This window comes from Phalangium opilio, unplaced genomic scaffold (assembly GCF_054372755.1).
Source record: "Phalangium opilio isolate 3A_F unplaced genomic scaffold, DU_Popi_V2 ptg000002l_1, whole genome shotgun sequence".
NCBI lineage: Eukaryota > Metazoa > Arthropoda > Arachnida > Opiliones > Phalangiidae > Phalangium > Phalangium opilio.
In genome coordinates this window covers 16,040,008-16,111,921 of record NW_028324144.1, presented here as the reverse complement: position 1 = coordinate 16,111,921, position 71,914 = coordinate 16,040,008, and the positions used below count along the sequence as shown (strand labels likewise).

At 45.9% G+C, this 71,914-nt stretch overlaps 17 non-coding genes across 17 annotated transcripts in view; 2 read left to right on the top strand and 15 right to left on the bottom strand.

Moving 5' to 3' along the window:
* Nucleotides 1-71, bottom strand: part of TRNAI-GAU (transfer RNA isoleucine (anticodon GAU)) — a 73-nt gene extending 2 nt beyond the window's left edge. The window contains exon 1 of the tRNA in view: nt 1-71. This exon is cut by the window's left edge and continues 2 nt beyond it. This is a non-coding gene — a tRNA (tRNA-Ile).
* A 1,101-nt stretch (nt 72-1,172) lies between these two features.
* TRNAI-GAU (transfer RNA isoleucine (anticodon GAU)) lies at nt 1,173-1,245 on the bottom strand. The gene has a single exon. It is a non-coding gene; the product is annotated as a tRNA-Ile (tRNA).
* A 5,801-nt stretch (nt 1,246-7,046) lies between these two features.
* On the top strand, nt 7,047-7,119 carry TRNAN-AUU (transfer RNA asparagine (anticodon AUU)). The gene has a single exon. It is a non-coding gene; the product is annotated as a tRNA-Asn (tRNA).
* Nucleotides 7,120-8,396: 1,277 nt separating this feature from the next.
* Nucleotides 8,397-8,469, top strand: TRNAN-AUU (transfer RNA asparagine (anticodon AUU)). The gene has a single exon. It is a non-coding gene; the product is annotated as a tRNA-Asn (tRNA).
* A 4,735-nt stretch (nt 8,470-13,204) lies between these two features.
* Nucleotides 13,205-13,277, bottom strand: TRNAN-AUU (transfer RNA asparagine (anticodon AUU)). The gene has a single exon. It is a non-coding gene; the product is annotated as a tRNA-Asn (tRNA).
* A 28,248-nt stretch (nt 13,278-41,525) lies between these two features.
* Nucleotides 41,526-41,597, bottom strand: TRNAS-GCU (transfer RNA serine (anticodon GCU)). Its single transcript has one exon. It is a non-coding gene; the product is annotated as a tRNA-Ser (tRNA).
* A 2,866-nt stretch (nt 41,598-44,463) lies between these two features.
* Nucleotides 44,464-44,534, bottom strand: TRNAS-GCU (transfer RNA serine (anticodon GCU)). The gene has a single exon. It is a non-coding gene; the product is annotated as a tRNA-Ser (tRNA).
* Nucleotides 44,535-46,367: 1,833 nt separating this feature from the next.
* TRNAI-GAU (transfer RNA isoleucine (anticodon GAU)) lies at nt 46,368-46,440 on the bottom strand. Its single transcript has one exon. It is a non-coding gene; the product is annotated as a tRNA-Ile (tRNA).
* A 1,393-nt stretch (nt 46,441-47,833) lies between these two features.
* On the bottom strand, nt 47,834-47,906 carry TRNAI-GAU (transfer RNA isoleucine (anticodon GAU)). The gene has a single exon. It is a non-coding gene; the product is annotated as a tRNA-Ile (tRNA).
* A 662-nt stretch (nt 47,907-48,568) lies between these two features.
* Nucleotides 48,569-48,641, bottom strand: TRNAI-GAU (transfer RNA isoleucine (anticodon GAU)). The gene has a single exon. It is a non-coding gene; the product is annotated as a tRNA-Ile (tRNA).
* A 1,101-nt stretch (nt 48,642-49,742) lies between these two features.
* TRNAI-GAU (transfer RNA isoleucine (anticodon GAU)) lies at nt 49,743-49,815 on the bottom strand. The gene has a single exon. It is a non-coding gene; the product is annotated as a tRNA-Ile (tRNA).
* Nucleotides 49,816-50,477: 662 nt separating this feature from the next.
* On the bottom strand, nt 50,478-50,550 carry TRNAI-GAU (transfer RNA isoleucine (anticodon GAU)). Its single transcript has one exon. It is a non-coding gene; the product is annotated as a tRNA-Ile (tRNA).
* A 2,413-nt stretch (nt 50,551-52,963) lies between these two features.
* Nucleotides 52,964-53,036, bottom strand: TRNAI-GAU (transfer RNA isoleucine (anticodon GAU)). Its single transcript has one exon. It is a non-coding gene; the product is annotated as a tRNA-Ile (tRNA).
* Nucleotides 53,037-55,300: 2,264 nt separating this feature from the next.
* TRNAI-GAU (transfer RNA isoleucine (anticodon GAU)) lies at nt 55,301-55,373 on the bottom strand. Its single transcript has one exon. It is a non-coding gene; the product is annotated as a tRNA-Ile (tRNA).
* A 1,387-nt stretch (nt 55,374-56,760) lies between these two features.
* TRNAI-GAU (transfer RNA isoleucine (anticodon GAU)) lies at nt 56,761-56,833 on the bottom strand. Its single transcript has one exon. It is a non-coding gene; the product is annotated as a tRNA-Ile (tRNA).
* A 1,388-nt stretch (nt 56,834-58,221) lies between these two features.
* TRNAI-GAU (transfer RNA isoleucine (anticodon GAU)) lies at nt 58,222-58,294 on the bottom strand. Its single transcript has one exon. It is a non-coding gene; the product is annotated as a tRNA-Ile (tRNA).
* Nucleotides 58,295-59,395: 1,101 nt separating this feature from the next.
* On the bottom strand, nt 59,396-59,468 carry TRNAI-GAU (transfer RNA isoleucine (anticodon GAU)). Its single transcript has one exon. It is a non-coding gene; the product is annotated as a tRNA-Ile (tRNA).
* Between the last annotated feature and the right edge of the window lie 12,446 nt (nt 59,469-71,914).

Genomic DNA, 71,914 nt, shown 5'->3' with positions numbered 1-71,914 from the left:
CTCCCGGATGGGCTCGAACCACCAACCTTTCGGTTATCAGCCGAACGCGCTAACCATTGCGCAACGGAAGCCCAAAAATTAAATGGTCGTCAGGTATTGTGGAAAAACTTTGGCTTTTTACGTTACATTTGAGATCCCAAAACATCGCTCCCGGGTGGGCTCGCACCACCAACCTATTAATTAACAGCCAAACGCGCTAACCATTGAGCCACGGAAGCTCAGAAATTAAATGGTTGTCACGTATTGTGGAAAAGATATGACTTTTCACGCAACATCTGAGACCCCACAACACCTCTCCCGGGTGGGCTCGAACCACCAACCTTTCGGTTAACAGCTGAACGCGCTAACCATTGAACCACGGAAGCTCAGAAATTAAATGGTTGTCAGGTATTGTGGAAAAGTTATGACTTTTCACGCTACATCTGAGACCCCACAACACCTCTCCCGGGTGAGCTCGAATGACCAACCTTTCGGTTAACATCTAAACGCGTTAACCATTGCGCAACGGAAGCCCAAAAATTAAATGTTCGTCAGGTATTGTGGAAAAACTTTGACTTTTTACGTCACATCTGAGACCTCAACACCGCTCCCGGATGGGCTCGAACCACCAACCTTTCGGTTAACAGCCGCACGCGCTAACCATTGCGCCACGGAAGCTCAGAAATTAAATGGTTGTCAGGTATTGTGGAAAAACTTTGACTTTTTACGTCACATCTGAGACCTCACAACACTGCTCCCGGATGGGCTCGAACCACCAACCTTTCGGTTAACAGCCGCACGCGCTAACCATTGCGTCACGGAAGCCCAAAAATTATATGGTCGTCAGGTATTGTGGAAAATCTTTGGCTTTTTACGTTACATTTGAGATCCCAAAACATCGCTCCCGGGTGGTTTCGAACCACCAACCTTTCGGTTAACAGCTGAACGCGCTAACCATTGAACCACGGAAGCTCAGAAATTAAATGGTTGTCAGGTATTGTGGAAAAGTTATGACTTTTCACGCTAGATCTGAGACCCCACAACACCTCTCCCGGGTGGGCTCGAACGACCAACCCCTCGGTTAACATCTGAACGCGTTAACCATTGCGCAACGGAAGCCCAAAAATTAAATGTTCGTCAGGTATTGTGGAAAAACTCTGACTTTTTACGTTACGTCTGAGACCTCACAACACCGCTCCCGGATGGGCTCGAACCACCAACCTTTCGGTTATCAGCCGAACGCGCTAACCATTGCGCAACGGAAGCCCAAAAATTAAATGGTTGTCAGGTATTTTGGAAAAACTTTGGCTTTTCACGCTACATCTGAGACCCCACAACACCTCTCCCGGGTGGGCTCGAACGACCAACCTTTCGGTTAACATCTAAACGCGTTAAACATTGCGCAACGGAAGCCCAAAAATTAAATGTTCGTCAGGTATTGTGGAAAAACTTTGACTTTTTACGTCACATCTGAGACCTCAACACCGCTCCCGGATGGGCTCGAACCACCAACCTTTCGGTTAACAGCCGCACGCGCTAACCATTGAACCAAGGAAGCTCAGAAATTAAATGGTTATCAGGTATTGTGGAAAAGTTATGACTTTTCACGCTACATCTGAGACCCCACAACACCTCTCCCGGGTGGGCTCGAACCACCAACCTTTCGGTTAACAGCTGAACGCGCTAACCATTGAACCAAGGAAGCTCAGAAATTAAATGGTTGTCAGGTATTGTGGAAAAATTTGACTTTTTACGTCACATCTGAGACCTCAAAACCGCTCCCGGATGGGCTCGAACCACCAACCTTTCGGTTAACAGCCGCACGCGCTAACCATTGCGCCACGGAAGCTCAGAAATTAAATGGTTGTCAGGTATTGTGGAAAAACTTTGACTTTTTACGTCACATCTGAGACCTCACAACACTGCTCCCGGATGGGCTCGAACCACCAACCTTTCGGTTAACAGCCGCACGCGCTAACCATTGCGTCACGGAAGGCCAAAAATTATATGGTCGTCAGGTATTGTGGAAAAACTTTGGCTTTTTACGTTACATTTGAGACCCAAAAACACCGCTCCCGGGTGGGCTCGAACCACCAACCTATTAGTTAACAGCCGAACGCGCTAACCATTGAGCCACGGAAGCTCAGAAATTAAATGGTTGTCAGATATTGTGGAAAAGTTATGACTTTTCACGCTACATCTGAGACCCAAAAACACCGCTCCCGGGTGGGCTCGAACCACCAACCTATTAGTTAACAGCCGAACGCGCTAACCATTGAGCCACGGAAGCTCAGAAATTAAATGGTTGTCAGATATTGTGGAAAAGTTATGACTTTTCACGCTACATCTGAGACCCCACAACACCTCTCCCGGGTAGGCTCGAACCACCAACCTTTCGATTAACAACCGAACGCGCTAACCACTGAGCAACGGAAGCTCAGAATTTATATAGTTGTCAGGTATTGTGGAAACGTTATGACTTTTCACGCTACATCTGAGACCCCACAACACCTCTCCCGGGTGGCTCGAACCACCAACCTTTCGGTTAACAGCTGAACGCGCTAACCATTGAGCCACGGAAGCTCAGAAATTAAATGGTCGTCAGGTATTGTGGAAAAACTTTGGCTTTTTACGTTACATTTGAGATGCCAAAACACTGCTCCCGGGTGGGCTCGAACCACCAACCTATCAATTAACAGCCGAACGCGCTAATCATTGAGCCACGGAAGCTCAGAAATTAAATGGTCGTCAGGTATTGTGGAAAAACTTTGGCTTTTTACGTTACATTTGAGATCCCAAAACACCGCTCCCGGGTGGGCTCGAACCACCAACCCATTAATTAACAGCCGAACGCGCTAATCATTGAGCCACGGAAGCTCAAAAATTACATGGTTGTCAGGTATTGTGGAAAAGTTATGACTTTTCACGCTACATCTGAGACCCCACAACACCTCTCCCGGGTGGTCTCGAACGACCAACCTTTCGGTTATTAGCTAAACGCGCTAACCATTGCGTCACGGAAGCCCAAAAATTATATGGTCGTCAGGTATTGTGGAAAAACTTTGGCTTTTTACGTTACATTTGAGATCCCAAAACACCGCTCCCGGGTGGGCTCGAACCACCAACCTTTCGGTTAACAGCCGAACGCGCTAACCATTGCGCCACGAAAGCCCAAAAACTAAATGGTCGTCAGGTATTGTGGAAAAACTTTGGCTTTTTACGTTACATTAGAGATCCCAAAACACCGCTCCCGGGTGGGCTCGAACCACCAACCTATTAGTTAACAGCCGAACGCGCTAACCATTGAGCCATGGAAGATCAGAAATTAAATGGTTGCCAGGTATTGTGGAAAAGTTATGACTTTTCACGCTACATCTGAGACCCCACAACACCCCTCCCGGGTGGGCTCGAACCACCAACCTATTAATTAACAGCCGAACGCACTAATCATTGAGCCACGGAAGCTCAGAAATTAAATGGTCGTCAGGTATTGTGGAAAAACTTTGGCTTTTTACGTTACATTTGAGATCCCAAAACACCGCTCCCGGGTGGGCTCGAACCACCAATCTATTAATTAACAGCCGAACGCGCTAATCATTGAGCCACGGAAGCTCAGAAATTATATGGTTGTCAGGTATTGTGGAAAAGTTATGACTTTTCACGCTACATCTGAGACCCCACAACACCTCTCCCGGGTGGTCTCGAACGACCAACCTTTCAGTTATTAGCTAAACGCGCTAACCATTGCCCAACGGAAGCCCAAAAATTAAATGTTCGTCAGGTATTGTGGAAAAACTTTCGCTTTTTACGATACATTTGAGATCCCAAAACACCGCTCCCGGGTGGGCTCGAACCACCAACCCATTAATTAACAGCCGAACGCGCTAATCATTGAGCCACGGAAGCTCAGAATTTATATGGTTGTCAGGTATTGTGGAAAAGTTACGACTTTTCACGCTACATCTGAGACCCCACAACACCTCTCCCGGGTGGTCTCGAACGACCAACCTTTCGGTTATTAGCTAAACGCGCTAACCATTGCGTCACGGAAGCCCAAAAATTATATGGTCGTCAGGTATTGTGGAAAAACTTTGGCTTTTTACGTTACATTTGAGATCCCAAAACACCGCTCCCGGGTGGGCTCGAACCACCAACCTATTAATTAACAGCCGAACGCGCTAATCATTGAGCCACGGAAGCTCAGAAATTATATGGTTGTCAGGTATTGTGGAAAAGTTATGACTTTTCACGCTACATCTGAGACCCCACAACACCTCTCCCGGGTGGTCTCGAACGACCAACCTTTCAGTTATTAGCTAAACGCGCTAACCATTGCCCAACGGAAGCCCAAAAATTAAATGTTCGTCAGGTATTGTGGAAAATCTTTGGCTTTTTACGATACATTTGAGATCCCAAAACACCGCTCCCGGGTGGGCTCGAACCACCAACCCATTAATTAACAGCCGAACGCGCTAATCATTGAGCCACGGAAGCTCAGAAATTATATGGTTGTCAGGTATTGTGGAAAAGTTATGACTTTTCACGCTACATCTGAGACCCCACAACACCTCTCCCGGGTGGTCTCGAACGACCAACCTTTCGGTTATTAGCTAAACGCGCTAACCATTGCGTCACGGAAGCCCAAAAATTATATGGTCGTCAGGTATTGTGGAAAAACTTTGGCTTTTTACGTTACATTTGAGATCCCAAAACACCGCTCCCGGGTGGGCTCGAACCACCAACCTATTAATTAACAGCCGAACGCGCTAATCATTGAGCCACGGAAGCTCAGAAATTAAATGGTTGTCAGGTATTGTGGAAAAGTTATGACTTTTCACGCTACATCTGAGACCCCACAACACCTCTCCCGGGTGGTCTCGAACGACCAACCTTTCGGTTATTAGCTAAACGCGCTAACCATTGCGTCACGGAAGCCCAAAAATTATATGGTCGTCAGGTATTGTGGAAAAACTTTGGCTTTTTACGTTACATTTGAGATCCCAAAACACCGCTCCCGGGTGGGCTCGAACCACCAACCTATAAATTAACAGCCGAACGCGCTAATCATTGAGCCACGGAAGCTCAGAAATTAAATGGTTGTCAGGTATTGTGGAAAAGTTATGACTTTTCACGCTACATCTGAGACCCCACAACACCTCTCCCGGGTGGTCTCGAACGACCAACCTTTCGGTTATTAGCTAAACGCGCTAACCATTGCGTCACGGAAACCCAAAAATTATATGGTCGTCAGGTATTGTGGAAAAACTTTGGCTTTTTACGTTACATTTGAGATCCCAAAACACCGCTCCCGGGTGGGCTCGAACCACCAACCTTTCGGTTAACAGCCGAACGCGCTAACCATTGCGCCACGAAAGCCCAAAAACTAAATGGTCGTCAGGTATTGTGGAAAAACTTTGGCTTTTTACGTTACATTAGAGATCCCAAAACACCGCTCCCGGGTGGCCTCGAACCACCAACCTATTAGTTAACAGCCGAACGCGCTAACCATTGAGCCATGGAAGCTCAGAAATTAAATGGTTGCCAGGTATTGTGGAAAAGTTATGACTTTTCACGCTACATCTGAGACCCCACAACACCCCTCCCGGGTGGGCTCGAACCACCAACCTATTAATTAACAGCCGAACGCACTAATCATTGAGCCACGGAAGCTCAGAAATTAAATGGTCGTCAGGTATTGTGGAAAAACTTTGGCTTTTTACGTTACATTTGAGATCCCAAAACACCGCTCCCGGGTGGGCTCGAACCACCAACCTATTAATTAACAGCCGAACGCGCTAATCATTGAGCCACGGAAGCTCAGAAATTAAATGGTTGTCACGTATTGTGGAAAAGATATGACTTTTCACGCTACATCTGAGACCCCACAACAACTCTCCCGGGTGGGCTCGAACGACCAACCTTTCGGTTAACATCTAAACGCGTTAACCATTGCGCAACGGAAGCCCAAAATTTAAATGTTCGTCAGGTATTGTGGAAAAGTTATGACTTTTCACGCTACATCTGAGACCCCACAACACCTCTCCCGGGTGGGCTCGAACGACCAACCTTTCGGTTAACATCTAAACTCGTTAACCATTGCGCAACGGAAGCCCAAAATTTAAATGGTCGTCAGGTATTGTGGAAAAACTTTGGCTTTTTACGTTACATTTGAGATCCCAAAACCCCGCTCCCGGGTGGGCTCGAACCACCAACCTTTTAATTAACAGCCGAACGCGCTAACCATTGAGCCACGGAAGCTCAGAAATTAAATGGTTGTCACGTATAGTGGAAAAGTTTCGACTTTTTACGCTGCATCTGAGACCTCACAACACCGCTCCCGGGTGGACTCGAACCACCAATCTTTTGAATAACAGCTGAGAGCGCTAACCATTGCGCCACGGAAACCCAAAAATTATATGGTCGTCAGGTATTGTGGAAAAACTTCCACTTTTTACGTCACATCTGAGACCTCACAACACCTCTCCCGGGTGGGCTCGAACGACCAACCTTTCGGTTAACATCTAAACGCGTTAACCATTGCGCCACGGAAGCCCAAAAATTAAATGGTCGTCAGGTATTGTGGAAAATCTTTGGCTTTTTACGTTACATTTGAAATCCCAAAACACCGCTCGCGGGTGGGCTTGAACCACCAACCCATTAATTAACAGCCGAACGCGCTGGGATCTCAAATGTAACGTAAAAAGCCAAAGTTTTTCCACAATACCTGACGAACATTTAATTTTTGGGCTTCCGTTGCGCAATGGTTAATGCTTTCAGCTGTTAACCGAAAGGTTGGTGGTTCGAGCCCACCCGGGAGAGGTGTTGTGGGGTCTCAGAAGTAGCGTGAAAAGTCATATCTTTTCCACAATACGTGACAACCATTTAATTTCTGAGCTTCCGTGGCTCAATGGTTAGCGCCTTCGGCTGTTAACTAATAGGTTGGTGGTTCGAGCCCACCCGGGAGCGGTGTTTTGGGATCTCAAATGTAACGTAAAAAGCCAAAGTTTTTCCACAATACCTGACGACCATTTAGTTTTTGGGCTTCCGTGGCGCAATATAATTTCTGAGCTTCCGTGGCGCAATGGTTAGCGCGTGCGGCTATTAACCGAAAGGTTGGTGGTTCGAGCCCATCCGGGAGCGGTGTTGTGAGGTCTCAGATGTGACGTAAAAAGTCAAAGTTTTTCCACAATACCTGACGAACATTTAATTTTTGGGCTTCCGTTGCGCAATGGTTAACGCGTTTAGATGTTAACCGAAAGGTTGGTCGTTCGAGCCCACCCGGGAGCGGTGTTTTGGGATCTCAAATGAAACGTAAAAAGCCAAAGTTTTTCCACAATACCTGACGACCATATAATTTTTGGGCTTCCGTGACGCAATGGTTAGCGCGTTCGGCTGTTAACCGAAAGGTTGGTGGTTCGAGCCCATCCGGGAGCGGTGTTGTGAGGTCTCAGATGTGACGTAAAAAGTCAAAGTTTTTCCACAATACCTGACAACCATTTAATTTCTGAGCTTCCGTGGCGCAATGGTTAGCGCGTGCGGCTGTTAACCGAAAGGTTGGTGGCTCGAGCCCATCCGGGAGCGGTATTGTGAGGTCTCAGATGTGACGTAAAAAGTCATATCTTTTCCACAATACGTGACAACCATTTAATTTCTGAGCTTCCGTGGCTCAATGGTTAGCGCGTTCGGCTGTTAACTAATAGGTTGGTGGTTCGAGCCCACCCGGGAGCGGTGTTTTGGGATCTCAAATGTAACGTAAAAAGCCAAAGTTTTTCCACAATACCTGACGACCATATAATTTTTGGGCTTCCGTGACGCAATGGTTAGCGCGTTCGGCTGTTAACCGAAAGGTTGGTGGTTCGAGCCCATCCGGGAGCGGTGTTGTGAGGTCTCAGATGTGACGTAAAAAGCCAAAGTTTTTCCACAATACCAGACGATCATATAATTTTTGGGCTTCCGTGGTTCAATGGTTAGCGCGTTCGGCTGTTAACCGAAAGGTTGGTGGTTCAAGCCCATCCGGGAGCGGTGTTGTGAGGTTTCAGATGTGACGTAAAAAGTCAAAGTTTTTCCACAATACCTGACGAACATTTAATTTTTGGGCTTCCGTTGCGCAATGGTTAATGCTTTCAGCTGTTAACCGAAAGGTTGGTGGTTCGAGCCCACCCGGGAGAGGTGTTGTGGGGTCTCAGAAGTAGCGTGAAAAGTCATATCTTTTCCACAATACGTGACAACCATTTAATTTCTGAGCTTCCGTGGCTCAATGGTTAGCGCCTTCGGCTGTTAACTAATAGGTTGGTGGTTCGAGCCCACCCGGGAGCGGTGTTTTGGGATCTCAAATGTAACGTAAAAAGCCAAAGTTTTTCCACAATACCTGACGACCATTTAGTTTTTGGGCTTCCGTGGCGCAATATAATTTCTGAGCTTCCGTGGCGCAATGGTTAGCGCGTGCGGCTATTAACCGAAAGGTTGGTGGTTCGAGCCCATCCGGGAGCGGTGTTGTGAGGTCTCAGATGTGACGTAAAAAGTCAAAGTTTTTCCACAATACCTGACGAACATTTAATTTTTGGGCTTCCGTTGCGCAATGGTTAACGCGTTTAGATGTTAACCGAAAGGTTGGTCGTTCGAGCCCACCCGGGAGCGGTGTTTTGGGATCTCAAATGAAACGTAAAAAGCCAAAGTTTTTCCACAATACCTGACGACCATATAATTCTTGGGCTTCCGTGACGCAATGGTTAGCGCGTTCGGCTGTTAACCGAAAGGTTGGTGGTTCGAGCCCATCCGGGAGCGGTGTTGTGAGGTCTCAGATGTGACGTAAAAAGTCAAAGTTTTTCCACAATACCTGACAACCATTTAATTTCTGAGCTTCCGTGGCGCAATGGTTAGCGCGTGCGGCTGTTAACCGAAAGGTTGGTGGCTCGAGCCCATCCGGGAGCGGTATTGTGAGGTCTCAGATGTGACGTAAAAAGTCATATCTTTTCCACAATACGTGACAACCATTTAATTTCTGAGCTTCCGTGGCTCAATGGTTAGCGCGTTCGGCTGTTAACTAATAGGTTGGTGGTTCGAGCCCACCCGGGAGCGGTGTTTTGGGATCTCAAATGTAACGTAAAAAGCCAAAGTTTTTCCACAATACCTGACGACCATATAATTTTTGGGCTTCCGTGACGCAATGGTTAGCGCGTTCGGCTGTTAACCGAAAGGTTGGTGGTTCGAGCCCATCCGGGAGCGGTGTTGTGAGGTCTCAGATGTGACGTAAAAAGTCAAAGTTTTTCCACAATACCTGACAACCATATAATTTTTGGGCTTCCGTGGTTCAATGGTTAGCGCGTTCGGCTGTTAACCGAAAGGTTGGTGGTTCGAGCCCATCCGGGAGCGGTGTTGTGGGGTTTCAGATGTGACGTAAAAAGTCAAAGATTTTCCACAATACCAGACGACCATAGAATTTTTGGGCTTCCGTGGTTGAATGGTTAGCGCGTTCGGCTGTTAACCGAAAGGTTGGTGGTTCGAGCCCATCCGGGAGCGGTGTTGTGGGGTTTCAGATGTGACGTAAAAAGTCAAAGATTTTCCACAATACCTGACGAACATTTAATTTTTGGGCTTCCGTTGCGCAATGGTTAACGCGTTCAGCTGTTAACCGAAGGGTTGGTGGTTCGAGCCCACCCGGGAGAGGTGCTGTGGGGTCTCAGATGTAGCGTGAAAAGTCATATCTTTTCCACAATACGTGACAACCATTTAATTTCTGAGCTTCCGTGGCTCAATGGTTAGCGCGTTCGGCTGTTAACTAATAGGTTGGTGGTTCGAGCCCACCCGGGAGCGGTGTTTTGGGATCTCAAATGAAACGTAAAAAGCCAAAGCTTTTCCACAATACCTGACGACCATTTAGTTTTTGGGCTTCCGTGGCGCAATGGTTAGCGCGTTCGGCTGTTAACCGAAAGGTTGGTGGTTCGAGCCCACCCGGGAGCGGTGTTTTGGGATCTCAAATGTAACGTAAAAAGCCAAAGTTTTTCCACAATACCTGACGACCATATAATTTTTGGGCTTCCGTGACGCAATGGTTAGCGCGTTCGGCTGTTAACCGAAAGGTTGGTGGTTCGAGCCCACCCGGGAGCGGTGTTTTGGGATTTCAAATGTAACGTAAAAAGCCAAAGTTTTTCCACAATACCTGACGAACATTTAATTTTTGGGCTTCCGTTGCGCAATGGTTAACGCGTTTAGATGTTGACCGAAAGGTTGGTCGTTCGAGCCCACCCGGGAGAGGTGTTGTGGGGTCTCAGATGTAGCGTGAAAAGACATAACTTTCCCACAATACCTGACAACCATTTAATTTCTGAGCTTCCGTGGCGCAATGGTTAGCGCGTTCGGCTGTTAACCGAAAGGTTGGTGGTTCGAGCCCATCCGGGAGCGGTGTTGTGAGGTTTCAGAAGTGACGTAAAAAGTCAAAGTTTTTCCACAATACCTGACGAACATTTAATTTTTGGGCTTCCGTTGCGCAATGGTTAACGCGTTTAGATGTTAACCGAAAGGTTGGTCGTTCGAGCCCACCCGGGAGAGGTGTTGTGGGGTCTCAGATGTAGCGTGAAAAGTCATAACTTTTCCACAATACCTGACAACCATTTAATTTCTGAGCTTCCGCGGCGCAATGGTTAGCGCGTTCGGCTGTTAACCAAAAGGTTGGTGGTTCGAGCCCATCCGGGAGCGGTGTTGTGAGGTTTCAGATGTGACGTAAAAAGTCAAAGTTTTTCCACAATACCTGACGAACATTTAATTTTTGGGCTTCCGTTGCGCAATGGTTAATGCTTTCAGCTGTTAACCGAAAGGTTGGTGGTTCGAGCGCACCCGGGAGAGGTGTTGTGGGGTCTCAGATGTGACGTAAAAATTCAAAGATTTTCCACAATACCTGACGAACATTTAATTTCTGAGCTTCCGTGGCTCAATGGTTAGCGCCTTCGGCTGTTAACTAATGGTTGTCAGGTATTGTGGAAAAACTTTGACTTTTTACGTCACATCTGAGACCTCACAACACCGCTCCCGGATGGGCTCGAACCACCAACCTTTCGGTTAACAGCCGAACGCGCTAACCATTGCGTCACGGAAGCCCAAAAATTATATGGTCGTCAGGTATTGTGGAAAAACTTTGGCTTTTTACGTTTCATTTGAGATCCCAAAACACCGCTCCCGGGTGGGCTCGAACGACCAACCTTTCGGTTAACATCTAAACGCGTTAACCATTGCGCAACGGAAGTCCAAAAATTAAATGTTCGTCAGGTATTGTGGAAAAAGTTTGACTTTTTACGTCACATCTGAGACCTCACAACACCGCTCCCGGATGGGCTCGAACCACCAACCTTTCGGTTAACAGCCGCACGCGCTAACCATTGCGCCACGGAAGCTCAGAAATTATATGGTTGTCAGGTATTGTGGAAAAACTTTGACTTTTTACGTCACATCTGAGACCTCACAACACCGCTCCCGGATGGGCTCGAACCACCAACCTTTCGGTTAACAGCCGAACGCGCTAACCATTGCGTCACGGAAGCCCAAAAATTATATGGTCGTCTGGTATTGTGGAAAAACTTTGGCTTTTTACGTTACATTTGAGATCCCAAAACACCGCTCCCGGGTGGGCTCGAACCACCAACCTTTCGGTTAACAGCCGAACGCGCTAACCATTGCGCCACGGAAGCCCAAAAACTAAATGGTCGTCAGGTATTGTGGAAAAACTTTGGCTTTTTACGTTACATTTGAGATCCCAAAACACCGCTCCCGGGTGGGCTCGAACCACCAACCTATTAGTTAACAGCCGAAGGCGCTAACCATTGAGCCACGGAAGCTCAGAAATTAAATGTTCGTCAGGTATTGTGGAAAATCTTTGACTTTTTACGTCACATCTGAGACCCCACAACACCTCTCCCGGGTGCGCTCGAACCACCAACCTTTCGGTTAACAGGTGAAAGCATTAACCATTGCGCAACGGAAGCCCAAAAATTAAATGTTCGTCAGGTATTGTGGAAAAACTTTGACTTTTTACGTCACATCTGAAACCTCACAACACCGCTCCCGGATGGGCTCGAACCACCAACCTTTTGGTTAACAGCCGAACGCGCTAACCATTGCGCCGCGGAAGCTCAGAAATTAAATGGTTGTCAGGTATTGTGGAAAAGTTATGACTTTTCACGCTACATCTGAGACCCCACAACACCTCTCCCGGGTGGGCTCGAACGACCAACCTTTCGGTTAACATCTAAACGCGTTAACCATTGCGCAACGGAAGCTCAAAAATTAAATGTTCGTCAGGTATTGTGGAAAAACTTTGACTTTTTACGTCACTTCTGAAACCTCACAACACCGCTCCCGGATGGGCTCGAACCACCAACCTTTCGGTTAACAGCTGAAAGCATTAACCCTTGCGCAACGGAAGCCCAAAAATTAAATGTTCGTCAGGTATTGTGGAAAAACTTTGACTTTTTACGTCACATCTGAAACCTCACAACACCGCTCCCGGATGGGCTCGAACCACCAACCTTTCGGTTAACAGCCGAACGCGCTAACCATTGAACCACGGAAGCCCAAAAATTATATGGTCGTCTGGTATTGTGGAAAAACATTGGCTTTTTACGTTACATTTGAGATCCCAAAACACCGCTCCCGGGTGGGCTCGAACCACCAACCTATTAGTTAACAGCCGAACGCGCTAACCATTGAGCCACGGAAGCTCAGAAATTAAATGGTTGTCACGTATTGTGGAAAAGATATGACTTTTTACGTCACATCTGAGACCTCACAATACCGCTCCCGGATGGGCTCGAACCACCAACCTTTCGGTTAACAGCCGCAAGCGCTAACCATTGCACGACGGAAGCTCAGAAATTAAATGGTTGTCAGGTATTGTGGAAAAACTTTGACTTTTTACGTCACATCTGAGACCTCACAACACCGCTCCCGGATGGGCTCGAACCACCAACCTTTCGGTTAACAACCGAACGCGCTAACCATTGCGTCACGGAAGCCCAAAAATTATATGGTCGTCAGGTATTGTGGAAAAACTTTGGCTTTTTACGTTTCATTTGAGATCCCTAAATACCGCTCCCGGGTGGGCTCGAACGACCAACCTTTCGGTTAACATCTAAACGCGTTAACCATTGCGCAACGGAAGCCCAAAAATTAAATGTTCGTCAGGTATTGTGGAAAAACTTTGACTTTTTACGTCACATCTGAGACCTCACAACACCGCTCCCGGATGGGCTCGAACCACCAACCTTTCGGTTAATAGCCGCACGCGCTAACCATTGCGCCACGGAAGCTCAGAAATTATATGGTTGTCAGGTATTGTGGAAAAACTTTGGCTTTTTACGTTACATATGAGATCCCAAAACACCGCTCCCGGGTGGGCTCGAACCACCAACCTTTCGGTTAACAGCCGAACGCGCTAACCATTGCGCCACGGAAGCCCAAAAACTAAATGGTCGTCAGGTATTGTGGAAAAACTTTGGCTTTTTACGTTACATTTGAGATCCCAAAACACCGCTCCCGGGTGGGCTCGAACCACCAACCTATTAGTTAACAGCCGAAGGCGCTAACCATTGAGCCACGTAAGCTCAGAAATTAAATGGTTGTCACGTATTGTGGAAAAGATATGACTTTTCACGCTACTTCTGAGACCCCACAACACCTCTCCCGGGTGGGCTCGAACCACCAACCTTTCGGTTAACAGCTGAAAGCATTAACCATTGCGCAACGGAAGCCCAAAAATTAAATGTTCGTCAGGTATTGTGGAAAAACTTTGACTTTTTACGTCACATCTGAAACCTCACAACACCGCTCCCGGATGGGCTCGAACCACCAACCTTTCGGTTAACATCCGAACGCGCTAACCATTGAACCACGGAAGCCCAAAAATTATATGGTCGTCTGGTATTGTGGAAAAACTTTGGCTTTTTACGTTACATTTGAGATCCCAAAACACCGCTCCCGGGTGGGCTCGAACCACCAACCTTTCGGTTAACAGCCGAACGCGCTAACCATTGCGCCACGGAAGCCCAAAAACTAAATGGTCGTCAGGTATTGTGGAAAAACTTTGGCTTTTTACGTTACATTTGAGATCCCAAAACACCGCTCCCGGGTGGGCTCGAACCACCAACCTATTAGTTAACAGCCGAAGGCGCTAACCATTGCGCCACGGAAGCTCTGAAATTAAATGGTTGTCACGTATTGTGGAAAAGATATGACTTTTCACGCTACTTCTGAGAACCCACAACACCTCTCCCGGGTGGGATCGAACGACCAACCTTTCGGTTAACATCTAAACGCGTTAACCATTGCGCAACGGAAGCCCAAAAATTAAATGTTCGTCAGGTATTGTGGAAAAACTTTGACTTTTTACGTCACTTCTGAAACCTCACAACACCGCTCCCGGAAGGGCTCGAACCACCAACCTTTCGGTTAACAGCCGAACGGGCTAACCATTGCGCCACGGAAGCTCAGAAATTAAATGGTTGTCAGGTATTGTGGAAAAGTTATGACTTTTCTCGCTACATCTGAGACCCCACAACACCTCTCCCGGGTGGGCTCGAACGACCAACCTTTCGGTCAACATCTAAACGCGTTAACCATTGCGCAACGGAAGCCCAAAAATTAAATGTTCGTCAGGTATTGTGGAAAAACTTTGGCTTTTTACGTTACATTTGAAATCCCAAAACACCGCTCCCGGGTGGGCTCGAACCACGAACCTTTCGGTTAACAGCCGAACGCGCTAACCATTGCGTCACGGAAGCCCAAAAATTATATGGTCGTCAGGTATTGTGGAAAAACTTTGGCTTTTTAGGTTACATTTGAGATCCCAAAACACCGCTGCCGGGTGGGCTCGAACCACCAACCTTTCGGTTAACAGCCGAACGCGCTAACCATTGCGCCACGGAAGCCCAAAAACTAAATGGTCGTCAGGTATTGTGGAAAAACTTTGGCTTTTTACGTTACATTTGAGATCCCAAAACACCGCTCCCGGGTGGGCTCGAACCACCAACCTATTAGTTAACAGCCGAAGGCGCTAACCATTGAGCCACGTAAGCTCAGAAATTAAATGGTTGTCACGTATTGTGGAAAAGATATGACTTTTCACGCTACTTCTGAGACCCCACAACACCTCTCCCGGGTGGGCTCGAACCACCAACCTTTCGGTTAACAGCTGAAAGCATTAACCATTGCGCAACGGAAGCCCAAAAATTAAATGTTCGTCAGGTATTGTGGAAAAACTTTGACTTTTTACGTCACATCTGAAACCTCACAACACCGCTCCCGGATGGGCTCGAACCACCAACCTTTCGGTTAACAGCCGAACGCGCTAACCATTGAACCACGGAAGCCCAAAAATTATATGGTCGTCTGGTATTGTGGAAAAACTTTGGCTTTTTACGTTACATTTGAGATCCCAAAACACCGCTCCCGGGTGGGCTCGAACCACCAACCTTTCGGTTAACAGCCGAACGCGCTAACCATTGCGCCACGGAAGCCCAAAAACTAAATGGTCGTCAGGTATTGTGGAAAAACTTTGGCTTTTTACGTTACATTTGAGATCCCAAAACACCGCTCCCGGGTGGGCTCGAACCACCAACCTATTAGTTAACAGCCGAAGGCGCTAACCATTGCGCCACGGAAGCTCTGAAATTAAATGGTTGTCACGTATTGTGGAAAAGATATGACTTTTCACGCTACTTCTGAGAACCCACAACACCTCTCCCGGGTGGGCTCGAACGACCAACCTTTCGGTTAACATCTAAACGCGTTAACCATTGCGCAACGGAAGCCCAAAAATTAAATGTTCGTCAGGTATTGTGGAAAAACTTTGACTTTTTACGTCGCTTCTGAAACCTCACAACACCGCTCCCGGATGGGCTCGAACCACCAACCTTTCGGTTAACAGCCGAACGGGCTAACCATTGCGCCACGGAAGCTCAGAAATTAAATGGTTGTCAGGTATTGTGGAAAAGTTATGACTTTTCTCGCTACATCTGAGACCCCACAACACCTCTCCCGGGTGGGCTCGAACGACCAACCTTTCGGTCAACATCTAAACGCGTTAACCATTGCGCAACGGAAGCCCAAAAATTAAATGTTCGTCAGGTATTGTGGAAAAACTTTGGCTTTTTACGTTACATTTGAAATCCCAAAACACCGCTCCCGGGTGGGCTCGAACCACCAACCTTTCGGTTAACAGCCGAACGCGCTAACCATTGCGTCACGGAAGCCCAAAAATTATATGGTCGTCAGGTATTGTGGAAAAACTTTGGCTTTTTAGGTTACATTTGAGATCCCAAAACACCGCTGCCGGGTGGGCTCGAACCACCAACCTTTCGGTTAACAGCCGAACGCGCTAACCATTGCGCCACGGAAGCCCAAAAACTAAATGGTCGTCAGGTTGCAACGATTTTCCTGGCTTACCTCTTACCTTGATTCTAACATAGGCATCCAGCTCACTTCGTTGACAAAATCTAAACTTATTGATAACTTAAACTAACGTTAGGGTGGTACTAGTTAGGGAAACGAGGAAGGATTTCGGTTTTAACACTTAAGTTTTAATTAACAAAGTATTTCGGAACATGTCTTATTGATACATTAACTCATACATTCTAATTTAATTTCATACAAAGAAACAAAGGATTATTAATTAATATGCAAATAGTTAATTATAAAATGGTTATAATACGAAATGGTTTTACTAAGGTGCACCGCTCTTATTGTTTTATGGTTGGTTCTTATTAGGTTGTTATACCATGGTATCGATTGTCACTTACGTTAGGTTGACTTTCACTTATGGTTGTCTTATGTTTAATTGATTCCTGATTTTCTTGCGTGTCGTAACTTCACGCGCGGCCGAAGAATGCCGACGTCGTTGTCTTCTCACGCGCAGTACTGATTTCTTACGGTGCGCGTCTTATTAGTTGCTAACGCGAGCACCTGGTCAGTCTTACGTTGCGCGTCTATGACGCTGCGTGAATTTACGCGGCGCGTGAATCGCACGAACACGAACGACTGCTCTATTTAGAGTCTTAAACAGTTCTGGTCATTCGAACGTTTTCTTCAACTGAATTCTTCTTTACTGGTTCTTATCTTAGCATCGATCTTTGTGCCCAGATTCTTCTTTACTGGTTCTTATCTTAGCTTCGATCTTTGTGCCCCAGGTCACCCCCGGGCTTATGTCCCACACACCGCGCGGCCTTTTAGCCGCTCGGCCAACAGTACCAAAAATAGCACTTAATATCATATGTATTGAAATCCTTCGGTCGCTCTAAGTTCAAGGCTAGGTATTGTAAAGGGGTAACTATGGTTGGGGAAAGCTGGTTGCCTATCTGAGGTCCCCAAATCCCAGAGGCGCCAAGAATATTTTTCGTCGCTGTGAGAACTAACCATCGAATTCTTATTGTTCACACAAGGTACCCAAACCATCGTTACACTCCCCCGCGCCCAGTTCCGAACGACCCGAGAGGACCAAAACTCATTAAACAAGGAACATCATTTAGTATCGAGAAAACGAATTTAAGGATATAATAAAAATGCGAAAATTTCTTAACAAAATATGAACTAATGAAAATGGAAAATGTACAATGACATGGGCAAGACTTAATCAGATGAGGGCGACGAAGGCTTATGCGAACGTAACTTCATCGGATGCACACTGTGGTTAACTGGTGGAGGAGTGGGAGGGGACTTATTTACAGGCACTGTACGAGGAATCTCAGCTTTGCGTGCGACATAGGGTTTCAACTGACTTATATGGAATGTACCCTTCAATACAACACCCGATTGACAATCTTTTAGAGTATAAGTCAAAGGGGAGAGTTTGCTCTCAATTTCCCAAGGCCCATCCCACGATTTGGCTAATTTTGCGTTAAATTTGTTTGGAGCCGATGACTGCACGTGCGTTTTCTTAAGTACAAGGGCACCAACTGAAAATTGTGTCGCGGAGCGTTTCTTATCATAGTAGTGAGCCTGAGTAATTTGCGCTGCTTGCAGATTGTCCTGCGCACTGGTCAACCTCGCTGTAAAAGCTTGAACGAGGGCCAAGGCGTCCGCCTTACTTAAATCTATATCCACATTGCAGGCAGCTGCTTGACTCGGTAAAGGGTCCCCTGGTTCTCGGAGTTCTCTACCCAGAGTTAAAAGAGCGGGCGAATAGCCCGTTGCGTCATGGAGCGCGGAGCGCATTGCCATGGCAAATTTTTGCAAATGTACGTCCCAAAGATCGTGATATTCCTGAACGTAACAAGCTAACATAGAAGAGAGGTTTCTATTAATACGTTCGGACTGATTAGGCTGCGGATGATAAAAAGATGTGAACTTCTGTTTAACACCCATAGCCGCGAATGTACTACTCATGATCTTTGAGACGAATTGTGGACCATTGTCGCTAACCACGCACTTTGGTAACCCAAATCTGGTAAACACCTCATCAACTAATTTGTCGACTATGACCTTAGTCTTAGGTTGCTTTAGAGGAAACACCTCAACCCATTTCGTCATATAGTCAACAATGACTAATATGTACGTGTGGCCGCGACGACTTCTAGGAAATGGTCCCTTCAAATCAACCCCAATCACATCCCAGGGTGACCCTGGCTTACTTGATTGAAGAAGACCTAATGGTTTAGTTGTTGGATTTTTATGGGTCTGGCAAACCGTGCACGAACGTACGTAGTGGAGCACGTCTCGAGTCAAGCCTTCCCACGTATATGTTTTACGCGCTCGCGCCAGTGTTTTTCTACTACCCTGATGACCGCTACAAGGAAGATCGTGACAAGCTGCCAGAACGACGTCAGTTAAGGATGGGGGAACTAATACGCGTAGGTCGGTATCTGAAGTTTGTTTGGCCTCAACTAACTTATGGACTATTCCATCCCGAACCTGGCATAAGGGAGCTACCCTTTTCACCCATCTGACTAACGCTTTATCAACTGGCAATGATTTGTCATCTATAAAGGTTTTGATCAACCTGATCTTTGGGTCACGTGTTTGGTGGTCGATTATGGTTTCCCTGTTTAAGTCAATTAATTCATCAATGGGATCAGGTGCCGCCGCAACCTTAGCTACTGCCACGACTCCACCATCAGGATCTGCCAGCAGATCCTCATGTGCGCAAGGAATGCGAGACAGTGCGTCAGCAACAACATTACCCTTTCCCTTGATATACTTAATGGGGAAATTTAGTGCTTGCAACTTATTGATCCACCTGGCAAATTTTCCGGTTGGATCCTTGGTTCGCAGTAACCATTGCAAGGCACTATGGTCCGTCCAAACGTCATCCTCCGCACCCTCAATGTATGGCCGAAATTTATCTAAAGCCCATACTATCGCTAAACATTCTCGTTCGGTGGCAGAGTAATTCTGTTCGGGGGGAGATAAGGACCTGCTAGCATAATAAATTGCATGCATTGGCCCTTTCTTATCGTTAGGGTCCCTCTGCAAGAGGATGGCCCCAAGGCCCTCACTAGAGGCGTCCGTTTGAATGACGAACGGAAGGTCGTAATTTGGAGCACTCATTACTGGGGCTGAAATTAGGATCTGTTTCAATTTTTCAAATGCCCCTTGTTGTTCCGGACCCCACTTAAATTTAACATCCTTCCGTAGTAATTTATTAAGAGGACTTGCTAGGACTGAAAAGTTTTTAACGAATCTACGGTAGTACGAGGCCATTCCTAAAAACCTACGTAATTGTCTTAAGGTTTTAGGTACGGGATAATTATCAATCGCTTCCACCTTAGCCGGGTCAACCGCGATACCATCGTGCGTCACTAAATGACCTAAAATTACGGTTTGGTCCTGGCAAAACTTAGTTTTAGTTGCTTTGACAGTTAGACCTGCATCAGATAATGTCTGTAACACTGAATCTAATGTTTCTAAATGCTCCTTAAAGGTATCCGAGATGATAATTAAATCGTCTAAATAGGCCATGACCCCTTTCTTACGAAGGTTTGCAAATAGGACATCCATCATCCTCTGGAAAGTCGCGGGACCGTTCGTGAGTCCGAACATAAGAACGGTTGGATGAAATAAACCGCGGTGAGTCACAAATGCGGCTTTTTCACGACTTCCCTCGTCTAAAGGTACTTGCCAATAACCGGCGCGGAGGTCCATTATTGTGATGTAAGCAGGATTTTTGATTCTATCGAGAAGGTCATCTATGCGTGGTAGGGGATATTTATCCTTTCGAGTAATATTATTTAAGGTTCTATAATCGACGCATAGTCGTTTAGCGGGTTTCTTAACCGATTTGATTTCTTTCTCCTTATCCTTGTCGGGTGAGATATTTTGATCGGTGGAACTGATAGGATCCGCTTTCTTTCCTACTAAAATAGCCGCTGAAGCCCATGGGCTGTTACTTGGCTCGATCAATCCTAACTGAAGCATCTCATCTAATATTTCATCTATTTCAGCTTGTTTGGCGGGTGAATATCGGTAAGGCGCTGACGCTATGGGTGCATTATCCCCTGTATCAATGTAGTGCTTAGCTGAATTGGTACGTCCCGGTGTTAACGAAAACACTTTCTCATGTTTATGTACCAATGCACTTAATTGAGCTCTCTTATCGTCATCTAATTTAGCACCCGCAATAGCTTGTTCTATCCCATCCCGATCTACATCATATACCAAACAAGAAGCGTCCGTCTGACCCCGGTAATAAAAAGGGTACCTAATATGTGGCTCTTCTACCCACCACCAAACATTTCCTCCAAAATCGGCACACATTTCAAACAAACACAGAAAATCAACCCCTAGCACGCATGAATGGGGCAAGTCATTCCAGAAAAAGGCAGAGTGAGTGACAGTCTTACCTGGCAATTCAAAATTTACCTTAATAGCCCCCTCAGTGACCTGAAAGGTACTATTGGCTATTGTTAAGCTTTTTGGCTCGCTATCTATAAACGTACCCCCCTCTGACAATAATTTTCGTTTGAGACGAGAATTAAACAAGGTGTACGAGGCACCTGGATCTAATAAACCAGTAGTTTCAAAAGAGCCTATTCTAAGTTTAATAAATTTTATACCATTCTTATTTTTGCTAGTTATCTGTTCACTCACGCTGCAAAGTTCCTTTGACTTGCGTTCCTTATTTTTACCTAACGTGACTACTTTCTTTTGGGAGGGTTCTGACCCTCCCCCACTGAGTTTCCCGATTGCTTATCATTGTTTGCAATGTATTTCGGCTTGGTTTGAGGACATCTACCCCTAAAATGACCTGATTGACCGCAAGTTGTACATTTTAATTGGGGACATTCGGGCCGCTTATGCCCTTTTTCATTACAATGAAGGCAGATAAACTCATTATTGTTAGTTGGGCCTTCCTTCTTCTTTATTTCTTCTGATCTTACGTTTTGGTTTTGACCACGGAACGTAAGTTGATTTGCATGACTTATTGGAGGCTTATTTTTGATTTCAAACCTATCTGACCTTTGGTATAAATTAGGCTTGGCCATCTCAGTTCTACTTGCATCGGACACTAAGTCCCTTATAGTAGTGTAAGTCTTAGTGGCCAAATAAACCTTTAGTTCGGACTGTAAATTGTTGTATATTATACTCAATTGTGTGGAGGTGTCTAACGGTTTTCGTAGTTTCATGCAGAGCTCCTCCATTGACTCAATATATTCTGACGCGCTCTGCCCATAGCCCTGACGTGTGTTCATTATCCTTTCCATGATCGCGTTGTCATTATCTTGTGATGCGAATTCTTGGGATAGATAAAACTCGAATTGGAGCCATGTCCTTATGTTCGTTTGTCTCACCCACCATTGAAAAGCCGGGCCACTAAGCATAGCGGGGACCCAATGTATAAGAAAGACATCCTCTGGCATCCCCCTACTTAACAATATTTGCTTCGCTTTGACCAAAAACTCCTGCGGTCCCCCTTCGGAATATTTCCCCGTATAGTTTGGCAAGGCCATCGCCGGTAGCCATGCGCTTGGAATGGGTTGTTGCCCTTGTATCTGAAAACTCACGGGGGTCACGCTATTGTGCAAAGGAGCGGGAGTAAAATTTTGGGGAACGGCTTGAGATATTGACGAGGTGAAAGAGGTGGGACAGGTAGTCGCCGGACCCCGTGCACTTTGTAGAGGAGCTACTGACTGGGTGGTAACTGGCGACTGTAAGGCAACATGAGGGGGAAGAGACGGTCTTATTGGCGATTGGCACTGATTAGGAGCGTTTTGAACGCTTGCACTACTAGAAGCCGCGTTCGCACTACGCAACATCTTAACCTCAGCCCTCAACGACCGTAGTTCACCCAATATTTGTGCTATATCCTCCTTACTAAAAATAGCGTTCTCACTGATCTCCGTGTGACTATCGTCACTAACGGCATCTTCATAATTCTCATGCGATTGTGCATTTTCCTGATTATTTTTAGCCATTTCTCTTTGAATGGTTCGTTCTTGCCTCGCTTTAGCTTGAAATTCGGCAAGACACTCAGAACATGAATAATTTTTACCTAATGAGGGGGTGCACTCGCTATGATCAGCGGGCATGGTCTAATTTGTTCTCTCAACAGCAAATGACTCAATCCTTCCCATCAAACGTATCCAATTATTACTAATTGCGTAATTGTCTTATATCTGAACCTGCGAGAGGTCGTGTTAATGGCTTGGTATACTACGGGCTTCAATATACTCGTAGGATCCCGGCTGGGCCCCCAGTTTTGCAACGATTTTCCTGGCTTACCTCTTACCTTGATTCTAACATAGGCATCCAGCTCACTTCGTTGACAAAATCTAAACTTATTGATAACTTAAACTAACGTTAGGGTGGTACTAGTTAGGGAAACGAGGAAGGATTTCGGTTTTAACACTTAAGTTTTAATTAACAAAGTATTTCGGAACATGTCTTATTGATACATTAACTCATACATTCTAATTTAATTTCATACAAAGAAACAAAGGATTATTAATTAATATGCAAATAGTTAATTATAAAATGGTTATAATACGAAATGGTTTTACTAAGGTGCACCGCTCTTATTGTTTTATGGTTGGTTCTTATTAGGTTGTTATACCATGGTATCGATTGTCACTTACGTTAGGTTGACTTTCACTTATGGTTGTCTTATGTTTAATTGATTCCTGATTTTCTTGCGTGTCGTAACTTCACGCGCGGCCGAAGAATGCCGACGTCGTTGTCTTCTCACGCGCAGTACTGATTTCTTACGGTGCGCGTCTTATTAGTTGCTAACGCGAGCACCTGGTCAGTCTTACGTTGCGCGTCTATGACGCTGCGTGAATTTACGCGGCGCGTGAATCGCACGAACACGAACGACTGCTCTATTTAGAGTCTTAAACAGTTCTGGTCATTCGAACGTTTTCTTCAACTGAATTCTTCTTTACTGGTTCTTATCTTAGCATCGATCTTTGTGCCCAGATTCTTCTTTACTGGTTCTTATCTTAGCTTCGATCTTTGTGCCCCAGGTCACCCCCGGGCTTATGTCCCACACACCGCGCGGCCTTTTAGCCGCTCGGCCAACAGTACCAAAAATAGCACTTAATATCATATGTATTGAAATCCTTCGGTCGCTCTAAGTTCAAGGCTAGGTATTGTAAAGGGGTAACTATGGTTGGGGAAAGCTGGTTGCCTATCTGAGGTCCCCAAATCCCAGAGGCGCCAAGAATATTTTTCGTCGCTGTGAGAACTAACCATCGAATTCTTATTGTTCACACAAGGTACCCAAACCATCGTTACAAGGTATTGTGGAAAAACTTTGGCTTTTTACGTTACATTTGAGATCCCAAAACACCGCTCCCGGGTGGGCTCGAACCACCAACCTATTAGTTAACAGCCGAAGGCGCTAACCATTGAGCCACGTAAGCTCAGAAATTAAATGGTTGTCACGTATTGTGGAAAAGATATGACTTTTCACGCTACTTCTGAGACCCCACAACACCTCTCCCGGGTGGGCTCGAACCACCAACCTTTCGGTTAACAGCTGAAAGCATTAACCATTGCGCAACGGAAGCCCAAAAATTAAATGTTCGTCAGGTATTGTGGAAAAACTTTGACTTTTTACGTCACATCTGAAACCTCACAACACCGCTCCCGGATGGGCTCGAACCACCAACCTTTCGGTTAACAGCCGAACGCGCTAACCATTGAACCACGGAAGCCCAAAAATTATATGGTCGTCTGGTATTGTGGAAAAACTTTGGCTTTTTACGTTACATTTGAGATCCCAAAACACCGCTCCCGGGTGGGCTCGAACCACCAACCTTTCGGTTAACAGCCGAACGCGCTAACCATTGCGCCACGGAAGCCCAAAAACTAAATGGTCGTCAGGTATTGTGGAAAAACTTTGGCTTTTTACGTTACATTTGAGATCCCAAAACACCGCTCCCGGGTGGGCTCGAACCACCAACCTATTAGTTAACAGCCGAAGGCGCCAACCATTGCGCCACGGAAGCTCTGAAATTAAATGGTTGTCACGTATTGTGGAAAAGATATGACTTTTCACGCTACTTCTGAGAACCCACAACACCTCTCCCGGGTGGGCTCGAACGACCAACCTTTCGGTTAACATCTAAACGCGTTAACCATTGCGCAACGGAAGCCCAAAAATTAAATATTCGTCACGTATTGTGGAAAAACTTTGACTTTTTACGTCACTTCTGAAACCTCACATCACCGCTCCCGGATGGGCTCGAACCACCAACCTTTCGGTTAACAGCCGAACGCGCTAACCATTGCGCCACGGAAGCTCAGAAATTAAATGGTTGTCAGGTATTGTGGAAAAGTTATGACTTTTCTCGCTACATCTGAGACCCCACAACACCTCTCCCGGGTGGGCTCGAACGACCAACCTTTCGGTCAACATCTAAACGCGTTAACCATTGCGCAACGGAAGCCCAAAAATTAAATGTTCGTCAGGTATTGTGGAAAAACTTTGGCTTTTTACGTTACATTTGAAATCCCAAACCACCGCTCCCGGGTGGGCTCGAACCACCAACCTTTCGGTTAACAGCCGAACGCGCTAACCATTGCGTCACGGAAGCCCAAAAATTATATGGTCGTCAGGTATTGTGGAAAAACTTTGGCTTTTTACGTTACATTTGAGATCCCAAAACACCGCTCCCGGGTGGGCTCGAACCACCAACCTTTCGGTTAACAGCCGAACGCGCTAACCATTGCGCCACGGAAGCCCAAAAATTAAATGGTCGTCAGGTATTGTGGAAAAACTTTGACTTTTTACGTCACATCTGAAACCTCACAACACCGCTTCCGGATGGGCTCGAACCACCAACCTTTTGGTTAACAGCCGAACGCGCTAACCATTGCGCCACGGAAGCTCAGAAATTAAATGGTTGTCAGGTATTGTGGAAAAGTCATGACTTTTCACGCTACATCTGAGACCCCACAACACCTCTCCCGTGTGGGCTCGAACGACCAACCTTTCGGTTAACAGCCGAACGCGCTAACCATTGCGTCACGGAAGCCCAAAAATTATATGGTCGTCAGGTATTGTGGAATAACCTTGGCTTTTTACGTTACATTTGAGATCCCAAAACACCGCTCCCGGGTGGGCTCGAACCACCAACCTTTCGGTTAACAGCCGAACGCGCTAACCATTGCGCCACGAAAGCCCAAAAACTAAATGGTCGTCAGGTATTGTGGAAGAACTTTGGCTTTTTACGTTACATTTGAGATCCCAAAACACCGCTCCCGGGTGGGCTCGAACCACCAACCTATTAGTTAACAGCCGAAGGCGCTAACCATTGAGCCACGGAAGCTCAGAAATTAAATGGTTGTCACGTATTGTGGAAAAGATATGACTTTTCACGCTACATCTGAGACCCCACAACACCTCTCCCGGGTGGGCTCGAACCACCAACCCTTCGGTTAACAGCTGAACGCGTTAACCATTGCGCAACGGAAGCCCAAAAATTAAATGTTCGTCAGGTATTGTGGAAAAACTTTGACTTTTTACGTCACATCTGAAACCTCACAACACCGCTCCCGGATGGGCTCGAACCACCAACCTTTCGGTTAACAGCCGAACGCGCTAACCATTGCACCACGGAAGCTCAGAAATTAAATGGTTGTCAGGTATTGTGGAAAAGTTATGACTTTTCACGCTACTTCTGAGACCCCACAACACCTCTCCCGGGTGGGCTCGAACCACCAACCTTTCGGTTAACAGCCGAACGCGCTAACCATTGCGCCACGAAAGCCCAAAAACTAAATGGTCGTCAGGTATTGTGGAAGAACTTTGGCTTTTTACGTTACATTTGAGATCCCAAAACACCGCTCCCGGGTGGGCTCGAACCACCAACCTATTAGTTAACAGCCGAAGGCGCTAACCATTGAGCCACGGAAGCTCAGAAATTAAATGGTTGTCAGGTATTGTGGAAAAGTTATGACTTTTCACGCTACATCAAAGACCCCACAACACCTCTCCCGGGTTAGCTCGAACGACCAACCTTTGGGTTAACATCTAAACGCGTTAACCATTGCGCAACGGAAGCCCAAAAATTAAATGTTCGTCAGGTATTGTGGAAAAACTTTGGCTTTTTACGTTACATTTGAAATCCCAAAACACCGCTCCCGCGTGGGCTCGAACCACCAACCTTTCGGTTAACAGCCGAACGCGCTAACCATTGCGCCACGGAAGCCCAAAAACTAAATGGTCGTCAGGTATTGTGGAAAAGCTTTGGCTTTTTATGTTTCATTTGAGATCCCAAAACACCGCTCCCGGGTGGGCTCGAACCACCAACCTATTAGTTAACAGCCGAACGCGCTAACCATTGAGCCACGGAAGCTCAGAAATTAAATGGTTGTCACGTATTGTGGAAAAGATATGACTTTTCACGCTACATCTGAGACCCCACAACACCTCTCCCGGGTGGGCTCGAACCACCAACCTTTCGGTTAACAGCTGAACGCGTTAACCATTGCGCAACGGAAGCCCAAAAATTAAATGTTCGTCAGGTATTGTGGAAAAACTTTGACTTTTTACGTCACATCTGAAACCTCACAACACCGCTCCCGGATGGGCTCGAACCACCAACCTTTCGGTTAACAGCCGCACACACTAACCATTCCGCCACGGAAGCTCAGAAATTAAATGGTTGTCAGGTATTGTGGAAAAACTTTTACTTTTTACGTCACATCTGAGACCTCACAACACCGCTCCCGGATGGGCTCTAACCACCAACCTTTCTGTTAACAGCCGAACGCGCTAACCATTGCGTCACGGAAGCCCAAAAATTATATGGTCGTCTGGTATTGTGGAAAAACCTTGGCTTTTTACGTTACATTTGAGATCCCAAAACACCGCTCCCGGGTGGGCTCGAACCACCAACCTTTCGGTTAACAGCCGAAGGCGCTAACCTTTGAGCCACGGAAGCTCAGAAATTAAATGGTTGTCAGCTATTGTGGAAAATTTATGACTTTTCACGCTACATCTGAGACCCCACAACACCTCTCCCGGGTGGGCTCGAACGACCAACCTTTCGGTTAACATCTAAACGCGTTAACCATTGCGCAACGGAAGCCCAAAAATTAAATATTCGTCAGGTATTGTGGAAAAACTTTGACTTTTTACGTCACATCTGAAACCTCACAACACCGCTCCCGGATGGGCTGGAACCACCAACCTTTCGGTTAACAGCCGAACGCGCTAACCATTGCGCCACGGAAGTCCAAAAATTAAATGGTCGTCAGGTATTGTGGAAAAACTTTGACTTTTTAAGTCACATCTGAGACCTCACAACACCGCTCCCGGCTGGTCTCGAACCACCAACCTTTCGGTTAACAGCCGAACGCGCTAACCATTGCGCCGCGGAAGCTCAGAAATTAAATGGTTGTCAGGTATTGTTGAAAAGTTATGACTTTTCACGCTACATCCGAGACCCCACAACACCTCTCCCGGGTGGGCTCGAACGACCAACCTTTCGGTTAACATCTAAACGCGTTAACCATTGCGCCACGGAAGCTCAGAAATTAAATGGTTGTCACGTTTTGTGGAAAAGATATGACTTTTCACGCTACATCCGAGACCCCACAACACCTCTCCCGGGTGGGCTCGAACGACCAACCTTTCGGTTAACATCTAAACGCGTTAACCATTGCGCAACGGAAGCCCAAAAATTAAATGTTCGTCAGGTATTGTGGAAAAACTTTGGCTTTTTACGTTACATTTGAAATCCCAAAACACCGCTCCCGGGTGGGCTCGAGCCACCAACCTTTCGGTTAACAGCCGAACGCGCTAACCATTGCGCCACGGAAGCCCAAAAATTAAATGGTGGAAAGGTATTGTGGAAAAACTTTGGCTTTTTACGTTACATTTGAGATCCCAAAACACTGCTCCCGGGTGGGCTCGAACCACCAACCTATTAGTTAACAGCCGAACGCGCTAACCATTGAGCCACGGAAGCTCAGAAATTAAATGGTTGTCACGTATTGTGGAAAAGATATGACTTTTCACGCTACATCTGAGACCCCACAACACCTCTCCCGGGTGGGCTCGAACCACCAACCTTTCGGTTAACAGCTGAACGCGTTAACCATTGCGCAACGGAAGCCCAAAAATTAAATGTTCGTCAGGTATTGTGGAAAAACTTTGACTTTTTACGTCACATCTGAAACCTCACAACACCGCTCCCGGATGGGCTCGAACCACCAACCTTTCGGTTAACAGCCGCACACACTAACCATTCCGCCACGGAAGCTCAGAAATTAAATGGTTGTCAGGTATTGTGGAAAAACTTTTACTTTTTACGTCACATCTGAAACCTCACAACACCGCTCCCGGATGGGCTCGAACCACCAACCTTTCGGTTAACAGCCGAACGCGCTAACCATTGCACCACGGAAGCTCAGAAATTAAATGGTTGTCAGGTATTGTGGAAAAGTTATGACTTTTCACGCTACTTCTGAGACCCCACAACACCTCTCCCGGGTGGGCTCGAACGACCAACCTTTCGGTTAACATCTAAACGCGTTAACCATTGCGCAACGGAAGCCCAAAAATTAAATGTTCGTCAGGTATTGTGGAAAAACTTTGACTTTTTACTTCACATCTGAAACCTCACAACACCGCTTCCGGATGGGCTCGAACCACCAACCTTTTGGTTAACAGCCGAAGGCGCTAACCATTGCGCCACGGAAGCTCAGAAATTAAATGGTTGTCAGGTATTGTGGAAAAGTCATGACTTTTCACGCTACATCTGAGACCCCACAACACCTCTCCCGGGTGGGCTCGAACGACCAACCTTTCGGTTAACAGCCGAACGCGCTAACCATTGCGTCACGGAAGCCCAATAATTATATGGTCGTCAGGTATTGTGGAAAAACCTTGGCTTTTTACGTTACATTTGAGATCCCAAAACACCGCTCCCGGGTGGGCTCGAACCACCAACCTTTCGGTTAACAGCCGAACGCGCTAACCATTGCGCCACGAAAGCCCAAAAACTAAATGGTCGTCAGGTATTGTGGAAGAACTTTGGCTTTTTACGTTACATTTGAGATCCCAAAACACCGCTCCCGGGTGGGCTCGAACCACCAACCTATTAGTTAACAGCCGAAGGCGCTAACCATTGAGCCACGGAAGCTCAGAAATTAAATGGTTGTCAGGTATTGTGGAAAAGTTATGACTTTTCACGCTACATCAAAGACCCCACAACACCTCTCCCGGGTTAGCTCGAACGACCAACCTTTGGGTTAACATCTAAACGCGTTAACCATTGCGCAACGGAAGCCCAAAAATTAAATGTTCGTCAGGTATTGTGGAAAAACTTTGGCCTTTTACGTTACATTTGAAATCCCAAAACACCGCTCCCGCGTGGGCTCGAACCACCAACCTTTCGGTTAACAGCCGAACGCGCTAACCATTGCGCCACGGAAGCCCAAAAACTAAATGGTCGTCAGGTATTGTGGAAAAGCTTTGGCTTTTTATGTTTCATTTGAGATCCCAAAACACCGCTCCCGGGTGGGCTCGAACCACCAACCTATTAGTTAACAGCCGAACGCGCTAACCATTGAGCCACGGAAGCTCAGAAATTAAATGGTTGTCACGTATTGTGGAAAAGATATGACTTTTCACGCTACATCTGAGACCCCACAACACCTCTCCCGGGTGGGCTCGAACCACCAACCTTTCGGTTAACAGCTGAACGCGTTAACCATTGCGCAACGGAAGCCCAAAAATTAAATGTTCGTCAGGTATTGTGGAAAAACTTTGACTTTTTACGTCACATCTGAAACCTCACAACACCGCTCCCGGATGGGCTCGAACCACCAACCTTTCGGTTAACAGCCGCACACACTAACCATTCCGCCACGGAAGCTCAGAAATTAAATGGTTGTCAGGTATTGTGGAAAAACTTTTACTTTTTACGTCACATCTGAGACCTCACAACACCGCTCCCGGATGGGCTCTAACCACCAACCTTTCTGTTAACAGCCGAACGCGCTAACCATTGCGTCACGGAAGCCCAAAAATTATATGGTCGTCTGGTATTGTGGAAAAACCTTGGCTTTTTACGTTACATTTGAGATCCCAAAACACCGCTCCCGGGTGGGCTCGAACCACCAACCTTTCGGTTAACAGCCGAAGGCGCTAACCTTTGAGCCACGGAAGCTCAGAAATTAAATGGTTGTCAGCTATTGTGGAAAATTTATGACTTTTCACGCTACATCTGAGACCCCACAACACCTCTCCCGGGTGGGCTCGAACGACCAACCTTTCGGTTAACATCTAAACGCGTTAACCATTGCGCAACGGAAGCCCAAAAATTAAATATTCGTCAGGTATTGTGGAAAAACTTTGACTTTTTACGTCACATCTGAAACCTCACAACACCGCTCCCGGATGGGCTGGAACCACCAACCTTTCGGTTAACAGCCGAACGCGCTAACCATTGCGCCACGGAAGTCCAAAAATTAAATGGTCGTCAGGTATTGTGGAAAAACTTTGACTTTTTAAGTCACATCTGAGACCTCACAACACCGCTCCCGGCTGGTCTCGAACCACCAACCTTTCGGTTAACAGCCGAACGCGCTAACCATTGCGCCGCGGAAGCTCAGAAATTAAATGGTTGTCAGGTATTGTTGAAAAGTTATGACTTTTCACGCTACATCCGAGACCCCACAACACCTCTCCCGGGTGGGCTCGAACGACCAACCTTTCGGTTAACATCTAAACGCGTTAACCATTGCGCCACGGAAGCTCAGAAATTAAATGGTTGTCACGTTTTGTGGAAAAGATATGACTTTTCACGCTACATCCGAGACCCCACAACACCTCTCCCGGGTGGGCTCGAACGACCAACCTTTCGGTTAACATCTAAACGCGTTAACCATTGCGCAACGGAAGCCCAAAAATTAAATGTTCGTCAGGTATTGTGGAAAAACTTTGGCTTTTTACGTTACATTTGAAATCCCAAAACACCGCTCCCGGGTGGGCTCGAGCCACCAACCTTTCGGTTAACAGCCGAACGCGCTAACCATTGCGCCACGGAAGCCCAAAAATTAAATGGTGGAAAGGTATTGTGGAAAAACTTTGGCTTTTTACGTTACATTTGAGATCCCAAAACACTGCTCCCGGGTGGGCTCGAACCACCAACCTATTAGTTAACAGCCGAACGCGCTAACCATTGAGCCACGGAAGCTCAGAAGTTAAATGGTTGTCACGTATTGTGGAAAAGATATGACTTTTCACGCTACATCTGAGACCCCACAACACCTCTCCCGGGTGGGCTCGAACCACCAACCTTTCGGTTAACAGCTGAACGCGTTAACCATTGCGCAACGGAAGCCCAAAAATTAAATGTTCGTCAGGTATTGTGGAAAAACTTTGACTTTTTACGTCACATCTGAAACCTCACAACACCGCTCCCGGATGGGCTCGAACCACCAACCTTTCGGTTAACAGCCGCACACACTAACCATTCCGCCACGGAAGCTCAGAAATTAAATGGTTGTCAGGTATTGTGGAAAAACTTTTACTTTTTACGTCACATCTGAGACCTCACAACACCGCTCCCGGATGGGCTCTAACCACCAACCTTTCTGTTAACAGCCGAACGCGCTAACCATTGCGTCACGGAAGCCCAAAAATTATATGGTCGTCTGGTATTGTGGAAAAACCTTGGCTTTTTACGTTACATTTGAGATCCCAAAACACCGCTCCCGGGTGGGCTCGAACCACCAACCTTTCGGTTAACAGCCGAAGGCGCTAACCTTTGAGCCACGGAAGCTCAGAAATTAAATGGTTGTCAGCTATTGTGGAAAATTTATGACTTTTCACGCTACATCTGAGACCCCACAACACCTCTCCCGGGTGGGCTCGAACGACCAACCTTTCGGTTAACATCTAAACGCGTTAACCATTGCGCAACGGAAGCCCAAAAATTAAATATTCGTCAGGTATTGTGGAAAAACTTTGACTTTTTACGTCACATCTGAAACCTCACAACACCGCTCCCGGATGGGCTGGAACCACCAACCTTTCGGTTAACAGCCGAACGCGCTAACCATTGCGCCACGGAAGTCCAAAAATTAAATGGTCGTCAGGTATTGTGGAAAAACTTTGACTTTTTAAGTCACATCTGAGACCTCACAACACCGCTCCCGGCTGGTCTCGAACCACCAACCTTTCGGTTAACAGCCGAACGCGCTAACCATTGCGCCGCAGAAGCTCAGAAATTAAATGGTTGTCAGGTATTGTGGAAAAGTTATGACTTTTCACGCTACATCCGAGACCCCACAACACCTCTCCCGGGTGGGCTCGAACGACCAACCTTTCGGTTAACATCTAAACGCGTTAACCATTGCGCCACGGAAGCTCAGAAATTAAATGGTTGTCACGTTTTGTGGAAAAGATATGACTTTTCACGCTACATCCGAGACCCCACAACACCTCTCCCGGGTGGGCTCGAACGACCAACCTTTCGGTTAACATCTAAACGCGTTAACCATTGCGCAACGGAAGCCCAAAAATTAAATGTTCGTCAGGTATTGTGGAAAAACTTTGGCTTTTTACGTTACATTTGAAATCCCAAAACACCGCTCCCGGGTGGGCTCGAGCCACCAACCTTTCGGTTAACAGCCGAACGCGCTAACCATTGCGCCACGGAAGCCCAAAAATTAAATGGTGGAAAGGTATTGTGGAAAAACTTTGGCTTTTTACGTTACATTTGAGATCCCAAAACACTGCTCCCGGGTGGGCTCGAACCACCAACCTATTAGTTAACACCCGAACTGGCTAACCATTGAGCCACGGAAGCTCAGAAATTAAATGGTTGTCAGGTATTGTGGAAAAGTTATGACTTTTCACGCTACATCTGACACCCCACAACACCGCTCCCGGATGGGCTCGAACCACCAACCTTTCGGTTAACAGCCGAACGCGCTAACCAGTGCGCCACGGAAGCTCAGAAATTAAATGTTCGTCAGGTATTGTGGAAAAACTTTGGCTTTTTACGTTACATTTGAAATCCCAAAACACCGCTCCCGGGTGGGCTCGAACCACCAACCTTTCGGTTAACAGCCGAACGCGCTAACCATTGCGCCACGGAAGCCCAAACATTAAATGGTCGTCAGGTATTGTGGAAAAACTTTGGCTTTTTACGTTACATTTGAGATCCCAAAACACCGCTCCCGGGTGGGCTCGAACCACCAACCTATTAGTTAACACCCGAACGCGCTAACCATTGAGCCACGGAAGCTCAGAAATTAAATGGTTGTCAGGTATTGTGGAAAAGTTATGACTTTTCACGCTACATCTGACACCCCACAACACCGCTCCCGGATGGGCTCGAACCACCAACCTTTCGGTTAACAGCCGAACGCGCTAACCATTGCGCCACGGAAGCCCAAAAATTAAATGGTCGTCAGGTATTGTGGAAAAACTTTGGCTTTTTACGTTACATTTGAGATCCCAAAACACCGCTCCCGGGTGGGCCCGAACCACCAACCTATTAGTTAACACCCGAACGCGCTAACCATTGAGCCACGGAAGCTCAGAAATTAAATGGTTGTCAGGTATTGTGGAAAAGTTATGACTTTTCACGCTACATCTGACACCCCACAACACCGCTCCCGGATGGGCTCGAACCACCAACCTTTCGGTTAACAGCCGAACGCGCTAACCATTGCGCCACGGAAGCCCAAAAATTAAATGGTCGTCAGGTATTGTGGAAAAACTTTGGCTTTTTACGTTACATTTGAGATCCCAAAACACCGCTCCCGGGTGGGCCCGAACCACCAACCTATTAGTTAACAGCCGAACGCGCTAACCATTGAGCCACAGAAGCTCAGAAATTAAATGGTTGTCACGTTTTGTGGAAAAGATATGACTTTTCACGCTACATCTGAGACCCCACAACACCTCTCCCGGGTGGGGTCGAACCACCAACCTTTCGGTTAACAGCTGAACGCGCTAACCATTGAACCACGGAAGCTCAGAAGTTAAATGGTTGTCAGGTAATGTGGAAAAGTTATGACTTTTCACGCTACATCTGAGACCCCACAACACCTCTCCCGGGTGGGCTCGAACGACCAACCTTTCGGTTAACATCTAAACGCGTTAACCATTGCGCAACGGAAGCCCAAAAATTAAATGTTCGTCAGGTATTGTGGAAAAACTTTGGCTTTTTACGTTACATTTGAAATCCCAAAACACCGCTCCCGGGTGGGCTCGAGCCACCAACCTTTCGGTTAACAGCCGAACGCGCTAACCATTGCGCCACGGAAGCCCAAAAATTAAATGGTGGAAAGGTATTGTGGAAAAACTTTGGCTTTTTACGTTACATTTGAGATCCCAAAACACTGCTCCCGGGTGGGCTCGAACCACCAACCTATTAGTTAACACCCGAACTGGCTAACCATTGAGCCACGGAAGCTCAGAAATTAAATGGTTGTCAGGTATTGTGGAAAAGTTATGACTTTTCACGCTACATCTGACACCCCACAACACCGCTCCCGGATGGGCTCGAACCACCAACCTTTCGGTTAACAGCCGAACGCGCTAACCAGTGCGCCACGGAAGCTCAGAAATTAAATGTTCGTCAGGTATTGTGGAAAAACTTTGGCTTTTTACGTTACATTTGAAATCCCAAAACACCGCTCCCGGGTGGGCTCGAACCACCAACCTATTAGTTAACACCCGAACGCGCTAACCATTGAGCCACGGAAGCTCAGAAATTAAATGGTTGTCAGGTATTGTGGAAAAACTTTGGCTTTTTACGTTACATTTGAGATCCCAAAACACCGCTCCCGGGTGGGCTCGAACCACCAACCTATTAGTTAACACCCGAACGCGCTAACCATTGAGCCACGGAAGCTCAGAAATTAAATGGTTGTCAGGTATTGTGGAAAAGTTATGACTTTTCACGCTACATCTGACACCCCACAACACCGCTCCCGGATGGGCTCGAACCACCAACCTTTCGGTTAACAGCCGAACGCGCTAACCATTGCGCCACGGAAGCCCAAAAATTAAATGGTCGTCAGGTATTGTGGAAAAACTTTGGCTTTTTACGTTACATTTGAGATCCCAAAACACCGCTCCCGGGTGGGCCCGAACCACCAACCTATTAGTTAACACCCGAACGCGCTAACCATTGAGCCACGGAAGCTCAGAAATTAAATGGTTGTCAGGTATTGTGGAAAAGTTATGACTTTTCACGCTACATCTGACACCCCACAACACCGCTCCCGGATGGGCTCGAACCACCAACCTTTCGGTTAACAGCCGAACGCGCTAACCATTGCGCCACGGAAGCCCAAAAATTAAATGGTCGTCAGGTATTGTGGAAAAACTTTGGCTTTTTACGTTACATTTGAGATCCCAAAACACCGCTCCCGGGTGGGCCCGAACCACCAACCTATTAGTTAACAGCCGAACGCGCTAACCATTGAGCCACAGAAGCTCAGAAATTAAATGGTTGTCACGTTTTGTGGAAAAGATATGACTTTTCACGCTACATCTGAGACCCCACAACACCTCTCCCGGGTGGGGTCGAACCACCAACCTTTCGGTTAACAGCTGAACGCGCTAACCATTGAACCACGGAAGCTCAGAAGTTAAATGGTTGTCAGGTAATGTGGAAAAGTTATGACTTTTCACGCTACATCTGAGACCCCACAACACCTCTCCCGGGTGGGCTCGAACGACCAACCTTTCGGTTAACATCTAAACGCGTTAACCATTGCGCAACGGAAGCCCAAAAATTAAATGTTCGTCAGGTATTGTGGAAAAACTTTGACTTTTTACTTCACATCTGAAACCTCACAACACCGCTCCCGGATGGGCTCGAACCACCAACCTTTCGGTTAACAGCCGAACGCGCTAACCATTGCGCCTCGGAAGCTCAGAAATTAAATGGTTGTCAAGTATTTTGGAAAAGTTATGACTTTTCACGCTACATCTGAGACCCCACAACACCTCTCCCGGGTGGGCTCGAACGACCAACCTTTCGGTTAACATCTAAACGCGTTAACCATTGCGCAACGGAAGCCCAAAAATTAAATGTTCGTCAGGTATTGTGGAAAAACTTTGACTTTTTACGTCACATCTGAGACCTCACAACACCGCTCCCGGATGGGCTCGAACCACCAACCTTTCGGTTAACAGCCGCACGCACTAACCATTGCGCCACGGAAGCTCAGAAATTAAATGGTTGTCAGGTATTGTGGAAAAACTTTGACTTTTTACGTCACATCTGAGACCTCACAACACCGCTCCCGGATGGGCTCGAACCACCAACCTTTCGGTTAACAGCCGAACGCGCTAACCATTGCGCCACGGAATCCCAAAAAGTAAATGTTCGTCAGGTATTGTGGAAAAACCTTGGCTTTTTACGTTACATTTGAGATCCCAAAACACCAATCCCGGGTGGGCTCGAACCACCAACCTATTAGTTGACAGCCGAACGCGCTAACCATTGAGCCACGGAAGCTCAGAAATTAAATGGTTGTCAGGTATTGTGGAAAAACTTTGACTTTTTACGTCACATCTGAGACCTCACAACACCGCTCCCGGATGGGCTCGAACCACCAACCTTTCGGTTAAAAGCCGCACGCACTAACCATTGCGCCACGGAAGCTCAGAAATTAAATGGTTGTCAGGTATTGTGGAAAAACTTTGACTTTTTACGTCACATCTGAGACCTCACAACACCGCTCCCGGATGGGCTCGAACCACCAACCTTTCGGCTAACAGCCGAACGCGCGGTAGGATTGCACTTTACGTGACCCACCCAACTAACAATAGATTCTAGTTAATTGGACCATGAGGAGTCCGAAAAAAATAGTTAAAAAATTATTTGACCGCCGCAAGTTGGTCAAAAAAATTTTTGAAAATTTTAAAATCCATGCACTTACCGCCATTGAAGCCGCTATACGCTTAACGCATTCTGCCCTCAAGGCTCAATCTCGCAAAATAAGCCGAGGGGACTGTGAAAAAAAGACTTACTCGCGCCGGAGTTTTAGCTATGGAATTTTTTAAGCTTACGGAAACCGTTTATTTCTGATAAAAGGACGGAAATATAAATGCGAGAAAAACTGCTATGTTTAGGGAAAAATCGTTGAATTTTTTGGTAATTCGACAATTGATAAAGTCAAATTTTTGTAATTGCCGTCAAATTATTTTTGAATTTATTTTGGAAAGTGTGTCAAATCCTTGGGGAATTAGATTTTTTTGGAACAAAATTTTGAAATAAAAGGAGACAAGTTATTGCAACTATGTTTTGGAAAAGGTGTCAAATTATTGGGAAATTAGCAAATATCAACATCAATATTTCAGAAAAGGAGTCAAGTTATTGCAACTATGTTTTGGAAAAGGTGTCAAATTATTGGGAAATTAGCAAATGTCAACATCAATATTTCAGAAAAGGAGTCCAGTTTTTGCAACTATATTTTGGGAAAAGCGACAAATTATTGGGAAGGTACCAAACGTCAACATTAATCTTTTAGAAAAGGATTCTAGCCGTTGCAACTATATTTTAGAAGAGGCGTCTATAGTTATTTCAGCAATATTTTGGAAAAGGTGTCAAATTATTGGGAAATTAGCAAATGCCAACAACAATATTTCAGAAAAGGAGTCTAGTTTTTGCAACTATATTTTGGGAAAAGCGACAAATTATTGGGAAGGCACCAAACGTCAACATTAATCTTTTAGAAATGGATTCTAGCTGTTGCAAATATATTTTAGACGAGGAGTCTAGTTATTTCAGCAATATTTTGGAAAAGGTGTCAAATTATTGGGAAATTAGCAATTGTCAACATCAATATTTTAGAAAAGTCGTCTAGTTATTTCAGCCATATTTTGGAAAAGGCGACAAATCATTGGGTAATTAGCAAATGTCAACATCAAAATTTTAGAAAAGTCGTCTAGTTATTTCAGCCATATTTTGGAAAAGGCGACAAATTATTGGGTAATTAGCAAATGTCAACATCAAAATTTTAGAAAAGGCGTCTAGTTATTTCAGCCATATTTTGGAAAAGGCGACAAATTATTGGGTAATTAGCAAATGTCAACATCAAAATTTTAGAAAAGGCGTCTAGTTATTTCAGCCATATTTTGGAAAAGGCGACAAATTATTGGGTAATTACCTCCAAGTGGTGTTTCTTGGGTAACGCTAAGAGCCACACATTAATACTTACCATTTTTAAATTTCAGTGCACTACTTTCAAATTGTATTGAGTCCATCCGTAGTGAACCACTTTCCAAAATATCATTTATTAAATTCAAGAATAATTTGACACCTTTTCCAAAATATTGTCCTTCACATTTATCAAATTCAAGAATAATTTGACACCTTTTCCAAAATATCGTCCTTCACATTTATCAAATTCAGGAATAATTTACACCTTTTCCAAAATATTGTCCTTCACATTTATCAAATTCCCGAATAATTTGACACCTTTTCCAAAATATCGTCCTTCACATTTATCAAATTCCCGAATAATTTGACACCTTTTCCAAAATATCGTAATTCACATTTATCAAATTCAGGAATAATTTACACCTTTTCCAAAATATTGTCCTTCACATTTATCAAATTCCCGAATAATTTGGCACCTTTTCCAAAATATCATCCTTCACATTTATCTAATTCCCGAATAATTTGACAGCTTTTCCAAAATATCATCCTTCACATTTATCAAATTCCCGAATAATTTGACACCTTTTCCAAAATATCGTCCTTCACATTTATCAAATTCAGGAATAATTTACACCTTTTCCAAAATATTGTCCTTCACATTTATCAAATTCCCGAATAATTTGGCACCTTTTCCAAAATATCATCCTTCACATTTATCTAATTCCCGAATAATTTGACACCTTTTCCAAAATATCATCCTTTACATTTATCTAATTCCCGAATAATTTGACGCCTTTTCCAAAATATCGTCCTGCACATTTATCAAATTCCCGAATAATTTGACGCCTTTTCCAAAATATCGTCCTTCACATTTATCAAATTCCCGAATAATTTGACACCTTTTCTAAAATATCGTCCTTCACATTTATCAAATTTCCGAATAATTTGACACCTTTTCCAAAATATCGTCCTTCACATTTATCAAATTCCCGAATCATTTGACACCTTTTCCAAAATATCGTCCTTCACATTTATCAATTTCCCGAATAATTTGACACCATTTCCATAATATCGTCATACACATTTATCAAATTCTCGAATAATTTGACACCTTTTCCAAAATATCGTCCTTCACATTTATCAAATTCCCGAATAAGGCAATTACCAAAATTTGCCTTATCAATTGTCGAATTACCAAAAAATTCAACGATTTTTCCCTAAACATAGCAGTTTTTCTCGCATTTATATTTCCGTCCTTTTATGAGAAATAAACGGTTTCCGTAAGCTTAAAAAATTCCATAGCTAAAACACCGGCGCGAGTAAGTCTTTTTTTCACAGTCCCCTCGGCTTATTTTGCGAGATTGAGGGCAGAATGCGTTAAGCGTATAGCGGCTTCAATGGCTTAAGTGCATGGATTTTAAAATTTTCAAAAATTTTTTTGACCAACTTGCGGCGGTCAAATAATTTTTTAACTATTTTTTTCGGACTCCTCATGGTCCAATTAACTAGAAACCATTGTTAGTTGGGTGGGTCACGTAAAGTGCAATCCTACCGAACGCGCTAACCATTGCGTCACGGAAGCCCAAAAATTATACGGTCGTCAGGTATTGTGGAAAAACCTTGGCTTTTTACGTCACATTTGAGATCCCAAAACACCGCTCCCGGGTGGGCTCGAACCACCAACCTTTCGGCTAACAGCCGAACGCGCTAACCATTGCGTCACGGAAGCCCAAAAATTATACGGTCGTCAGGTATTGTGGAAAAACCTTGGCTTTTTACGTCACATTTGAGATCCCAAAACACCGCTCCCGGGTGGGCTCGAACCACCATCCTATTAGTTAACAGCCGAATGCGCTAACCATTGAGCCACGGACGCTCAGAAATTAAATGGTTGTCAGGTATTGTGGAAAAGTTATGACTTTTCACGCTACATCTGAGACCCCACAACACCTCTCCCGGGTGGGCTCGAACGACCAACCTTTCGGTTAACATCTAAACGCGTTAACCATTGCGCAACGGAAGCCCAAAAATTAAATGTTCGTCAGGTATTGTGGAAAAACTTTGACTTTTTACGTCACATCTGAAACCTCACAACACCGCTCCCGGATGGGCACGAACCACCAACCTTTCGGTTAACAGCCGAACGCGCTAACCATTGCGCCACGGAAGCTCAGAAATTAAATGGTTGTCAGGTATTGTGGAAAAGTTATGACTTTTCACGCTACATCTGAGACCCCACAACACCTCTCCCGGGTGGGCTCGAACGACCAACCTTTCGATTAACATTTAAACGCGTTAACCATTGCGCAACGGAAGCCCAAAAATTAAATGTTCGTCAGGAATTGTGGAAAAACTTTGGCTTTTTACGTAACATTTGAGATCGCAAAACACCGCTCCCGGGTGGGCTCGAACCACCAACCTTTCGGTTAACAGCCGAACGCGCTAACCATTGCGCCACGGAAGCCCAAAAACTACTTGGTCGTCAGGTATTGTGGAAAAACTTTGGCTTTTAACGTTACATTTGAGATCCCAAAACACCGCTCCCGGGTGGGCTCGAACCACCAACCTATTAGTTAACAGCCGAACGCGCTAACCATTGAGCCACGGAAGCTCAGAAATTAAATGGTTGTCAGATATTGTGGAAAAGTTATGACTTTTCACGCTACATCTGAGATCCCAAAACACCGCTCCCGGGTGGGCTCGAACCACCAACCTATTAGTTAACAGCCGAACGCGCTAACCATTGAGCCACGGAAGCTCAGAAATTAAACGGTTGTCAGGTATTGTGGAAAAGTTATGACTTTTCACGCTACATCTGAGACCCCACAACACCTCTCCCGGGTGGGCTCGAACGACCAACCTTTCGATTAACATCTAAACGCGTTAACCATTGCGCAACGGAAGCCCAAAAATTAAATGTTCGTCAGGTATTGTGGAAAAACTTTGACTTTTTACGTTACATTTGAAATCCCAAAACACCGCTCCCGGGTGGGCTCGAACCACCAACCTTTCGGTTAGCAGCCGAACGCGTAACCATTGCGCCACGGAAGCCCAAAAATTAAATGGTCGTCAGGTATTGTGGAAATACTTTGGCTTTTTACGTTACATTTGAGATCCCAAAACACCGCTCCCGGGTGGGCTCGAACCACCAACCTATTAGTTAACAGCCGAACGCGCTAACCATTGCGCCACGGAAGCTCAGAAATTAAATGGTTGTCAGGTATTGTGGAAAAGTTATGACTTTTCACGCTACATCTGACACCCCACAACACCTCTCCCGGGTGGGCTCGAACGACCAACCTTTCGGTTAACATCTAAACGCGTTAACCATTGCGCAACGGAAGCCCAAAAATTAAATGTTCGTCAGGTATTGTGGAAAAACTTTGACTTTTTACGTCACATCTGAGACCTCACAACACCGCTCCCGGATAGGCTCGAACCACCAACCTTTCGGTTAACAGCCGAACGCGCTAACCATTGAACCACAGAAGCTCAGAAATTAAATGGTTGTCAGGTATTGTGGAAAAGTTATGACTTTTCACGCTACATCTGAGACCCCACAACACCACTCCCGGGTGGGCTCGAACGACCAACCTTTCGGTTAACATCTAAACGCGTTAACCATTGCGCAACGGAAGCCCAAAAATTAAATGGTTGTCAGGTATTGTGGAAAAACTTTGACTTTATATGTCACATCTGAGACCTTACAACACTGCTTCTGGATGGGCTCGAACCACCAACCTTTCGGTTAACAGCCGAATGCGCTAACCATTGCGCCACGGAAGCCCAAAAACTAAATGGTCGTCAGGTATTGTGGAAAAACTTTGGCTTTTTACGTTACATTTGAGATCCCAAAACACCGCTCCCGGGTGGGCTCGAACCACCAACCTATTAGTTAACAGCCGAACGCGCTAACCATTGCGCCACGGAAGCTCAAAAACTAAATGGTCGTCAGGTATTGTGGAAAAACTTTGGCTTTTTACGTTATATTTGAGATCCCAAAACACCGCTCCCGGGTGGGCTCGAACCACCATCGTATTAATTAACAGCCGAACGCGCTAACCATTGAGCCACGGAAGCTCAGAAATTAAATGGTTGTCACGTATAGTGGAAAAGTTTTGACTTTTTTATGCTACATCTGAGACCTCACAACACCGCTCCCGGGTGGACTCGAACCACCAACCTTTTGAATAACAGCTGAGAGCGCTAACCATTGCGCCACGGAAGCCCAAAAATTATATGGTCGTCAGGTATTGTGGGAAAACTTTGACTTTTTACGTCACATCTGGACCTCACAACACCGCTCCCGGATGGGCTCGAACCACCAACCTTTCGGTTAACAGCCGAACGCGCTAACCATTGAACCACGGAAGCTCAGAAATTAAATGGTTGTCAGGTATTGTGGAAAATTTATGACTTTTCACGCTACATCTGAGACCCCACAACACCTCTCCCGGGTGGGCTCGAACGACCAACCTTTCGGTTAACATCTAAACGCGTTAACCATTGCGCAACGGAAGCCCAAAATTAAATGTTCGTCAGGTATTGTGGATAAACTTTGACTTTTTACGTCACATCTGCAACCTCACAACACCGATCCCGGATGGGCTCGAACCACCAACCTTTCGGTTAACAGCCGAACGCGCTAACCATTGCGCCACGGAAGCTCAGAAATTAAATGGTTGTCAGGTATTGTGGAAAAGTTATGACTTTTCACGCTACATCTGAGACCCCACAAATCCTCTCCCGGGTGGGCTCGAACGACCAACCTTTCAGTTAACATCTAAACGCGTTAACCATTGCGCAACGGAAGCCCAAAAATTAAATGTTCGTCAGGTATTGTGGAAAAACTTTGACTTTTTACGTCACATCTGAGACCTCACAACACCGCTCCCGGATGGGCTCGAACCACCAACCTTTCGGTTAACAGCCGCACGCGCTAACCATTGCGCCACGGAAGCTCAGAAATTAAATGGTTGTCAGGTATTGTGGAAAAACTTTGACTTTATACGTCACATCTGAGACCTTACAACACTGCTCCCGGATGGGCTCGAACCACCAACCTTTCGGTTAACAGCCGAACGCGCTAACCATTGCGCCACGGAAGCCCAAAAACTAAATGGTCGTCAGGTATTGTGGAAAAGTTATGACTTTTCACGCTACATCTGAGACCCCACAACACCTCTCCCGGGTGGGCTCGAACGACCAACCTTTCGATTAACATTTAAACGCGTTAACCATTGCGCAACGGAAGCCCAAAAATTAAATGTTCGTCAGGAATTGTGGAAAAACTTTGGCTTTTTACGTAACATTTGAGATCGCAAAACACCGCTCCCGGGTGGGCTCGAACCACCAACCTTTCGTTTAACAGCCGAACGCGCTAACCATTGCGCCACGGAAGCCCAAAAACTACTTGGTCGTCAGGTATTGTGGAAAAACTTTGGCTTTTAACGTTACATTTGAGATCCCAAAACACCGCTCCCGGGTGGGCTCGAACCACCAACCTATTAGTTAACAGCCGAACGCGCTAACCATTGAGCCACGGAAGCTCAGAAATTAAATGGTTGTCAGATATTGTGGAAAAGTTATGACTTTTCACGCTACATCTGAGATCCCAAAACACCGCTCCCGGGTGGGCTCGAACCACCAACCTATTAGTTAACAGCCGAACGCGCTAACCATTGAGCCACGGAAGCTCAGAAATTAAACGGTTGTCAGGTATTGTGGAAAAGTTATGACTTTTCACGCTACATCTGAGACCCCACAACACCTCTCCCGGGTGGGCTCGAACGACCAACCTTTCGATTAACATCTAAACGCGTTAACCATTGCGCAACGGAAGCCCAAAAATTAAATGTTCGTCAGGTATTGTGGAAAAACTTTGACTTTTTACGTTACATTTGAAATCCCAAAACACCGCTCCCGGGTGGGCTCGAACCACCAACCTTTCGGTTAGCAGCCGAACGCTAACCATTGCGCCACGGAAGCTCAGAAATTAAATGGTTGTCAGGTATTGTGGAAAAACTTTGACTTTATACGTCACATCTGAGACCTTACAACACTGCTCCCGGATGGGCTCGAACCACCAACCTTTCGGTTAACAGCCGAACGCGCTAACCATTGCGCCACGGAAGCCCAAAAACTAAATGGTCGTCAGGTATTGTGGAAAAACTTTGGCTTTTTACGTTACATTTGAGATCCCAAAACACCGCTCCCGGGTGGGCTCGAACCACCAACCTATTAGTTAAAAGCCGAACGCGCTAACCATTGAGCCACGGAAGCTCAGAAATTAAATGGTTGTCAGGTATTGTGGAAAAGCTATGACTTTTCACGCTACATCTGACACCCCACAACACCGCTCCCGGATGGGCTCGAACCACCAACCTTTCGGTTAACAGCCGAACGCGCTAACCATTGCGACACGGAAGCCCAAAAATTAAATGTTCGTCAGGTATTGTGGAAAAACTTTGGCTTTTTACGTTATATTTCAGATCCCAAAACACCGCTCCCGCGTGGGCTCGAACCACCATCCTATTAATTAACAGCCGAACGCGCTAACCATTGAGCCACGGAAGCTCAGAAATTAAATGGTTGTCACGTATAGTGGAAAAGTTTTGAATTTTTACGCTACATCTGAGACCTCAAAACACCGCTCCCGGGTGGACTCGAACCGCCAACCTTTTGAATAACAGCTGAGAGCGCTAACCATTGCGCCACGGAAGCCCAAAAATTACATGGTCGTCTGGTATTGTGGAAAAACTTTGGCTTTTTACGTTACATTTGAGATCCCAAAACACCGCTCCCGGGTGGGCTCGAACCACCAACCTTTCGGTTAACAGCCGAACGCGCTAACCATTGCGCCACGGAAGCCCAAAAGTTAAGTGGTCGTCAGGTATTGTGGAAAAATTTTGGTTTTTTACGTTACATTTGAGATCCCAAAACAGCGCTCCCGGGTGGGCTCGAACCACCAACCTATTAGTTAACAGCCGAACGCGCTAACTCTTGATCCACGGAAGCTCAGAAATTAAATGGTTCTCACGTATTGTGGAAAAGTTTTGACTTTTTACGCTACATCTGAGACCCCACAACACCTCTCCCGGGTAGGCTCGAACCACCAACCTTTCGGTTATAAACGCGTTAACCATTGCGCAACGGAAGCCCAAAAATTAAATGTTCGTCAGGTATTATGGAAAAACTTTGAATTTTTACGTCACATCTGAGACCTCACAACACCGCTCCCGGATGGGCTCGAACCACCAACCTTTCGGTAAACAGCCGAACGCGCTAACCATTGCGCCACGGAAGCCCAAAAATTAAATGGTCGTCAGGTATTGTGGAAAAACTTTGGCTTTTTACGTTACATTTGAGATCCCAAAACACCGCTCCCGGGTGGGCTCGAACCACCAACCTATTAATTAACAGCCGAACGCGCTAATCATTGATCCACGGAAGCTCGGAAATTAAATGGTTGTCACGTATTGTGGAAATGATAAGACTTTTCACGCTACATCTGAGACCCCAAAACACCTCTCCCGGGTGGGCTCGAACCACCAACCTTTCGGTTAACAGCTGAACGCGCTAACCATTGAACCACGGAAGCTCAGAAATTAAATGGTTGTCAGGTATTGTGGAAAAGTTATGACTTTTCACGCTAGATCTGAGACCCCACAACACCTCTCCCGGGTGGGCTCGAACGACCAACCCCTCGGTTAACATCTGAACGCGTTAACCATTGCGCAACGGAAGCCCAAAAATTAAATGTTCGTCAGGTATTGTGGAAAAACTCTGACTTTTTACGTTACGTCTGAGACCTCACAACACCGCTCCCGGATGGGCTCGAACCACCAACCTTTCGGTTATCAGCCGAACGCGCTAACCATTGCGCCACGGAAGCCCAAAAATTAAATGGTCGTCAGGTATTGTGGAAAAACTTTGGCTTTTTACGTTACATTTGAGATCCCAAAACATCGCTCCCGGGTGGGCTCGCACCACCAACCTATTAATTAACAGCCAAACGCGCTAACCATTGAGCCACGGAAGCTCAGAAATTAAATGGTTGTCACGTATTGTGGTAAAGATATGACTTTTCACGCAACATCTGAGACCCCACAACACCTCTCCCGGGTGGGCTCGAACCACCAACCTTTCGGTTAACAGCTGAACGCGCTAACCATTGAACCACGGAAGCTCAGAAATTAAATGGTTGTCAGGTATTGTGGAAAAGTTATGACTTTTCACGCTACATCTGAGACCCCACAACACCTCTCCCGGGTGAGCTCGAATGACCAACCTTTCGGTTAACATCTAAACGCGTTAACCATTGCGCAACGGAAGCCCAAAAATTAAATGTTCGTCAGGTATTGTGGAAAAACTTTGACTTTTTACGTCACATCTGAGACCTCAACACCGCTCCCGGATGGGCTCGAACCACCAACCTTTCGGTTAACAGCTGAACGCGCTAACCATTGAACCACGGAAGCTCAGAAATTAAATGGTTGTCAGGTATTGTGGAAAAGTTATGACTTTTCACGCTACATCTGAGACCCCACAACACCTCTCCCGGGTGAGCTCGAATGACCAACCTTTCGGTTAACATCTAAACGCGTTAACCATTGCGCAACGGAAGCCCAAAAATTAAATGTTCGTCAGGTATTGTGGAAAAACTTTGACTTTTTACGTCACATCTGAGACCTCAACACCGCTCCCGGATGGGCTCGAACCACCAACCTTTCGGTTAACAGCCGCACGCGCTAACCATTGCGCCACGGAAGCTCAGAAATTAAATGGTTGTCAGGTATTGTGGAAAAACTTTGGCTTTTTACGTTACATTTGAGATCCCAAAACACCGCTCCCGGGTGGGCTCGAACCACCAACCTATTAATTAACAGCCGAACGCGCTAATCATTGATCCACGGAAGCTCGGAAATTAAATGGTTGTCACGTATTGTGGAAAAGATAAGACTTTTCACGCTACATCTGAGACCCCAAAACACCTCTCCCGGGTGGGCTCGAACCACCAACCTTTAGGTTAACAGCTGAACGCGCTAACCATTGAACCACGGAAGCTCAGAAATTAAATGGTTGTCAGGTATTGTGGAAAAGTTATGACTTTTCACGCTAGATCTGAGACCCCACAACACCTCTCCCGGGTGGGCTCGAACGACCAACCCCTCGGTTAACATCTGAACGCGTTAACCATTGCGCAACGGAAGCCCAAAAATTAAATGTTCGTCAGGTATTGTGGAAAAACTCTGACTTTTTACGTTACGTCTGAGACCTCACAACACCGCTCCCGGATGGGCTCGAACCACCAACCTTTCGGTTATCAGCCGAACGCGCTAACCATTGCGCCACGGAAGCCCAAAAATTAAATGGTCGTCAGGTATTGTGGAAAAACTTTGGCTTTTTACGTTACATTTGAGGTCCCAAAACATCGCTCCCGGGTGGGCTCGCACCACCAACCTATTAATTAACAGCCAAACGCGCTAACCATTGAGCCACGGAAGCTCAGAAATTAAATGGTTGTCACGTATTGTGGAAAAGATATGACTTTTCACGTTACATTTGAGATCCCAAAACACCGCTCCCGGGTGGGCTCGAACCACCAACCTTTCGGTTAACAGCTGAACGCGCTAACCATTGAACCACGGAAGCTCGGAAATTAAATGGTTGTCACGTATTGTGGAAAAGATAAGACTTTTCACGCTAAATCTGAGACCCCAGAACACCTCTCCCGGGTGGGCTCGAACCACCAACCTTTCGGTTAACAGCTGAACGCGCTAACCATTGAACCACGGAAGCTCAGAAATTAAATGGTTGTCAAGTATTGTGGAAAAGTTATGACTTTTCACGCTACATCTGAGACCTCACAACACCTCTCCCGGGTGGGCTCGAACGACCAACCCCTCGGTTAACATCTGATCGCGTTAACCATTGCGCAACAGAAGCCCAAAAATTAAATGTTCGTCAGGTATTGTGGAAAAACTCTGACTTTTTACGTTACGTCTGAGACCTCACAACACCGCTCCCGGATGGGCTCGAACCACCAACCTTTCGGTTATCAGCCGAACGCGCTAACCATTGCGCCACGGAAGCCCAAAAATTAAATGGTCGTCAGGTATTGTGGAAAAACTTTGGCTTTTTACGTTACATTTGAGATCCCAAAACATCGCTCCCGGGTGGGCTCGCACCACCAACCTATTAATTAACAGCCAAACGCGCTAACCATTGAGCCACGGAAGCTCAGAAATTAAATGGTTGTCACGTATTGTGGTAAAGATATGACTTTTCACGCAACATCTGAGACCCCACAACACCTCTCCCGGGTGGTCTCGAACCACCAACCTTTCGGTTAACAGCTGAACGCGCTAACCATTGAACCACGGAAGCTCAGAAATTAAATGGTTGTCAGGTATTGTGGAAAAGTTATGACTTTTCACGCTACATCTGAGACCCCACAACACCTCTCCCGGGTGAGCTCGAATGACCAACCTTTCGGTTAACATCTAAACGCGTTAACCATTGCGCAACGGAAGCCCAAAAATTAAATGTTCGTCAGGTATTGTGGAAAAACTTTGACTTTTTACGTCACATCTGAGACCTCAACACCGCTCCCGGATGGGCTCGAACCACCAACCTTTCGGTTAACAGCCGCACGCGCTAACCATTGCGCCACGGAAGCTCAGAAATTAAATGGTTGTCAGGTATTGTGGAAAAACTTTGGCTTTTTACGTTACATTTGAGATCCCAAAACACCGCTCCCGGGTGGGCTCGAACCACCAACCTATTAATTAACAGCCGAACGCGCTAATCATTGATCCACGGAAGCTCGGAAATTAAATGGTTGTCACGTATTGTGGAAAAGATAAGACTTTTCACGCTACATCTGAGACCCCAAAACACCTCTCCCGGGTGGGCTCGAACCACCAACCTTTAGGTTAACAGCTGAACGCGCTAACCATTGAACCACGGAAGCTCAGAAATTAAATGGTTGTCAGGTATTGTGGAAAAGTTATGACTTTTCACGCTAGATCTGAGACCCCACAACACCTCTCCCGGGTGGGCTCGAACGACCAACCCCTCGGTTAACATCTGAACGCGTTAACCATTGCGCAACGGAAGCCCAAAAATTAAATGTTCGTCAGGTATTGTGGAAAAACTCTGACTTTTTACGTTACGTCTGAGACCTCACAACACCGCTCCCGGATGGGCTCGAACCACCAACCTTTCGGTTATCAGCCGAACGCGCTAACCATTGCGCCACGGAAGCCCAAAAATTAAATGGTCGTCAGGTATTGTGGAAAAACTTTGGCTTTTTACGTTACATTTGAGGTCCCAAAACATCGCTCCCGGGTGGGCTCGCACCACCAACCTATTAATTAACAGCCAAACGCGCTAACCATTGAGCCACGGAAGCTCAGAAATTAAATGGTTGTCACGTATTGTGGAAAAGATATGACTTTTCACGTTACATTTGAGATTCCAAAACACCGCTCCCGGGTGGGCTCGAACCACCAACCTTTCGGTTAACAGCTGAACGCGCTAACCATTGAACCACGGAAGCTCGGAAATTAAATGGTTGTCACGTATTGTGGAAAAGATAAGACTTTTCACGCTAAATCTGAGACCCCAGAACACCTCTCCCGGGTGGGCTCGAACCACCAACCTTTCGGTTAACAGCTGAACGCGCTAACCATTGAACCACGGAAGCTCAGAAATTAAATGGTTGTCAAGTATTGTGGAAAAGTTATGACTTTTCACGCTACATCTGAGACCTCACAACACCTCTCCCGGGTGGGCTCGAACGACCAACCCCTCGGTTAACATCTGATCGCGTTAACCATTGCGCAACAGAAGCCCAAAAATTAAATGTTCGTCAGGTATTGTGGAAAAACTCTGACTTTTTACGTTACGTCTGAGACCTCACAACACCGCTCCCGGATGGGCTCGAACCACCAACCTTTCGGTTATCAGCCGAACGCGCTAACCATTGCGCCACGGAAGCCCAAAAATTAAATGGTCGTCAGGTATTGTGGAAAAACTTTGGCTTTTTACGTTACATTTGAGATCCCAAAACATCGCTCCCGGGTGGGCTCGCACCACCAACCTATTAATTAACAGCCAAACGCGCTAACCATTGAGCCACGGAAGCTCAGAAATTAAATGGTTGTCACGTCTTGTGGTAAAGATATGACTTTTCACGCAACATCTGAGACCCCACAACACCTCTCCCGGGTGGTCTCGAACCACCAACCTTTCGGTTAACAGCTGAACGCGCTAACCATTGAACCACGGAAGCTCAGAAATTAAATGGTTGTCAGGTATTGTGGAAAAGTTATGACTTTTCACGCTACATCTGAGACCCCACAACACCTCTCCCGGGTGAGCTCGAATGACCAACCTTTCGGTTAACATCTAAACGCGTTAACCATTGCGCAACGGAAGCCCAAAAATTAAATGTTCGTCAGGTATTGTGGAAAAACTTTGACTTTTTACGTCACATCTGAGACCTCAACACCGCTCCCGGATGGGCTCGAACCACCAACCTTTCGGTTAACAGCTGAACGCGCTAACCATTGAACCACGGAAGCTCAGAAATTAAATGGTTGTCAGGTATTGTGGAATAGTTATGACTTTTCACGCTACATCTGAGACCCCACAACACCTCTCCCGGGTGAGCTCGAATGACCAACCTTTCGGTTAACATCTAAACGCGTTAACCATTGCGCAACGGAAGCCCAAAAATTAAATGTTCGTCAGATATTGTGGAAAAACTTTGACTTTTTACGTCACATCTGAGACCTCAACACCGCTCCCGGATGGGCTCGAACCACCAACCTTTCGGTTAACAGCCGCACGCGCTAACCATTGCGCCACGGAAGCTCAGAAATTAAATGGTTGTCAGGTATTGTGGAAAAACTTTGGCTTTTTACGTTACATTTGAGATCCCAAAACACCGCTCCCGGGTGGGCTCGAACCACCAACCTATTAATTAAAAGCCGAACGCGCTAATCATTGATCCACGGAAGCTCGGAAATTAAATGGTTGTCACGTATTGTGGAAAAGATAAGACTTTTCACGCTACATCTGAGACCCCAAAACACCTCTCCCGGGTGGGCTCGAACCACCAACCTTTCGGTTAACAGCTGAACGCGCTAACCATTGAACCACGGAAGCTCAGAAATTAAATGGTTGTCAGGTATTGTGGAAAAGTTATGACTTTTCACGCTAGATCTGAGACCCCACAACACCTCTCCCGGGTGGGCTCGAACGACCAACCCCTCGGTTAACATCTGAACGCGTTAACCATTGCGCAACGGAAGCCCAAAAATTAAATGTTCGTCAGGTATTGTGGAAAAACTCTGACTTTTTACGTTACATTTGAGATCCCAAAACACCGCTCCCGGGTGCGCTCGAACCACCAACCTATTAGTTAACAGCCGAACGCGCTAACCATTGAGCCACGGAAGCTCGGAAATTAAATGGTTGTCACGTATTGTGGAAAAGATAAGACTTTTCACGCTACATCTGAGACCCCAAAACACCTCTCCCGGGTGGGCTCGAACCACCAACCTTTCGGTTAACAGCTGAACGCGCTAACCATTGAACCACGGAAGCTCAGAAATTAAATGGTTGTCAAATATTGTGGAAAAGTTATGACTTTTCACGCTACATCTGAGACCTCACAACACCTCTCCCGGGTGGGCTCGAACGACCAACCCCTCGGTTAACATCTGATCGCGTTAACCATTGCGCAACGGAAGCCCAAAAATTAAATGTTCGTCAGGTATTGTGGAAAAACTCTGACTTTTTACGTTACATTTGAGATCCCAAAACACCGCTCCGGGGTGGGCTCGAACCACCAACCTATTAATTAACAGCCGAACGCGCTAATCATTGAGCCACGGAAGCTCAGAAATTAAATGGTTGTCACGTATAGTGGAAAAGTTTACGCTACATCTGAGACCTCACAACAAAGCTCAAGGGCGGGCTCGAACCACCAACCTTTTGAATAACAGCCGAAAGCGCTAACCATTGCGCCACGGAAGCCCAAAAATTATATGGTCGTCAGGTATTGTGGAAAAACTTTGACTTTTTACGTCACATCTGAGCCCTCACAACACCGCTCCCGGATGGGCTTGAACCACCAACCTTTCGGTTAACAGCCAAACGCGCTAACCATTGAACCACGGAAGCTCAGAAATTAAATGGTTGTCAGGTATTGTGGAAAAGTTATGACTTTTCACGCTAGATCTGAGACTACACAACACCTCTCCCGGGTGGGCTCGAACGACCAACCCCTCGGTTAACATCTGAACGCGTTAACCATTGCGCCACGGAAGCCCAAAAATTAAATGTTCGTCAGGTATTGTGGAAAAACTCTGACTTTTTACGTTACGTCTGAAACCTCACAACACCGCTCCCGGATGGGCTCGAACCACCAACCTTTCGGTTATCAGCCGAACGCGCTAACCATTGCGCCACGGAAGCCCAAAAATTAAATGGTCGTCAGGTATTGTATAAAAACTTTGGCTTTTTACGTTACATTTGAGATCCCAAAACATCGCTCCCGGGTGGGCTCGCACCACCAACCTATTAATTAACAGCCAAACGCGCTAACCATTGAGCCACGGAAGCTCAGAAATTAAATGGTTGTCACGTATTGTGGAAAAGATATGACTTTTCACGCAACATCTGAGACCCCACAACACCTCTCCCGGGTGGGCTCGAACCACCAACCTTTCGGTTAACAGCTGAACGCGCTAACCATTGAACCACGGAAGCTCAGAAATTAAATGGTTGTCAGGTATTGTGGAAAAGTTATGACTTTTCACGCTACATCTGAGACCCCACAACACCTCTCCCGGGTGAGCTCGAATGACCAACCTTTCGGTTAACATCTAAACGCGTTAACCATTGCGCAACGGAAGCCCAAAAATTAAATGTTCGTCAGGTATTGTGGAAAAACTTTGACTTTTTACGTCACATCTGAGACCTCAACACCGCTCCCGGATGGGCTCGAACCACCAACCTTTCGGTTAACAGCCGCACGCGCTAACCATTGCGCCACGGAAGCTCAGAAATTAAATGGTTGTCAGGTATTGTGGAAAAACTTTGGCTTTTTACGTTACATTTGAGATCCCAAAACATCGCTCCCGGGTGGGCTCGCACCACCAACCTATTAATTAACAGCCAAACGCGCTAACCATTGAGCCACGGAAGCTCAGAAATTAAATGGTTGTCACGTATTGTGGAAAAGATATGACTTTTCACGCAACATCTGAGACCCCACAAAACCTCTCCCGGGTGGGCTCGAACCACCAACCTTTCGGTTAACAGCTGAACGCGCTAACCATTGAACCACGGAAGCTCAGAAATTAAATGGTTGTCAGGTATTGTGGAAAAGTTATGACTTTTCACGCTACATCTGAGACCCCACAACACCTCTCCCGGGTGAGCTCGAATGACCAACCTTTCGGTTAACATCTAAACGCGTTAACCATTGCGCAACGGAAGCCCAAAAATTAAATGTTCGTCAGGTATTGTGGAAAAACTTTGACTTTTTACGTCACATCTGAGACCTCAACACCGCTCCCGGATGGGCTCGAACCACCAACCTTTCGGTTAACAGCTGAACGCGCTAACCATTGAACCACGGAAGCTCAGAAATTAAATGGTTGTCAGGTATTGTGGAAAAGTTATGACTTTTCACGCTACATCTGAGACCCCACAACACCTCTCCCGGGTGAGCTCGAATGACCAACCTTTCGGTTAACATCTAAACGCGTTAACCATTGCGCAACGGAAGCCCAAAAATTAAATGTTCGTCAGGTATTGTGGAAAAACTTTGACTTTTTACGTCACATCTGAGACCTCAACACCGCTCCCGGATGGGCTCGAACCACCAACCTTTCGGTTAACAGCCGCACGCGCTAACCATTGCGCCACGGAAGCTCAGAAATTAAATGGTTGTCAGGTATTGTGGAAAAACTTTGGCTTTTTACGTTACATTTGAGATCCCAAAACACCGCTCCCGGGTGGGCTCGAACCACCAACCTTTTAATTAACAGCCGAACGCGCTAATCATTGAGCCACGGAAGCTCAGAAATTAAATGGTTGTCACGTATAGTGGAAAAGTTTACGCTACATCTGAGACCTCACAACAAAGCTCAAGGGCGGGCTCGAACCACCAACCTTTTGAATAACAGCCGAAAGCGCTAACCATTGCCCCACGGAAGCCCAAAAATTATATGGTCGTCAGGTATTGTGGAAAAACTCTGACTTTTTACGTCACATCTGAGACCTCACAACACCGCTCCCGGATGGGCTTGAACCACCAACCTTTCGGTTAACAGCCAAACGCGCTAATCATTGATCCACGGAAGCTCGGAAATTAAATGGTTGTCACGTATTGTGGAAAAGATAAGACTTTTCACGCTACATCTGAGACCCCAAAACACCTCTCCCGGGTGGGCTCGAACCACCAACCTTTCGGTTAACAGCTGAACGCGCTAACCATTGAACCACGGAAGCTCAGAAATTAAATGGTTGTCAGGTATTGTGGAAAAGTTATGACTTTTCACGCTAGATCTGAGACCCCACAACACCTCTCCCGGGTGGGCTCGAACGACCAACCCCTCGGTTAACATCTGAACTCGTTAACCATTGCGCAACGGAAGCCCAAAAATTAAATGTTCGTCAGGTATTGTGGAAAAACTCTGACTTTTTACGTTACGTCTGAGACCTCACAACACCGCTCCCGGATGGGCTCGAACCACCAACCTTTCGGTTATCAGCCGAACGCGCTAACCATTGCGCCACGGAAGCCCAAAAATTAAATGGTCGTCAGGTATTGTGGAAAAACTTTGGCTTTTTACGTTACATTTGAGGTCCCAAAACATCGCTCCCGGGTGGGCTCGCACCACCAACCTATTAATTAACAGCCAAACGCGCTAACCATTGAGCCACGGAAGCTCAGAAATTAAATGGTTGTCACGTATTGTGGAAAAGATATGACTTTTCACGCAACATCTGAGACCCCACAACACCTCTCCCGGGTGGGCTCGAACCACCAACCTTTCGGTTAACAGCTGAACGCGCTAACCATTGAACCACGGAAGCTCAGAAATTAAATGGTTGTCAGGTATTGTGGAAAAACTTTGGCTTTTTACGTTACATTTGAGATCCCAAAACACCGCTCCCGGGTGCGCTCGAACCACCAACCTATTAGTTAACAGCCGAACGCGCTAACCATTGAGCCACGGAAGCTCGGAAATTAAATGGTTGTCACGTATTGTGGAAAAGATAAGACTTTTCACGCTACATCTGAGACCCCAAAACACCTCTCCCGGGTGGGCTCGAACCACCAACCTTTCGATTAACAGCTGAACGCGCTAACCATTGAACCACGGAAGCTCAGAAATTAAATGGTTGTCAAATATTGTGGAAAAGTTATGACTTTTCACGCTACATCTTAGACCTCACAACACCTCTCCCGGGTGGGCTCGAACGACCAACCCCTCGGTTAACATCTGATCGCGTTAACCATTGCGCAACGGAAGCCCAAAAATTAAATGTTCGTCAGGTATTGTGGAAAAACTCTGACTTTTTACGTTACATTTGAGATCCCAAAACACCGCTCCGGGGGGGCTCGAACCACCAACCTATTAATTAACAGCCGAACGCGCTAATCATTGAGCCACGGAAGCTCAGAAATTAAATGGTTGTCACGTATAGTGGAAAAGTTTACGCTACATCTGAGACCTCACAACAAAGCTCAAGGGCGGGCTCGAACCACCAACCTTTTGAATAACAGCCGAAAGCGCTAACCATTGCCCCACGGAAGCCCAAAAATTATATGGTCGTCAGGTATTGTGGAAAAACTCTGACTTTTTACGTCACATCTGAGACCTCACAACACCGCTCCCGGATGGGCTTGAACCACCAACCTTTCGGTTAACAGCCAAACGCGCTAACCATTGAACCACGGAAGCTCAGAAATTAAATGGTTGTCAGGTATTGTGGAAAAGTTATGACTTTTCACGCTAGATCTGAGACTACACAACACCTCTCCCGGGTGGGCTCGAACGACCAACCCCTCGGTTAACATCTGAACGCGTTAACCATTGCGCAACGGAAGCCCAAAAATTAAATGTTCGTCAGGTATTGTGGAAAAACTCTGACTTTTTACGTTACGTCTGAGACCTCACAACACCGCTCCCGGATGGGCTCGAACCACCAACCTTTCGGTTATCAGCCGAACGCGCTAACCATTGCGCAACGGAAGCCCAAAAATTAAATGGTCGTCAGGTATTGTGGAAAAACTTTGGCTTTTTACGTTACATTTGAGATCCCAAAACATCGCTCCCGGGTGGGCTCGCACCACCAACCTATTAATTAACAGCCAAACGCGCTAACCATTGAGCCACGGAAGCTCAGAAATTAAATGGTTGTCACGTATTGTGGAAAAGATATGACTTTTCACGCAACATCTGAGACCCCACAACACCTCTCCCGGGTGGGCTCGAACCACCAACCTTTCGGTTAACAGCTGAACGCGCTAACCATTGAACCACGGAAGCTCAGAAATTAAATGGTTGTCAGGTATTGTGGAAAAACTTTGGCTTTTTACGTTACATTTGAGATCCCAAAACACCGCTCCCGGGTGCGCTCGAACCACCAACCTATTAGTTAACAGCCGAACGCGCTAACCATTGAGCCACGGAAGCTCGGAAATTAAATGGTTGTCACGTATTGTGGAAAAGATAAGACTTTTCACGCTACATCTGAGACCCCAAAACACCTCTCCCGGGTGGGCTCGAACCACCAACCTTTCGGTTAACAGCTGAACGCGCTAACCATTGAACCACGGAAGCTCAGAAATTAAATGGTTGTCAAATATTGTGGAAAAGTTATGACTTTTCACGCTACATCTGAGACCTCACAACACCTCTCCCGGGTGGGCTCGAACGACCAACCCCTCGGTTAACATCTGATCGCGTTAACCATTGCGCAACGGAAGCCCAAAAATTAAATGTTCGTCAGGTATTGTGGAAAAACTCTGACTTTTTACGTTACATTTGAGATCCCAAAACACCGCTCCGGGGTGGGCTCGAACCACCAACCTATTAATTAACAGCCGAACGCGCTAATCATTGAGCCACGGAAGCTCAGAAATTAAATGGTTGTCACGTATAGTGGAAATGTTTACGCTACATCTGAGACCTCACAACAAAGCTCAAGGGCGGACTCGAACCACCAACCTTTTGAATAACAGCCGAAAGCGCTAACCATTGCGCCACGGAAGCCCAAAAATTATATGGTCGTCAGGTATTGTGGAAAAACTTTGACTTTTTACGTCACATCTGAGACCTCACAACACCGCTCCCGGATGGGCTTGAACCACCAACCTTTCGGTTAACAGCCAAACGCGCTAACCATTGAACCACGGAAGCTCAGAAATTAAATGGTTGTCAGGTATTGTGGAAAAGTTATGAATTTTCACGCTAGATCTGAGACTACACAACACCTCTCCCGGGTGGGCTCGAACGACCAACCCCTCGGTTAACATCTGAACGCGTTAACCATTGCGCAACGGAAGCCCAAAAATTAAATGTTCGTCAGGTATTGTGGAAAAACTCTGACTTTTTACGTTACGTCTGAGACCTCACAACACCGCTCCCGGATGGGCTCGAACCACCAACCTTTCGGTTATCAGCCGAACGCGCTAACCATTGCGCAACGGAAGCCCAAAAATTAAATGGTCGTCAGGTATTGTGGAAAAACTTTGGCTTTTTACGTTACATTTGAGATCCCAAAACATCGCTCCCGGGTGGGCTCGCACCACCAACCTATTAATTAACAGCCAAACGCGTTAACCATTGAGCCACGGAAGCTCAGAAATTAAATGGTTGTCACGTATTGTGGAAAAGATATGACTTTTCACGCAACATCTGAGACCCCACAACACCTCTCCCGGGTGGGCTCGAACCACCAACCTTTCGGTTAACAGCTGAACGCGCTAACCATTGAACCACGGAAGCTCAGAAATTAAATGGTTGTCAGGTATTGTGGAAAAGTTATGACTTTTCACGCTACATCTGAGACCCCACAACACCTCTCCCGGGTGAGCTCGAATGACCAACCTTTCGGTTAACATCTAAACGCGTTAACCATTGCGCAACGGAAGCCCAAAAATTAAATGTTCGTCAGGTATTGTGGAAAAACTTTGACTTTTTACGTCACATCTGAGACCTCAACACCGCTCCCGGATGGGCTCGAACCACCAACCTTTCGGTTAACAGCCGCACGCGCTAACCATTGCGCCACGGAAGCTCAGAAATTAAATGGTTGTCAGGTATTGTGGAAAAACTTTGACTTTTTACGTCACATCTGAGACCTCACAACACTGCTCCCGGATGGGCTCGAACCACCAACCTTTCGGTTAACAGCCGCACGCGCTAACCATTGCGTCACGGAAGCCCAAAAATTATATGGTCGTCAGGTATTGTGGAAAAACTTTGGCTTTTTACGTTACATTTGAGATCCCAAAACATCGCTCCCGGGTGGTTTCGAACCACCAACCTTTCGGTTAACAGCTGAACGCGCTAACCATTGAACCACGGAAGCTCAGAAATTAAATGGTTGTCAGGTATTGTGGAAAAGTTATGACTTTTCACGCTAGATCTGAGACCCCACAACACCTCTCCCGGGTGGGCTCGAACGACCAACCCCTCGGTTAACATCTGAACGCGTTAACCATTGCGCAACGGAAGCCCAAAAATTAAATGTTCGTCAGGTATTGTGGAAAAACTCTGACTTTTTACGTTACGTCTGAGACCTCACAACACCGCTCCCGGATGGGCTCGAACCACCAACCTTTCGGTTATCAGCCGAACGCGCTAACCATTGCGCAACGGAAGCCCAAAAATTAAATGGTTGTCAGGTATTTTGGAAAAACTTTGGCTTTTCACGCTACATCTGAGACCCCACAACACCTCTCCCGGGTGGGCTCGAACGACCAACCTTTCGGTTAACATCTAAACGCGTTAAACATTGCGCAACGGAAGCCCAAAAATTAAATGTTCGTCAGGTATTGTGGAAAAACTTTGACTTTTTACGTCACATCTGAGACCTCAACACCGCTCCCGGATGGGCTCGAACCACCAACCTTTCGGTTAACAGCCGCACGCGCTAACCATTGAACCAAGGAAGCTCAGAAATTAAATGGTTATCAGGTATTGTGGAAAAGTTATGACTTTTCACGCTACATCTGAGACCCCACAACACCTCTCCCGGGTGGGCTCGAACCACCAACCTTTCGGTTAACAGCTGAACGCGCTAACCATTGAACCAAGGAAGCTCAGAAATTAAATGGTTGTCAGGTATTGTGGAAAAATTTTGACTTTTTACGTCACATCTGAGACCTCACAACACCTCTCCCGGGTGGGCTCGAACGACCAACCTTTCGGTTAACATCTAAACGCGTTAACCATTGAGCAACGGAAGCCCAAAAATTAAATGTTCGTCAGGTATTGTGGAAAAACTTTGACTTTTTACGTCACATCTGAGACCTCAAAACCGCTCCCGGATGGGCTCGAACCACCAACCTTTCGGTTAACAGCCGCACGCGCTAACCATTGCGCCACGGAAGCTCAGAAATTAAATGGTTGTCAGGTATTGTGGAAAAACTTTGACTTTTTACGTCACATCTGAGACCTCACAACACTGCTCCCGGATGGGCTCGAACCACCAACCTTTCGGTTAACAGCCGCACGCGCTAACCATTGCGTCACGGAAGGCCAAAAATTATATGGTCGTCAGGTATTGTGGAAAAACTTTGGCTTTTTACGTTACATTTGAGACCCAAAAACACCGCTCCCGGGTGGGCTCGAACCACCAACCTATTAGTTAACAGCCGAACGCGCTAACCATTGAGCCACGGAAGCTCAGAAATTAAATGGTTGTCAGATATTGTGGAAAAGTTATGACTTTTCACGCTACATCTGAGACCCAAAAACACCGCTCCCGGGTGGGCTCGAACCACCAACCTATTAGTTAACAGCCGAACGCGCTAACCATTGAGCCACGGAAGCTCAGAAATTAAATGGTTGTCAGATATTGTGGAAAAGTTATGACTTTTCACGCTACATCTGAGACCCCACAACACCTCTCCCGGGTAGGCTCGAACCACCAACCTTTCGATTAACAACCGAACGCGCTAACCACTGAGCAACGGAAGCTCAGAATTTATATAGTTGTCAGGTATTGTGGAAACGTTATGACTTTTCACGCTACATCTGAGACCCCACAACACCTCTCCCGGGTGGCTCGAACCACCAACCTTTCGGTTAACAGCTGAACGCGCTAACCATTGAGCCACGGAAGCTCAGAAATTAAATGGTCGTCAGGTATTGTGGAAAAACTTTGGCTTTTTACGTTACATTTGAGATGCCAAAACACTGCTCCCGGGTGGGCTCGAACCACCAACCTATCAATTAACAGCCGAACGCGCTAATCATTGAGCCACGGAAGCTCAGAAATTAAATGGTCGTCAGGTATTGTGGAAAAACTTTGGCTTTTTACGTTACATTTGAGATCCCAAAACACCGCTCCCGGGTGGGCTCGAACCACCAACCCATTAATTAACAGCCGAACGCGCTAATCATTGAGCCACGGAAGCTCAAAAATTACATGGTTGTCAGGTATTGTGGAAAAGTTATGACTTTTCACGCTACATCTGAGACCCCACAACACCTCTCCCGGGTGGTCTCGAACGACCAACCTTTCGGTTATTAGCTAAACGCGCAAACCATTGCGTCACGGAAGCCCAAAAATTATATGGTCGTCAGGTATTGTGGAAAAACTTTGGCTTTTTACGTTACATTTGAGATCCCAAAACACCGCTCCCGGGTGGGCTCGAACCACCAACCTTTCGGTTAACAGCCGAACGCGCTAACCATTGCGCCACGAAAGCCCAAAAACTAAATGGTCGTCAGGTATTGTGGAAAAACTTTGGCTTTTTACGTTACATTAGAGATCCCAAAACACCGCTCCCGGGTGGGCTCGAACCACCAACCTATTAGTTAACAGCCGAACGCGCTAACCATTGAGCCATGGAAGATCAGAAATTAAATGGTTGCCAGGTATTGTGGAAAAGTTATGACTTTTCACGCTACATCTGAGACCCCACAACACCCCTCCCGGGTGGGCTCGAACCACCAACCTATTAATTAACAGCCGAACGCACTAATCATTGAGCCACGGAAGCTCAGAAATTAAATGGTCGTCAGGTATTGTGGAAAAACTTTGGCTTTTTACGTTACATTTGAGATCCCAAAACACCGCTCCCGGGTGGGCTCGAACCACCAATCTATTAATTAACAGCCGAACGCGCTAATCATTGAGCCACGGAAGCTCAGAAATTATATGGTTGTCAGGTATTGTGGAAAAGTTATGACTTTTCACGCTACATCTGAGACCCCACAACACCTCTCCCGGGTGGTCTCGAACGACCAACCTTTCAGTTATTAGCTAAACGCGCTAACCATTGCCCAACGGAAGCCCAAAAATTAAATGTTCGTCAGGTATTGTGGAAAAACTTTCGCTTTTTACGATACATTTGAGATCCCAAAACACCGCTCCCGGGTGGGCTCGAACCACCAACCCATTAATTAACAGCCGAACGCGCTAATCATTGAGCCACGGAAGCTCAGAATTTATATGGTTGTCAGGTATTGTGGAAAAGTTACGACTTTTCACGCTACATCTGAGACCCCACAACACCTCTCCCGGGTGGTCTCGAACGACCAACCTTTCGGTTATTAGCTAAACGCGCTAACCATTGCGTCACGGAAGCCCAAAAATTATATGGTCGTCAGGTATTGTGGAAAAACTTTGGCTTTTTACGTTACATTTGAGATCCCAAAACACCGCTCCCGGGTGGGCTCGAACCACCAACCTATTAATTAACAGCCGAACGCGCTAATCATTGAGCCACGGAAGCTCAGAAATTATATGGTTGTCAGGTATTGTGGAAAAGTTATGACTTTTCACGCTACATCTGAGACCCCACAACACCTCTCCCGGGTGGTCTCGAACGACCAACCTTTCAGTTATTAGCTAAACGCGCTAACCATTGCCCAACGGAAGCCCAAAAATTAAATGTTCGTCAGGTATTGTGGAAAATCTTTGGCTTTTTACGATACATTTGAGATCCCAAAACACCGCTCCCGGGTGGGCTCGAACCACCAACCCATTAATTAACAGCCGAACGCGCTAATCATTGAGCCACGGAAGCTCAGAAATTATATGGTTGTCAGGTATTGTGGAAAAGTTATGACTTTTCACGCTACATCTGAGACCCCACAACACCTCTCCCGGGTGGTCTCGAACGACCAACCTTTCGGTTATTAGCTAAACGCGCTAACCATTGCGTCACGGAAGCCCAAAAATTATATGGTCGTCAGGTATTGTGGAAAAACTTTGGCTTTTTACGTTACATTTGAGATCCCAAAACACCGCTCCCGGGTGGGCTCGAACCACCAACCTATTAATTAACAGCCGAACGCGCTAATCATTGAGCCACGGAAGCTCAGAAATTAAATGGTTGTCAGGTATTGTGGAAAAGTTATGACTTTTCACGCTACATCTGAGACCCCACAACACCTCTCCCGGGTGGTCTCGAACGACCAACCTTTCGGTTATTAGCTAAACGCGCTAACCATTGCGTCACGGAAGCCCAAAAATTATATGGTCGTCAGGTATTGTGGAAAAACTTTGGCTTTTTACGTTACATTTGAGATCCCAAAACACCGCTCCCGGGTGGGCTCGAACCACCAACCTATAAATTAACAGCCGAACGCGCTAATCATTGAGCCACGGAAGCTCAGAAATTAAATGGTTGTCAGGTATTGTGGAAAAGTTATGACTTTTCACGCTACATCTGAGACCCCACAACACCTCTCCCGGGTGGTCTCGAACGACCAACCTTTCGGTTATTAGCTAAACGCGCTAACCATTGCGTCACGGAAACCCAAAAATTATATGGTCGTCAGGTATTGTGGAAAAACTTTGGCTTTTTACGTTACATTAGAGATCCCAAAACACCGCTCCCGGGTGGCCTCGAACCACCAACCTATTAGTTAACAGCCGAACGCGCTAACCATTGAGCCATGGAAGCTCAGAAATTAAATGGTTGCCAGGTATTGTGGAAAAGTTATGACTTTTCACGCTACATCTGAGACCCCACAACACCCCTCCCGGGTGGGCTCGAACCACCAACCTATTAATTAACAGCCGAACGCACTAATCATTGAGCCACGGAAGCTCAGAAATTAAATGGTCGTCAGGTATTGTGGAAAAACTTTGGCTTTTTACGTTACATTTGAGATCCCAAAACACCGCTCCCGGGTGGGCTCGAACCACCAACCTATTAATTAACAGCCGAACGCGCTAATCATTGAGCCACGGAAGCTCAGAAATTAAATGGTTGTCACGTATTGTGGAAAAGATATGACTTTTCACGCTACATCTGAGACCCCACAACAACTCTCCCGGGTGGGCTCGAACGACCAACCTTTCGGTTAACATCTAAACGCGTTAACCATTGCGCAACGGAAGCCCAAAATTTAAATGTTCGTCAGGTATTGTGGAAAAGTTATGACTTTTCACGCTACATCTGAGACCCCACAACACCTCTCCCGGGTGGGCTCGAACGACCAACCTTTCGGTTAACATCTAAACGCGTTAACCATTGCGCAACGGAAGCCCAAAAATTAAATGGTCGTCAGGTATTGTGGAAAATCTTTGGCTTTTTACGTTACATTTGAAATCCCAAAACACCGCTCGCGGGTGGGCTTGAACCACCAACCCATTAATTAACAGCCGAACGCGCTAATCATTGAGCCACGGAAGCTCAGAAATTATATGGTTGTCAGGTATTGTCAGGGCCGGATTAACAATTTTTTGGGCCCTAGGCAAGGCTTTAGTTCCGGGCCCCAGCTCCCCACAGACCACAGTTTAAGAGAATCTAAGAGACATACTATTTTTCATATCTTTAATTGATTTAACACTTAACTGCATATTTAAATTTCTTTTTGAACTCAATAGTTAAATTTCTTTCTAACTCAAAACATTTATCTCTTCATAGTCTATGAAGTCGTTTAGTAAATCATTTTCAATATATATCAAAGATAAAGATCTTAATTTATCCTGGGCTAATATAGTTCCTAAGTAGTTTTTCACCCTTTTTAAAGTTGAAAAGTATCTTTCGCCACTTGCATTGCAAACACAAGTAAATTCTCAAAATAATTTCTAAGTGTGGAAAAGTTGAAATTATATTATTGTTACGAATGAAGGAATGAAAGAATTCTGGGTTTCTGCTTTCTTCATTCTTCAAGAAATGCATGAAATGTTCTTTTTCAAGCTCTTCAAAATTTAAATCATTGCAATACATTTCTGCCAATTCTTGGAAAGGTCCAGAGAAAGATTCATCGGGGGCATTAATGTTTAAAATAGGTATAAACTTTTCATCAGTGTCCTTGTTAACTTCAGATTGTTTTTAGTATTTGTCATTAGATTGTCACGTAAACCCCTTTTGTTTTAAAAGCGTCCCGTCCACTCAGTGTGGTATCATCGTTTTTAGCCACATCGTATGATGTACATCTACGATCAGACTCTTAGTTTGGCCTGCCCTGTTGTATTCGTACTAGTACTAGTACCAATAGACGTGAAAGAGTAGCGCGTTTGGCAGTATAGAATTTTTCTTTCGTAATTTAAGGGAGAGTGAATGGGAGTGAGGTGATTTTTACGTTCGTGCATTTTAAGAGGATGGGGATTATAATAGTAACTTTAAGCATTGCATTTAATTGTACCAGTAAGGTTAAGCATTTTGAATTGTGTTTTACGATTGCTCGACATATTTAAAGCGAGATAGAGGATTATGGTGTTACCTTAATTAAAATGGAAGGTTTAATACTCCCTTTAAAATTCCTGTCACCCGTCGACAATAAGGGTTTCACACTTTCGATCCCGCTCCCTTATTTCAAAATCCAAAGAAATCGAGGTGAATTTTTTAAAAGCAAAAGAAAGTACATTCTGACGTTATATTTTGAATGGTCTTGAGGAGATGTTTGTTATTAGAAGTTACGTGTATTTCTCCTCTAATCGAGAAGAATTTTAAAAGAAAGTACTATCTTGTTGCCCTGGATATTACAATTATAACGTAAGGATATTTATTGAAGTAAGGATTAAGGGTTATTATTTATGTTAGGGCATCGAGGGGTTATTCACTCTCATTTTCTGTACTTCTTTTAATGGGCATATACGGGTATTTCTGTTAAAGGATGCTCATAGTGGGGATACTCACGTTTTCCGTTCGTGTCACACTATTATAATTATAACAGGAGTTATATAAGTGGGGTGGCGTAGCGGTTAGCGCTTTCGCCTCGCAGCAAGAGGATCCCGGGTTCGATCCCGGACTGGGGCACCGGGTGAAAATCTGGGAACAAATCCTTCTGCGTAGAGTTTGCAAGTTCTCTCCCCGCTTGTTAAAAGGAGTTTTCCTCCGCGGTCTAACCCGGTTTCTCCTTTCCATCAAAACTTGCAGAGGTTAATGGTAATAGTTAGTATAGGGCGCTGTAGGTTAGCTGTGGCATAGGGGCTAGCCACCACCCCTCTATGCGATGTAAAGGGACCCACCTGTAAACAAGCCACAGGCTTAGAGTGGAAATCCCTTCATAGACAAAGCTTAGATTATTATTATTGATTAAAAAATGAAGTAATCATTTTAAAACAGTTAAGGTAACGCATCAAGGGCTATTCACTCAAATTTCCTGTACGCCTGTCAAGTACGGTACGATGCGGCTACTATTACGAGCCCAACCCTTGGGTCGCCTTGTTCTTTCCTGCGCCTTCATCAAAGAACCGTTTATGTATTTTTCCCCTTTCTTCGTTACTTTTGTAAAATATCTATTTTGTAGCTGAGCAATTATTTAAAATATTTCAAATTATGACGAACACCCTGAATAAAGCTTATCAAGGAATCATACAATGCAACTCCAGTGTTTAATGACGGTCAGTAACAAAACGAATTCAAAATGATGTTTCTTTCTCCGAGGATTGCGACTTCTGAAAATACATTTCCATTGAATTTTTATGTTTCTTTTAGTCTTTTTCTTTCTTTCTTTATAAATTGCCATAATGTTTTTGGGTAACGGGTTTTTCAACATTAGGCTGCCGTTACATCTCACCTGGCTTTTCCATGGTGTCAGTGACGTTATGTTTTGGTAGAGAATGAGGGGGAAATATATTTTTGGGTTTTTCATTTTCTCAATTTTTGAAAACTAGCTGATTACGGGCCCCTCAGATATCCGGGCCCTAGGCAATTGCCTAACTTGCCTAGTGGTTAATACGGCCCTGGGTATTGTGGAAAAGTTATGACTTTTCACGCTACATCTGAGACCCCACAACACCTCTCCCGGGTGGTCTCGAACGACCAACCTTTCAGTTATTAGCTAAACGCGCTAACCATTGCCCAACGGAAGCCCAAAAATTAAATGTTCGTCAGGTATTGTGGAAAATCTTTGGCTTTTTACGATACATTTGAGATCCCAAAACACCTCTCCCGGGTGGGCTCGAACCACCAACCCATTAATTAACAGCCGAACGCGCTAATCATTGAGCCACGGAAGCTCAGAAATTATATGGTTGTCAGGTATTGTGGAAAAGTTATGACTTTTCACGCTACATCTGAGACCCCACAACACCTCTCCCGGGTGGTCTCGAACGACCAACCTTTCGGTTATTAGCTAAACGCGCTAACCATTGCGTCACGGAAGCCCAAAAATTATATGGTCGTCAGGTATTGTGGAAAAACTTTGGCTTTTTACGTTACATTTGAGATCCCAAAACACCGCTCCCGGGTGGGCTCGAACCACCAACCTATTAATTAACAGCCGAACGCGCTAATCATTGAGCCACGGAAACTCAGAAATTAAATGGTTGTCAGGTATTGTGGAAAAGTTATGACTTTTCACGCTACATCTGAGACCCCACAACACCTCTCCCGGGTGGTCTCGAACGACCAACCTTTCGGTTATTAGCTAAACGCGCTAACCATTGCGTCACGGAAACCCAAAAATTATATGGTCGTCAGGTATTATGGAAAAACTTTGGCTTTTTACGTTACATTTGAGATCCCAAAACACCGCTCCCGGGTGGGCTCGAACCACCAACCTTTCGGTTAACAGCCGAACGCGCTAACCATTGCGCCACGAAAGCCCAAAAACTAAATGGTCGTCAGGTATTGTGGAAAAACTTTGGCTTTTTACGTTACATTAGAGATCCCAAAACACCGCTCCCGGGTGGCCTCGAACCACCAACCTATTAGTTAACAGCCGAACGCGCTAACCATTGAGCCATGGAAGCTCAGAAATTAAATGGTTGCCAGGTATTGTGGAAAAGTTATGACTTTTCACGCTACATCTGAGACCCCACAACACCCCTCCCGGGTGGTCTCGAACGACCAACCTTTCAGTTATTAGCTAAACGCGCTAACCATTGCCCAACGGAAGCCCAAAAATTAAATGTTCGTCAGGTATTGTGGAAAAACTTTGGCTTTTTACGATACATTTGAGATCCCAAAACACCGCTCCCGGGTGGGCTCGAACCACCAACCCATTAATTAACAGCCGAACGCGCTAATCATTGAGCCACGGAAGCTCAGAATTTATATGGTTGTCAGGTATTGTGGAAAAGTTACGACTTTTCACGCTACATCTGAGACCCCACAACACCTCTCCCGGGTGGTCTCGAACGACCAACCTTTCGGTTATTAGCTAAACGCGCTAACCATTGCGTCACGGAAGCCCAAAAATTATATGGTCGTCAGGTATTGTGGAAAAACTTTGGCTTTTTACGTTACATTTGAGATCCCAAAACACCGCTCCCGGGTGGGCTCGAACCACCAACCTATTAATTAACAGCCGAACGCGCTAATCATTGAGCCACGGAAGCTCAGAAATTATATGGTTGTCAGGTATTGTGGAAAAGTTATGACTTTTCACGCTACATCTGAGACCCCACAACACCTCTCCCGGGTGGTCTCGAACGACCAACCTTTCAGTTATTAGCTAAACGCGCTAACCATTGCCCAACGGAAGCCCAAAAATTAAATGTTCGTCAGGTATTGTGGAAAAACTTTGGCTTTTTACGATACATTTGAAATCCCAAAACACCGCTCCCGGGTGGGCTCGAACAACCAACCCATTAATTAACAGCCGAACGCGCTAATCATTGAGCCACGGAAGCTCAGAAATTATATGGTTGTCAGGTATTGTGGAAAAGTTATGACTTTTCACGCTACATCTGAGACCCCACAACACCTCTCCCGGGTGGTCTCGAACGACCAACCTTTCAGTTATTAGCTAAACGCGCTAACCATTGCCCAACGGAAGCCCAAAAATTAAATGTTCGTCAGGTATTGTGGAAAAACTTTGGCTTTTTACGATACATTTGAGATCCCAAAACACCGCTCCCGGGTGGGCTCGAACCACCAACCCATTAATTAACAGCCGAACGCGCTAATCATTGAGCCACGGAAGCTCAGAAATTATATGGTTGTCAGGTATTGTGGAAAAGTTATGACTTTTCACGCTACATCTGAGACCCCACAACACCTCTCCCGGGTGGTCTCGAACGACCAACCTTTCAGTTATTAGCTAAACGCGCTAACCATTGCCCAACGGAAGCCCAAAAATTAAATGTTCGTCAGGTATAGTGGAAAAACTTTGGCTTTTTACGATACATTTGAGATCCCAAAACACCGCTCCCGGGTGGGCTCGAACCACCAACCCATTAATTAACAGCCGAACGCGCTAATCATTGAGCCACGGAAGCTCAGAATTTATATGGTTGTCAGGTATTGTGGAAAAGTTACGACTTTTCACGCTACATCTGAGACCCCACAACACCTCTCCCGGGTGGTCTCGAACGACCAACCTTTCGGTTATTAGCTAAACGCGCTAACCATTGCGTCACGGAAGCCCAAAAATTATATGGTCGTCAGGTATTGTGGAAAAACTTTGGCTTTTTACGTTACATTTGAGATCCCAAAACACCGCTCCCGGGTGGGCTCGAACCACCAACCTTTCGGTTAACAGCCGAACGCGCTAACCATTGCGCCACGAAAGCCCAAAAACTAAATGGTCGTCAGGTATTGTGGAAAAACTTTGGCTTTTTACGTTACATTAGAGATCCCAAAACACCGCTCCCGGGTGGCCTCGAACCACCAACCTATTAGTTAACAGCCGAACGCGCTAACCATTGAGCCATGGAAGCTCAGAAATTAAATGGTTGCCAGGTATTGTGGAAAAGTTATGACTTTTCACGCTACATCTGAGACCCCACAACACCCCTCCCGGGTGGTCTCGAACGACCAACCTTTCAGTTATTAGCTAAACGCGCTAACCATTGCCCAACGGAAGCCCAAAAATTAAATGTTCGTCAGGTATTGTGGAAAAACTTTGGCTTTTTACGATACATTTGAGATCCCAAAACACCGCTCCCGGGTGGGCTCGAACCACCAACCCATTAATTAACAGCCGAACGCGCTAATCATTGAGCCACGGAAGCTCAGAATTTATATGGTTGTCAGGTATTGTGGAAAAGTTACGACTTTTCACGCTACATCTGAGACCCCACAACACCTCTCCCGGGTGGTCTCGAACGACCAACCTTTCGGTTATTAGCTAAACGCGCTAACCATTGCGTCACGGAAGCCCAAAAATTATATGGTCGTCAGGTATTGTGGAAAAACTTTGGCTTTTTACGTTACATTTGAGATCCCAAAACACCGCTCCCGGGTGGGCTCGAACCACCAACCTATTAATTAACAGCCGAACGCGCTAATCATTGAGCCACGGAAGCTCAGAAATTATATGGTTGTCAGGTATTGTGGAAAAGTTATGACTTTTCACGCTACATCTGAGACCCCACAACACCTCTCCCGGGTGGTCTCGAACGACCAACCTTTCAGTTATTAGCTAAACGCGCTAACCATTGCCCAACGGAAGCCCAAAAATTAAATGTTCGTCAGGTATTGTGGAAAAACTTTGGCTTTTTACGATACATTTGAAATCCCAAAACACCGCTCCCGGGTGGGCTCGAACCACCAACCCATTAATTAACAGCCGAACGCGCTAATCATTGAGCCACGGAAGCTCAGAAATTATATGGTTGTCAGGTATTGTGGAAAAGTTATGACTTTTCACGCTACATCTGAGACCCCACAACACCTCTCCCGGGTGGTCTCGAACGACCAACCTTTCAGTTATTAGCTAAACGCGCTAACCATTGCCCAACGGAAGCCCAAAAATTAAATGTTCGTCAGGTATTGTGGAAAAACTTTGGCTTTTTACGATACATTTGAGATCCCAAAACACCGCTCCCGGGTGGGCTCGAACCACCAACCCATTAATTAACAGCCGAACGCGCTAATCATTGAGCCACGGAAGCTCAGAAATTATATGGTTGTCAGGTATTGTGGAAAAGTTATGACTTTTCACGCTACATCTGAGACCCCACAACACCTCTCCCGGGTGGTCTCGAACGACCAACCTTTCAGTTATTAGCTAAACGCGCTAACCATTGCCCAACGGAAGCCCAAAAATTAAATGTTCGTCAGGTATAGTGGAAAAACTTTGGCTTTTTACGATACATTTGAGATCCCAAAACACCGCTCCCGGGTGGGCTCGAACCACCAACCCATTAATTAACAGCCGAACGCGCTAATCATTGAGCCACGGAAGCTCAGAATTTATATGGTTGTCAGGTATTGTGGAAAAGTTACGACTTTTCACGCTACATCTGAGACCCCACAACACCTCTCCCGGGTGGTCTCGAACGACCAACCTTTCGGTTATTAGCTAAACGCGCTAACCATTGCGTCACGGAAGCCCAAAAATTATATGGTCGTCAGGTATTGTGGAAAAACTTTGGCTTTTTACGTTACATTTGAGATCCCAAAACACCGCTCCCGGGTGGGCTCGAACCACCAACCTATTAATTAACAGCCGAACGCGCTAATCAATGAGCCACGGAAGCTCAGAAATTATATGGTTGTCAGGTATTGTGGAAAAGTTATGACTTTTCACGCTACATCTGAGACCCCACAACACCTCTCCCGGGTGGTCTCGAACGACCAACCTTTCGGTTATTAGCTAAACGCGCTAACCATTGCGTCACGGAAGCCCAAAAATTATATGGTCGTCAGGTATTGTGGAAAAACTTTGGCTTTTTACGTTACATTTGAGATCCCAAAACACCGCTCCCGGGTGGGCTCGAACCACCAACCTTTCGGTTAACAGCCG